This window comes from Alexandromys fortis, unplaced genomic scaffold (assembly GCF_014885135.2).
Source record: "Alexandromys fortis isolate MF-2015 unplaced genomic scaffold, M_Fortis_MF-2015_v1.1 scaffold_269, whole genome shotgun sequence".
Classification (NCBI taxonomy): Eukaryota; Metazoa; Chordata; class Mammalia; order Rodentia; family Cricetidae; genus Alexandromys; species Alexandromys fortis.
The window spans coordinates 211,525-282,840 of record NW_026068138.1 but is presented as its reverse complement, the minus strand read 5'-3'; the positions used below and the strand labels follow the sequence as shown (position 1 = coordinate 282,840).

General features: G+C 48.4%; 1 protein-coding gene across 1 annotated transcript; it reads left to right on the top strand.

Annotated features, from left to right (window-relative positions):
- Nucleotides 1-30,475: 30,475 nt before the first annotated feature.
- Nucleotides 30,476-68,306, top strand: Gpd1l (glycerol-3-phosphate dehydrogenase 1 like). Its single transcript, XM_050126563.1, has 8 exons — nt 30,476-30,702; nt 43,097-43,274; nt 46,793-46,933; nt 49,638-49,776; nt 53,838-53,950; nt 62,368-62,601; nt 63,607-63,713; nt 65,677-68,306. The coding sequence occupies exons 1-8, from the start codon at nt 30,656-30,658 to the stop codon at nt 65,771-65,773; spliced, it is 1,056 nt and encodes a 351-aa protein (XP_049982520.1). The 5' UTR covers nt 30,476-30,655; the 3' UTR covers nt 65,774-68,306.
- Nucleotides 68,307-71,316: the final 3,010 nt, after the last annotated feature.

Below are 71,316 nucleotides of genomic sequence, written 5' to 3'. Positions count from 1 at the left end.
CTTCCTTACCTAGACTGGGAGTACCAAGGGCAAGCTGGGGGTGGGGGGTCACCAGCAGACACAAACAGACCTTGGACAAAAACACAGTACTTCCCTGTTGACGGAGAGCCTTTAAAAAACCCTCAGTGGGAAAACTGGAGAAATCTGTTTCCAGGTGCCACACGTTGGTGGGGGAAGGAAGGCGGGTTTCTAAGTTTCTAATAAATGTCGACATTGATCTCTTAGCTCAGCAGCTATTCTGTCTGAATGTCTGTCTGTTCAGTCATAATCAGCTACACAGCAAGTCAAGACCACCCAGACCTACGAGAGTCTGTTTAAAAAATGAAAGAAACAAGGCTGATACGATGGCGCCCTGCGTAAGGGTGCTCGCTGACACACCCAGTGACCCGAGTCCAATCCCTGCCACCAGCCTCTCCCCTCACCCCCAGTCCTCCTTAGCCTCAGTGACTGACTTGACACAACCTACAGCCATCTGAGGGAATCTCAGCTGTGGGACTGCCCGGGTCAGATTAGTCTGTGGCCACATCTCTGAGGAATTGTCTTGAGTGATAACTGATATTATCAGTTATTAATACTGTTATCAAAATACCCAGGCCACTGTGGGCCGCACCATCCCTAGGCAGGTGGGCCTGGACTGTATAAGAAACTTATCCAAGGGGGCTGAAGAGATGGCTCAGAGGTTATGAGCACTGGTTATTCTTCAAGAAGTTCTGAGTTCAATTTCCAGCAATCACAGAGTTGCTCCCAACTATCTGTGAGAGATCTGGTGCCCTCTTCTGGCCTGCAGGGGATACATGCAGTACAGAATATTGTATACATAATAAATAAATCTGGAAGGAAGGAAGGAAGGAAGGAAGGAAGGAAGGAAGGAAGGAAGGAAGGAAGGAAGGAAGGAAGGAGAGCAGGGTGGTGGTGCTTTAATCCTAGCACTCGGGAGGCAGAAGCAGACCAATCTCTGTGAGTTTTAGTTCAGCCCAGTCTAAAAGAGCCAGGACAGGCTCCAAAAAGCTACAGTGAAACCCTGTCTTGAAAAACAACAGAGAGAAAGAGAGAGAGAGAGAGAGAGAGAGAGAGAGAGAGAGAGAGAGAGAGAGAGAGAGAGAGAGGAAAAGAAAAGAAAAGAAAAGAAAAGAAAAGAAAAGAAAAGAGAAATAGAAATGGGCAAGCTAAAGAGTTAATCAACAAATTAAGTTTCAGCCTAGGTCTTGTCTAGACTTTCCCTCAATGATGAACTGTGTGACCCAGAAGTGTAAGTCAGATAAACGTCTTTCCCTAAGTAGGTTTTGGTCAGAGTGTTTTATCTCATCAAGAGGAAGAAACTAGAAACACACACACTCACCAAGATAAATAAACAAATAATTCAAGCTACAAAAGTCAAACAGACGAAAAGCCTCTTTGGTACTTTAATTCTTAGATGCTTTATAACTTCTATGCTCCTGAATGGAACCACGTTTTCTGTTCAATTTTGTGTTGTTTACAGGGTGTGAGAAATGAAATCTACTAAGTCTTGTAAGGTGATCTTTCTTCCAGCAAGATCGATAAACTCCTAGATTGTAATAGTTTGTTTATTGATTCTATTGGGTTTTCCGTACAGTTTATAGCACTGAAAAATAACGACAATTTTATCTCTGCCTTAGTCTGTTATATTTTGTTTTTCTTTTTTATGTTTTTCTGTACTGGTTGGAAGCATCAATATTATGGCTGTCCTGTCCCATATTATTATTGTCCCACAATATCACGGGCTCTTGCCTTCATTTGTACCCTTCCGCCCTCAGTTTCTCCCTTCCACTTTATGTTGAAGAGCTATTGTGTGTGTGTGCACATGCATATGCATGCACACCTGTGTGAGTTTACACACACCATATGTGTGCAGGTGCTCTCCAAGGCAGGAATGTGTCAGGTCCCCTGAACCTGGGAGCTGGGAACCGATCCCAGGTCTTCTCAAGAGCAGTAAGCACTCTTAGCACTGAGTCTTCTCTCCAGATAAGGAGATCAGAACCCACTCTTCTGGGGGTGGGGCTGGCACTCAGAATGGTCCAGAGTTTGATGAACTGGTATAGGAGTTCCTACAACACAGCCTAGGCTGACTCCAACCTTTGGCAATGGGATTATTTACCTTTATACCAAGAAGGTTGAAAGGGGGGCTGGAGAGATAACAACTACCCACATACATGTAAACACACACACAAGCATGCACACACTACTCACATACACATGCAAAGAGAGAGAGTGAGAGATCAATAACACTGGGTTGAGGGTGTAAGCCAAAGGTAGCGTGCTCATCTAGCGTGCACAACTGAGGTTCAATACCCCAGCACTGGGTGTAAAGAGAGTTTGGGAGCTCACTGCCCAGGCTGGTCCCAACTCCTGAGCACATTCAAGCAACTGGAACTAAGGGAATGTGCCATGATGTCCGTCCTCAAGCCCTTCCTGCTCATGAGATGTTTTCATCCTGAAACCAGACGTCAGAGAATAAACTTAGAGTCTGGCCCACTGTTGTCTCACAGAAATAAAGAAAAGAAAGAGAGAGTCAGAGAGAGAGAGAGAAACAGACATGGAAAAAAGCCATTTCTAAATCTGGAAGCTCCACTCAGGGAGGGCCTGAGTCACTCTGGATTTGGAGACTGTTACGGCTGCCACCAATTCAAACTTCACCATCAAGGCCAAACTCCCTGGATTACAGTTCCCCAAAGGACCTCCTCCCAAAACCACAGTTCAATAGCTTGGACTGTGGCAAGACCTGGAGTTGTTTTCCTATTCCACCACTAGGGGGCGATGCATCCCATTCAATTCAAAGCTGGTCACTTGGTCACCTCCAGGCTGAAACCCTACCTCAGGAAGTGTTTCAGGAGATTACCAAGAGTGGGGCATCCTGGAGGCCACTCCAGCAAAGAGAGGCCTCTTCATAGGCCTTCGTTTCTACTAATCAGGGGCAAAAGAGCCTCAGCGATGAGCTTTCCATTGTGGCAGCCAGGGCCTCGAACCAGTGGCTTCACAGATGGACTCCAAGATGACGGAGGCATCGCTCTCTAGGACCATTGGACCTGTCATCTGAGTCTGGGGCTCGGTGGCTCCAAGCCACAGAGCTTGTCCGCAAGCCTGACCCCAGCCTGAAGACAGTTACCAGAGATGCTGCCAGGCCAAACAGGTAGAGGTGGGGGACAGCGTGGAAACACTATGAAGACCGGGACTATGGGTCAGGCAGCCAGGCCTGAAGACCAGCGTCAACCACTGTCCTCCACATGATAAAAGGGGATAACCAGCTCTGGCAAGTTGTTCTCTGGCCTCTACATTGCCGTGGCCCCGCCCAGCCATGCAAATAAATTGATGGATTCAAAGTGTAAATTAAAAGGCGGTGAGGTGAAGCCCTATGTACTTTTTAGACACAATTGTTTTTGTTGTTAAGACTTTTTTGTTGTTGCTGCTGACTCTGTTTCTTTTTCTGAGACAGGGTCTATGTAGCCCTGGTGTTCCTTGAACTCATGATCCCCCTGCCTCAGCCCCTCCTGTGAGCTGGGATAGCAGCTGTGCATCTCCGTGCCTGGCTTAGAGTTGAGTTTGATAGTGCACCCCACAGTCTGTCACAGTGTGCAAGCGTTGTTTAACTTGCATTCCTTTATTAATATTCTGTCATATATTACATCCTCATCAGTTTCCCCCCTGCCCTCCTCCCTTGTCTTTCATTCTTGTAGACTCACTGGAATCTAACTTATAAGATAAAATTGTATCGCCGTGAGGTGCAAGCCATGCCTTTTGGAATACTTAAAGAATTGGGCAATCATTGCCATGTTTGAATGAGGGGCGTTTCTCTTTGTTTATGAGGGGCACTCATGCCATCATGCCCGCATGTGGAGGTCAGAGGTCAACTCATGAGAATGGGTTCTCTCCTTCCACCATGTGGATCCCAGGAATCAAACTCAGGTGCCCAGGCTTGGCAGCAATCGACCTTACTGGCTGAGCCATCTCACCAGTTTCTTGACTTTTGATACTTAGTTTGTAATTTTACTACTAGTTTTTTTGTGTTTTGTGTTTGGGCTTTTGTTGGTTTGGTTTGTTTGTTTGTTTTGGTTTGGTTTTTCAAGACAGGGTGTCTCTGTATAGCTCCGGCTGTCCTAGAACTCACTTTACAGACCAGGCTGGCCTTGAACTCACAGAGATCCACCTGCCTCTGCCTCCCAGGGTTTGAAGGTGTGTGCCACCACTGCCCAGCTATTTCTAGTATTCTTATTTTGCCCCTGTTCGGTTAGTTGGTTTTGGTTTTTGTGTTTTGAGTTCGATTTGGCTGTTTGGTTTCATTTTCAGTGTTCTGTTATACAACCCAGTCACCCTTCCCTACCCTTTGCACGGGACCACAGACATGTTTCCCATGACTTCACATGACACTGGCCTCTGAGGTCTCCAGCACTTACTCAGGCTGGCCACTGTTGTGCACCCAAAGCAGATTTTGAGTTCATGAATGCACATTCCGCTCCAGCAAAGGTCCTGGGTGTGCCTCTGCTCTGACTGATGGGGGAATCTAATACTGGGAGGAGGCAGTAACTAATGCAGAGGGAAAATACATCATCCTACTCCCATAGGGCCCATCCCCCACAGTCATAGGGCCCATCCCCCACAGCCATAGGGCCATCCCCCACACTCATAGGGCCCATCCCCTACAGTCATAGGACCCATCCCCCACAGTCATAGGGCCCATCCCCCACAGTCATAGGACCCATCCCCCACAGCCATAGGGCTCATCCCCCACAGTCATAGGGCCCATCCCCCACACTCATAGGGCCCATCCCCTCAAAAATATCTGGCATAGATCCAGACAAACCTTCTGGAAACACATTTTTATTAGCTAGCTAACGGGGCAGGGGGCAAGCTATGGCTTCTTTATATCTCTGTAGCTCTGGAGCAACCCATGGCAATCACCAAATGATTTTTAATAATAATAACAATAATGTTATATCTGAGGCAGTAAATATCCCAAGAGTGCCCATTAAGAGTAGCCTGCCACCCTTTCTTGAAATTGCCTTCCAGCCAGTGTCAGGCACAGCTCTATTAAACCATTAAATAAAAGCAGAAGAGTGGGTGTCATAAAGTGAGAATGGGGAGTATGTTGAAGGAGGTTAGAGGCTAAATTATAAAATCTAAATTTTCTTAAAGAAGAAGTGATAAAGTTTTACGGAGCACAATCCATAAATTACATTCGCACTTAGGCTGGGTCACACCAGCTAAAGGGAATGGCAGACTGAAATAAAGTGTTTCGTTTTAGTTTTTCATTTTTATTTACTTATTGGGTTGGGGGGGCATTGGTTTTTAAGTTTTTGGTTTGGGGATTTGAGACAGGATCTCACTATGTAGCCTTGGCTGGCTTGGCACACACAGAGATTCACCTACCTCTACCTCTCTCCTGTCAGGACTAAAGGCATATGCCTTTATTTATTGTTGACCAATTTTTATTTTTTGAAACAAGGCCAAAGTCCATAGACCAGACTAGTATTGAGTCTACAAAGTAGTGGAGGCTAGACTTTATCCAGGCTGGCTTCAAACTTTCAGTAATCCTCCTGCCTCAACTTGGTAAATGCTGGGGTTACAGGCCTGCCTAGCTAATATGATAGATTTTAACAAGGAAATGAAAGACTGACAATACATGCGAGGGTGGAGCTCCATGAGAATCAATGCCTGGCTTCCAGAAAGCTGCTGACCACAGGGGACGAGGGCTAAGGAGGTATACAGGCAGCAGGCTGAGTCAACCCAAAGCCTAATTCCAGAACACCCTCCAATCTTCAAACAGGTCAGATCTAGAGGTCCACCATGACACCGTGAGACCCAGTTCACACCCTTCCCACAGGTGGTCCGGAAGAACTGAAGACAGAAAGGAAGGGCAGTTGTGCCACCTGATGACATCAGCTTCGAGAAGATTGCTGGGACCCAGAAATGTCATACAGATGGGCAGGGCTTTGTATGAGCCAGCTTTGAAAGGAGAGTGCTCACTGGGTGATTTAGAAGACATCGCGAGTCTGAGAATGAAGACAACAGTAACCCCACTGAAGTTGCCATAGATCAGGTTGTAATGGTCTGTCCTTTAAGAGACAAGCCCCACCCACTCCCCCATCTGCTGAGGCAAGCAGATCTTCCTTCCACTTCCAGCCTGAGCTCCTTCCTTTCCAGCCCTCTCCCAAAGAGGCAGCTTCTGCTTCTCTCCCTTCTTCCCACTACTCTCCTTCCCCCTTCTCTGTTTCTCTTTCTCTTTGCTCTTCTCCCTTCTCCCCTTACCCCCTTTCTCTTTCCCCTCCAGAACTCACTAAATAAATACCCACTTTCTCTGCATGGCGTGCTTATCCGTGTCTCTGTCTCTCACCCGCCATGTGGCTCCCCGCCTGGGACTGGCTGCCTTCCTAGCCCACTGTGTTCTCTTGCCCGCTGCCCACCACTGCCACTCAGGGACCTGCAGCATTTTATTTTTACCATAACAAAGGTTAAGCCTCTAAATTGAGTTGAGAAGGAGGCAAAGGCAAGAATGAAGTGCTGGACAGTCCCAAGAGAACAGAACAGAGACAGTGAGATAAATTATGTGGAAATAACTGAAAGTAAAGTGAGAACTGGGGCATAGCTGTTGGTAGAATGATTGCCCAACATGGATGAGGGCAAGGCCCTAAAGTGGGCATGGTGGTGCACACCTGTAATCGCAGGAAACTCAGAAGCACAAGGATATCTGAGGCTATACAGTAAGCTCCTGGCCAGCCTGAGCTACATGAGACCTTATCTTAAAAAAAAAAAATTGACAAACTTTAATCACATTTCAGTTAAAAAAAAAAGAAAGGAAGGAAGGAAGGAAGGAAGAAAGAAAGAAAGAAAGAAAGAAAGAAAGAAAGAAAGAAAGAAAGAAAGAAAGAAAACAGCGGTGGTGGAGAGATGGCTTAGCAGTTTCTTAACTCTTGCATTGGTAGCTCTTACAGAGGATTCAGGTTCACACAGTTCCCAGAGCCCACATAATGGTTCACAACCATCTGTAACTCCAGTTCTAGAGAATCTGATGCCCTCTTCTGGCATTTTGGTATACTGCATGTACATGTTACAAAACATCATTACACATAAAATAAAAATAAATAAATTTTTCAAGTAAAATAAGGGGCAAGTAAGATGGCTCAATGGATAAAGGCACTTGCTGCCAATTCTGATGACCTAGGTAGGAGCCACAGGGTGGAAACAAAGAACTTGCCCCCACAACTTGCCCTCTGACCTCCACACAAGCGCTCCAACATGCACAATCATAAACACACACACATACACACATATGTAATAAATAACTTTAACTTTTTAAAAAGTAAAATAGCCAGGCAGTGGTGGCACACCCCTTTAATCCCAGCACTTAGGAGGCAGAGGCAGGCAGATCTCTGTGAGTTCAAGACCAACACAGTGGCTCTCTCTTCCTGCACAGTGAGTTCTAGGACACCCAAGGCTAGTCTAGAAAATCAGGAAAAAAAAAAAAACACAACTAAAATCAGCCAGGCCTGATGGAGCTTCCCATGATTCTGACATTCAGAAGGCTGAGGATACTCATTGAGCTACACACCAATACAAGCTTGAGCTGTATGGCAAATTTCTAGGCCAGTGTCTTAGTCAGTGCTCCATTGCTGTAAAGAGACACCACGACCAACGTGACTCTTATAAAGGAAAACATTTAATTGGGGGTTGCTTATAGCTTCAGAGGTTTGAGTGCCTTGTCGTCATGGCAGCATTCAGGCAGATATGGTGCTGAACAAGAGATCGTCATCTGGATCCATAGGCAGCAGGAAGAGAGAGCCACTGGGCATGCTTTGGGCTCCTAAAACCTCAAAGCCCCTACACGCAGTGACACACTTCCTCCACAAGCCACACTCACCCCAACAAGGCCACACCCACCTCAACAAGATCACACCTACCCCAACAAGACCTGCCTACCTCCGCAAGGCCACGCCCAACCCCAACAAGGCCCTGCCTACCCCAATAAGACCACGCCTACCTCAAAAAGACCAGACTCCCTAATCCTTCTAAGTAGTTTCACTCCCTGATGACTAAGCATTTAACTATATAAGCCTATAAGGGCCATTCTTACTCAAACCACCACAGTCAGCCTGGGATATAATGAGCTACAGGCCAGCCTGGGTTACTTTGTGAGACACTAATCCAAAAAATCCACCTGCAAACCTAGCATGAAAGGCCTTTATTATATTAAAATACAACTGCATAGGTGGCCCAGTGGGTGGAACACTCACTACTCCAGTGTGAGGATTGAGTTCAGGTCTGTGGCTGCCTGAGCATACATATCTGTAAGGCCAGCCAGCTCTGCGGTGAGATGTGGTGGGGACAAAATCCCCACAAGTTTGAGGACCAGTCTAGAGTATGTAGCAGAGAACAAGAGACCCTGTCTCTACCAAGGCAGAAGGTGAGGCCTTGCACCCAAGGCTGGGGCTGCATAGGAAATAAATACAGTAAAAGAAAACTTTTAAATAAAATAAAAATCTCAAAGCAACCCATAAATTTTGTCTCGTGTAAGGGACAAGTTCCTACTTACATGACACCTTCTTCTCCCACAGTAAAGGGAAGGGAAAGAATGAAACCACTTTAGCTTTTTAATAACTTGCCATCCACGTGGTACACGAGGAACAGTGTGTGGTGGTTCACACCTGCAGTCCCAGCACTGGGGGTGTTGAGGAAGGAGGTTCACCTTGTTTGAGGCCAGCCTGGAGGAAAAGTGTGAGAACTCATCCTTGAATAACCAAAAAAAAAAAAAAAAAAAGATTTAAAAATAATAAGGTGGCATGGTGGCACACGCCTGTTGTCCCAGCTCCTGGGAACCGGAGGGGAGGCGGCTGGGAGAGCAGACGTTCAAGGCCAGGCTCAGCAACACAGTAAGTCAGAGGCCAGCCTGGGCTACACGATACTTGGTTTAAGAAAAAAAAAAAATTAAAAAGCAGCATGCTGGAATCACAGCACTTGAAAAGCTGCGGCAGAGGATTCCAAGTATGAACAGCCCACAGTAGAACCTTCTCTCAAAAAACAAACAAAACACAGCCATCTCCACCCTGGTTTATATAAGTTGAGCTTTACTGAAGGAGTTAGATTACTAATGCCATAAAACAACTGGAAAATGTGTTAAAGCTCACCGCTGAGTTTGTTTTGTAGACTCAGTTGTATGCATCAAACTAGGACAGCCTAAGAGCTGCTTTAACTCCAAAAACGCTTCAAAATCTGAGGGAATTTTGTATGATTAAATTTCATCCAAACAGAAAGTTTGACATTTTAACATCCAGAATTAATGAGTTTGAACTTAGGTGCTACTGCAGAATTTCAAACCTGACAAGCGCAGAGTTCATTATGAAGTCCAGCACCTGGAAGGCACCCCACAAACACTTGCCAGAGGGGGGAACCAAGGTGAATGCAGGCCTAGCCACTAAAAGCAGGAGAGAACGCTGGTTTGCAGATGATGTCGTGATGGAAAACACTTGAGACCATCTAGACTTGACCCTCAGTCACTCAAGTGACATCGCAGCCACTGAAGGTTTGAGTGCTCTGTGCTGGGCTTCATGGGACAGCTGGCTCAACCAAGGAGAGAACCAATAGGAGCCATTGCTCTTGGCTTGCCTGCCTGGTTCCCCTTCCTACTCTCCCTCCTTCCCCCTCTTTTCCTTTCTCTGCTTTTTCCCCTCCCTGCCTGCCTCCCCACTCCTTCTTTCTCCTTTTACTTAGCTAGGACGGGAGCCCAGCCTCTGAGGCTGGCCTTGAACTGGCATTCTTCCTGCCTGTACTTCACAAGTGCTGGGTGACAGGCTGGGCCTCCACACAAGGCTTCAGAGGAAGGCTTTCAGAGTTGAAGATAAGAAAGATCCCGTCAGACACTTTGAAACAATATGAGCTACAGTGATCAACAATGAGTGGTATTGGGGTCCTCAAGATGACTCAGGGGATACAGGTGCCCTTGATGCAAGTCCAGACCCCAGAACCCACATTTAAATAAAAGCAGGACTTGCAGGAAGAGAGGTAAAAAGCCACAGCCATGCTTAGAATGTACATTAACAGAAATGGATTGATTTAGGTTTTAAGAGCGAGTTAGAAACCAAGGCCGAGCTTTCATAATTAATAAGGGTAAAGTTTTTGCAGCCCAATAAGCCTTTCCACCCATGCAATAATCCAAATCAGACTAAATCAAACTGAATTAGAAAAAGCCCAGGTTTAATGGATACCAGGGCTCCCAGGTGGCCCTCCAGGAAAACACTGAGAAGGGAAAGGAGAACCAGGAAGACCACTCGTTCAATCTATGGGGGGGGGCAGATTAAATAGCCTGTGGGAGTGGTCTTGACCCTCCCTGGGGAGGAGTCACTGTTTGGCAGACTTTTTTGGATGAGGAGTCTGGACTGCGGCAACTCCTAGGGGAGGGGGCCTGGAAAGTTCCACTCAAACGTTTTAGAATGGATGCCAGGGGCTGGGGTGAAGCCTCCAACCAAACAATGAGAAGCCTCCGTGTTGTTATTTGGGAGCTGTCTGGTGGGACAGAAAAAGGCTCATTACATAGACACACATACAACAATAATAAATGATAAATGAAAATGTCCAAAAGTCCAAGGCTACAGCTGCAGGGTAGATGTCCTTGTAGAACTTCATAGCCAGGCATGGTGACTACACCTTTAATCCCAGCATTCAGGAGGCAGAGGCAGGTGGATCTCTGTGAGGTTGAAGCCAGCCTGCTCTACATGGTGAGTTTCAGGCCAGCCATGGCTACATGATTAGTCCCTGTATAATAATACTAATAATAATTTATTTTTAAAAGAAGTCCTTTTTGAGCCTGAAGCTATAGCTCAAGGGTGGAGCACACACCCGAACGCAAGAAGCCTTGGCTCTGAGCTCCAGTGTAACATAACAAGAAAAGCTGTTTTTCGTATGCGGTCACAGTGGTTCCTGGGCAAATTCATGATCCGGGCAGTTTTTCTTTGTTGTTTTGTTTTACTTTGTTGAGATGGGGTCCCATGTAGCACAGGCTGGCCTCCATCACTATGTAGCTGACAGTGACCTGGAACGTCTATTTTTCCTGCCTCTCCCTCCTGAGTTTTGGAGCCAGGCAAACACAGGCATACACCATCACACCCGGCCTGGCAGGCTTTTGTGATCATTTACAATTAGGCAACCGCGCAGAAACCCCCAGCTTTCTTTACCTCTGGGGCCAGGCTATTACAAGCAATGCGGTTTTCATGGCCACTCTCAGATCTGGGCTGGCACCACAAAAAGCGAAAGAAGGGACTTGGCCTCGTGTTGTTCCTCTGTGGCCCTGTAAAGAGGCTTTTAGTAAACTAAAACCAGAAGCCCTGCAATTAGAGACACCAGCTCTGAAGCCAGTGGAACCAATGACCCAGGACCCAGGGTCCAGGTTCATCTAGGCAGAAACCAGCACAGAGAGAAATTAGCCAGAACCAGCTTGCTCCCACCACACCCATTCCAAGCCACTCCTGGAACAGTGGCCAAGAGAGAGGACTGGAGCCACCAAGTGACGTGGACTGAGCAGAACAGAGACTGAGTCACACCCTATCAGGGAAGAAAATAAAAGTAAACGGAAGCCAAGAAAAACAAACGTTGAATTTTTTCTGCGGCTTCCGTTAGATTGTGGGTCCTGTTCACATTTTCACTCTACTGATGTAGGCTAGCCAGGAACCCTCTCTCCAAGGTGGCTGGATTTTTGTTTAACTTTTTAAACACTTATTCATTGGTGCAAGAGATGAGAGAAGGTGCTGTGAGGGCTGAAGCTACATTTTAAGTTTAATTACTATGCCTTAGAGATCTACCAAAAAAAAAAAAAAAAAAGGATCAAACAAACGTGTTTAGGAGAGTGAAACCATGTGGCTTGTTATCTCCCATAAACAACAGCCTCCAACATTTCAGAACTCTCTGTCCCTGGGCAAGGGGCTTTCCACCAGAGGGCCTGAGGATGGTGCTTGGGTCACCAGGCTTGCAGAAAGCACCTTTACCCTCTGAGCCACCTCACCAGCCCAACAGCAGTTTTAAATGACTCCAACCTCCCCTCCAATAAGTAGTCAGATGGTGGTGGCACACGCCTTTAATATCAGCACTGAGGAGGCAGAGGCAAGTGGATCTCTATGAGTTCCAGACAGGTTTTCACTGTGTAGACCAGGCTCAGAACTAAATTCTGATATTCTCTCTCTCTCTCTCTCTCTCTCTCTCTCTCTCTCTCTCTCTCTTTTTTTTTTTTTTTTTTTTGGATTTTTCGAGACAGGGTTTCTCTGTAACTTTTGGTTCCTGTCCTGGAACTAGCTCTTGTAGACCAGGCTGGCCTCGAACTCACAGAGATCTGCCTACCTCTGCCTCCCAAGTGCTGGGATTAAAGGCGTGTGCCACCACCGCCCGGCATAAAAATTCTGATTCTCTTTAAGAGCAGCCAGCACCCTTAACCAAGGATCTATTGCTTCAATGCCCTCACCCCAGTTTTACAGTGTAGTTAGAGACCCGGTGGTGTATTGTTAATGTAAGTGTTCAGTTGGTGTAATGGTCTGTCCTGTCCCTTTAAGAGACAAGCCCCGCCCACTCCCTCCCCATCCACTGAGGCAGGCAGATTTTCCTTCCTGCTTGCAGCCTAAATCTAATCCTTTCCCTGTCTCTCTTTTGAAGAGGTAGCTGCTGCTGTGACTCCTCTCCTCTCCCTCTCCCTTCTTCTCCCCCATGTTTCTTTTCTCATCCCCTTTCTCCCTCCTTCTCCTCTTCCCTTCCATAACCCACTAAATAAATATCCAACTTCACTTTGCATGGTGTGCCTATCCATCCCTGTCTCTCATCTGTTGCATGGCTCCCTGCCCGTGTGGCTCTGTGCCCAGGACCAGCTGCCTTTGGAAACCTGTGACATGATCTTGTGGCATGCCTATCTGTCTGTCTCTCACCTGCTGTAGCTGCTCTTGGTCTCCCTACCTGGCCCTCATGGCCCGAAGGCCACTGTGGGGGGGAGGCACCCTGCCAGAGATGACTACCTTTGTGACCTGCCATGGTCTTGGGACCCGCTGCCCGCAACAGCCACTCTGGGAACAGTGCCCGTTTTATTTTTACCATAACAATTGGAACCTCCAGCTTGCTCAGCTTTTGACCACACTTGGGCACAAACCCAGCTTGTGGCAGACTCACCATCACCTCCTACCTACAACTGATAAAGTCTCCCTGCTCCCGTTTGTGAGCAAGACTTCTCCGGCCTCAATCGCTGGGACTGGAGAACTTGCCCCAGGGTTGCTTTGCTCAAATAAACCTGTTGTTATACTTTCTCAATTCTGCTTGATCTGGTTTGCTGTATTGGCAGAGAAACTGATTGGGGGTAGGGAGCATAAAAACCTATTAATAAGCGGTCCAAATTGTGTACTAGCAGTCTATCTCTGAACCAGAGATAGCTCACACACACATGCACATGTACACACACACACACACACAATCTTGCTATATAACACAGTCTGGCCTAGAACTCACAATTATTATACCTTTACTTCTCAAGTACTGTAATCACAGATGTGTGCCATCATGTCTGACTTTGTTATTGAACTTTTTACACACACACACACACACACACACACACACACACACACCTCCGTCTCTGAGCATAATCAAACGGTCATTTAATGCTACTGAATCGTGAAGAAGTCAATTTTGTAACAGTAGCATCCATTTCAGGTAGAAACGGGGTTTCAAAGTCCTGGTCACCCCCAAAGGCCCAGCAAAGGCAGCACACCCTGAGTTCCAGATCCAGCTTGGGTAGTTCATAGCTGTCTGGTCTCCAGCTCCCCTTTAACAAGGTATCATCCTGTGTGCTGTAGCTGCTGGGCAGCCCTGCAAGGAGCAGGACTTCTGAACTTTCTGCTAGGAGCTGAGGACACAGCTCAGTGGGAAGGTTCCTACCTATTGCATGGAGCCCTCCCTCTCTCCCAAGCCAACAGGGAAAGCAGGCTTTATGAATCTTGTTTCTCAGTTTTATTTGAATAGTTTTGCTTTTGCATTGCAAACCATGCCCTCCTCAAGAGAGGGCCATGGGCAAGGGCAACTATGAGCAAAGCAGGCATTGTCTCAGTGCCCGCAGGATGCCATGGCACACAGCTGTAACCCTAGTACTGCGTAGGCAGAGGCAGGTGGATCGCTGAGGTCAGCCCAGGTTACATAGTAAGTTCCAGGCCAAGCAGGGTTACTACATACTGAGACCCTATCTTAAATAAATAAATAAAATTTAAACATTAGAAAATGATTTAAAAATTGAAGACCCATTATTTACATTTCTTTTTTCTTTCTTCTTCAGACAGGGTCTCACTATGCCAACCTGACTGGCCTGCAATTCCTTATTCATGCGGACCAGGCTGGCTTGAACTCGTAGATCCACTGGTCTCTGCCTCCTGAGCGCTGGGATTACAGTGTGTGCCACCATGCCTAGCTCTGGGCATTTTCAATGAAATCCACTTTAACAATCACAGCTCCCTCAGGCAGCTGCAGCTTAGACTCTTGTCAACTCAGTGCTTTCAGTTCCTAATTCACAAGCACAAAAGGCTGGTGTGTGTGTGTGTGTGTGTGTGTGTGTGTGTGTGCGTGTGTGGTGCCTGCATGTGTGTGTGTGTGTGTGTGCGCATGTGTGTGTGATGAGGGTGGAGAGGCACCAGGCCCTTCTTGTTCTTAGAGTCCAAGGCTGACATCGAAAAGAAGTGCTCCCTCACCCCTCCACCCACACAGGGACCACACACCAAATGACTAGGGGTGTTGGGGGTAGTTACCATCTTCAGAAGATTCCACGTGCTTCTCACAAAGTTAAAACACTCCAGGGGCTGGAGAGATGATGGCTCAGTGGTTAAGAGCATTGCCTGTTCTTACAAGGTCCTGAGTTCAATTCCCAGCAACCACATGATGGCTCCCAACCATCTGTAATAAGGTCTGGTGCCCTCTTCTGGCCTACAGACATACACACAGACAAAATATTGTATACATAATAAATAGATAGATAAATAAATAAATATTTAAAAAAAAACACTCCACAGCTACTGGGGGTGGGGTATGGCTCAGCCACAAAGTACTCACCACACAATGCCTGAGGCCAGGAGTCCAGGCTAGGGATGGTGTAACTCCTGCACTTGGGACAGAGGAGCAGGAGTTCAAGGCCAGCATCAGCTCCCTAGCAAGTTTGAAGTCAACCTACGTGACCTGAGACCAAAACAAGGGGCTGTGAAGACGGCTCCGAAAGCAAGAGTGCTTACTGTACAAGCTGAGGGGGATGACTCCAAATCTCCAGCACCCAGGTGAAAAGCCAGGTGTGATACACACTCACACAGCCTAGGTAAAAAGTCAGGTGTGATACACACTCACACAGCCTAGGTAAAAAGCCAGGTGTGATACACACTCACACAGCCTAGGTGAATAGCCAGGTGTGATACACACTCACACAGCCTAGGTAAAAAGTCAGGTGTGATACACACTCACACAGCCTAAGTGAATAGCCAGGTGTGATACACACTCACACAGCCTAGGTGAATAGCCAGGTGTGATACACACTCACACAGCCTAGGTAAAAAGCCAGGTGTGATACACACTCACACAGCCTAGGTAAAAAGCCAGGTGTGATACACACTCACACAGCCTAGGTAAAAAGCCAGGTGTGACTACACACTCACACACGCTAATGCTTTAGAGGACAGACAGGAAGGCTTGTTAGGGCTCGCAGGATGCCAGCCTAGCTCCAGGATTGGTACGAGACCCTCTACTGTCTAGTTTGACTTGACGCAAGCTGTAGACATCTGAGAGGAAGGAACCTTAATTAAGAAAATGCCTCCATAAGATCTGGCTATTGGCAAGCCTGTAGGATATTTTGTTAATTAGTGATTGGTGGGGGAGGTCCCAGCACATTATGGATGGGGCCAAACCTCCCCTCTCTGGGGCTTGTGGTTCTGGGTTCTATAAAAAAAAAAAAAAAATGAGAAGTCATGAGGAGCAAGTCAGTAAGCAGCATCCCTCCATGGCCTCTGCATCAGCTCTTGCTTCTGGGTTCCTGTCCTGACTTCCTTCAATGAGGGACATGTGTGCAAGCCAAAGAAATGTTTTCTTCCCCACGTAGCTTTTAGTCATGGTATTTCATTACAGCAATAGTAACTTTAACTAAGACAGACCCTGGCCTCCTCTGGCCTCCTTATGCACACTGCTATACATCCATCCACATACACAGGTATACACACACACACACACACACACATGTACATACATACATACATACATACACACGGTAATAAAAATTAAACACACACACACACTCAAAACCAAAGAACCTCAGCATGTGACTAACGAGCCGCCCCTAGACAGGAACAAAACCCCAAACTGCAATCCGTTCCTCTAACTGTAGCACATCCCAGACCCTAGCACAACCGACACCATAGTGAAAGTCCTTTTCAGGCCACAAAACTCAGCATTAGACAGCATCACCTGCTGAGATGCAAACAAAGACCGGATCCATCCAAGTCAGCTGCTCAGGGAAAGTCTCTAAATGTACTAACCTTGCTTTCTGGTATCTGGAGTTCTAATTCTGGCTAACTGATCTTGTTAACCAAAGTATGTCAACCCAAGATATGAGTTTTATGCTTCAAAGCTCACCCAAGGGCAGTGCCAGCTGGCTACTACAGACTTCCTATTGGCTTAAACCCATGTCCGAGTGTCTTCTTGGGTGGATCCCACACAAAACTATCATGCTGGGTGCTTTCTACCACCTCTTTTCCCAGCCTGACTCCTCAGCGTTCATCCTCGGCTCTAAAGGCCCGAGACTCTGAAGGTCCAGAGTAGCCGTCACACTATTCCGCCACGCCACTTTCCTTGTTGCCATACCCAGACGCCAAACTAGAAGCAACAAAGGAGGCGGGGCTTCTCCTGGCTCACAGTCGTCTGTCTGTCGTGCCGGCCGAGAAAGCCTGGAGGCAGGAGCGTCAGGCAGCTGGTCACACTGCTGGGCAGACAGGGTGCAGAGAGTTGACAAGAGGTAGGGCCGGCCTAGAAAACCTCAAGGCCACTCCTAGGGAGTCACTTTCCTGACAGAGGCATCCCCAAAAGGTTCTGCATCTTCCCTCAAACACTGCCACCAGCTGGGGATCAAGAGCTCAAACACGAATAAGCCTATGGTGGACACTTCACAGTCGGTCCACAACACACTGTCTTCTCCCTCAGGCACAATGAGGGCAGCCTAACTCCTGTCCTCACACACCCAGGCTCCACACTACTGCCCCGAGGGCTGCTGTGCCCACTGTAGAATGTTCAATCGTTGTAGCTCCATAGTGGACCCCGAGGAGCTGCGGCACAGAGAAGGTCAAACATGTGACCAGCACACGCCGTGACCAGCACATGTGTGTGACCAGCACATGCGCCCTCAGCTCTGGGGCCTGGGAAAACAACCTATGCAAAGGACACAGCCCATAGCAAGGATAATTGCTGGAAGGGGATGTTTTTGGTTTTTAGCTGCCTAGACTTGGTGATGGAAAGACGATTCAAATAGTTCATGATGTTATGGGATGGGAGTTTAAAACCAATGGCATTAAAAACTCATTGCTGGGTCCAGTGGGGTCGCACAAAGATGGGGACAGAACACCAAAGTCTAATAAACCAGAAGCAAACTTTATTCCAGCAACCAGAATCCAGGAAAAAAATTAAAAAATAAAATTAAAAGTCTCCATAGGGCACAAAAAGCTTATCAGCTAGCTGAGACCACAGCCAGAGATGGATTTTGTGAGGCTTTTTATAGTAGGGGCACCAAGCATTAGGTCTGAACAAAGGAATTTTTACAATCTTGAGGTAAAACTCAGATACAGATTGTCTTACTTTACAATATTTATTAACAGAGTTTTTCAGTTAAACTAGTGTTTGTACTTAGTCTATTGTCTTCCTTGGTACTTCTAGGTAGTGTTACTGAAGCCCTGTGCTCCCCCCTTTGATGTTGCCAGTTTCACATAGCAGGGATAATGCATAACCCAGAGGTCATATACCTATTTTCCTGAAAGTTGACTCAGCTCATATCCGTATGACATGAACTAGCATATCATAGTTCATCTGACCTAGCCAGCTCTCAGTTTAGAAAGCGAAATAACCCACTGTTAATAGTTAATCCTTAAGTTACTGAGAAAGCTGCGGACAGTCTGTTCTCATTCCCCTAGACTTACAACTTGATATTTCTTTATTCCTACATTCCTATTTCTGGAATCTACATTTTTTATATTCTTATTCTTAGACCCGTCACTCATCAGATAATGCTTTTTTAAACTTTTTTTTTGTTTTTGTCTTTTATCTTTTGAAACAGGGTTTCTCTGTACCTTTGGAGCCTGTCCTGGAATCTCTCTATAGACCAGGCTGGCCTCAAACTCACAGAGATCCTCCTGCCTCTGCCTCCCGAGTGCTGGGATTAAAGGTGTGCACCACCACCACCATCCAGCTATTTTTTTAACTTCTTAAGGAGCATTATTATTATTATGTGGGCACAATGCGTACATGAGGAAGTGCCATGGTACATGTGTGAAGGCCGGAGTACGACTTTACGAGTCAGTTCTCTCCTTCCACCTTCACGTGGGTGCTACGTGCCCCCGTCCCCCCCCCCCCCCCCCCCCCCCCCCCCCGTGAGCTCCCCAGAGACCACTAGGAGTCCAAGTTTGTACGCCAAAGCAAAGAGTCTTTATTACAGGCTTGAGCTTGGGCTCTTGCCACACAGCGATTAGATCAGGGAGAACATTGCACTCAGGTATGGCAGGGTTTTTAAGGAGTAAAGGATGCAGGGGTCAGGGAATTCCAGATTCAGATGGGGGCTGAACTCCTGATTGGGCAGGAGTAGGGTAACAGAAGTCTTGTCAAACAGGTACTGGCGTTGCTATAAGGAAATTGGCAGCCTATATACAAGTGAGGTAAGCTATTCTTAATGTTCTGAAATATCTAGTACTTGTTTGTCTCGATTCTGTTGGTCCCCTGCAAGGTACAGTCTGTGGCTTTCCCTGGCTGTTTTAAGGGTGAGGCCTAGTCCCAGTATTGTTAGTCTGCAGCCTGTCATGGCTGCAATGATGTTAAGTTAGGCCTCTTCAGTGGGTTCTGAGGCTCAAACTCGGAAACCTCAGGCTTGAGCAGCTCACTGGCCCCTGGAAGCCTTGTACTGCAGGAGACCCTGCATCTTGTATGCAAAGCCAAACACCAGCAAACTTTTAGGTCACTAAGGATGGACCCTCTGTTGTAATCAGCTCGCAAATCAAGGATTCAGAGCCATAGGACACTGGTTATCAGTCAGAGGATTGAGGTCTGAGTCACGTCTCTGACCTGAGAGGAGATATGGCATTCTGAATTGCTGGAAATTCATTAATAAATAACCACGTTTGTAAAAAGCTGATAAGATTATGATCAAGTACTGGGAGATGCACTATGATACGCAAGCATGTGACCTGAGTTCTAGCCTGGGTACCCACCGGACCCCTTCAGCACACGCCTCTATGCCTAGCTCTGAAGTGGGGGGGGACTAGAGGATCAGAAGTTCAGGGTTATCCTTAGCTACATAGTAAAGTTGAGGCCAACCTGGGCCACAAAGCCAACTGAGACGTTGTGGCTGCAATACGTCAGACTTTACTGTGCTGAGGGGGACTTGACACCACCTGCTTTGTGGGCCAAGAAGACCGCTCAGGGGGTGAGAGCACTTAAGCCGGCAGGACGGCCTGAGTGCCACCGTAGTGAGTCAGCATGGCCTGCTGAGCACACAGCTGCAGCCTGTCACCCGCGCTCCAGACTGGCCTGGCCCGCATCTCAGTGTGCCCTCGAGCTCCCGCTCCCGCACACCACAGGGAAAAGAATCTGTGAAGCTTCCCCTCCCAGAAGCCAGATTTCCCACTGCCTCAGGGAGTCCAACTCGGGCAACATTCCTTCTAGGGCTCATCGCCAGTGTTTATTTTAGTTCGTGTTTTGAGCCAGGCTTCCTCCTGCTTTATCACCCAGGCTGGACTCGAACTCAGCCTCCCAGGGTTGAGCCACAGCTGTGCACTACCACGCCTGGCTCATGCGCATGATTAATTCTTTTCATAACTGAAAGCAGCGTGGTGGAGAATGCCACAGACATGAGTGATAGGCGCTGTCTGTTAGTGTGGCGGGACTCCTGGGTGCACGCTGACCTTTTGCTGCCCCATCTCTTTAATCTAGATCCAGAGCAGAAGTGATGTGAAATGTGGCATTTCCTGTTGAAAACAGTTAAGGGCCAAGAAAAGGGTTTTTGTTGGGCAAGCAAGATGGCTAGTGGGTAAGGGTGCTTGCCACCAAGCCTGACGACCTGAGTTCAATCCCCGCAACCCACCTGGTGGAGAAAACAAGTGATTGCCCAAAGTTGTTCTCTGACCTCCGTGTGTGTACCTCAGTGCAAGTTGTTGATAAAACAATGTCTACCCCTCCCCTGGAGTCCAAGACAAACAGAAACAGGATTCCATCAAAGGGCACTCTGTGGAACCAATGAGTTTATTGGATTTCCTCAGAGCACAGGTGAGGGAGGGGTAACTTACTAGAGTGTGGGTAACCCCTCACAAAAGGTTGCCCCCAGCAAAGACGATGACTCTCCCATAGCACTGTAGGTGGGGTGCTTCACCCAGAACAGACCATGGCCTGTATACCCTACTCCTCCCTGAGACCCTGAGCACTGAGGGCACCGAGGACACTGTTGCTAACAAGAGGTAGGCAGTGGCTAGATATAGGAGGGGATGTGTAAACAGAACAGTCAAGTCACTGCTGGGATGTTTTTTGGTTGGGGGGTTTTGTGTTGTTTTTGTTTTCAAATAAGCACAGTTGAATGATTCAAAGATGGCGGTGTTTTGGCTTGGAGCAGAATCCTGATTAATACAAATGTATCCGTAATCCGTATCTATACCACCACCCCCACACACAAGGAAACAAATGAGAAAATGTAACTTTTTTAAAGTTTTCGTTGATTTGTCTTCCTCCCTTCCCCCTCTCCATCACTGCAAAACTGACTCTGCCCAACAGTTCTATGATCCAATTCGCTGTCCTGGATGAGGGAAACTGAGTCACAGCCAGTCTTCAATATGTAAGTGTCATGTATCCTAAAGATGCCTTTGAGGACTCAGAGGCAGAGGGAGGAGGATCTTTGTGAGTTCCAGGTCAGCCAGGGCTACATAGTGAGACAGGAAGGAAGAGGGGAAGGGAGGGAGGAGGATTATCCTGCAAAATAAGATTTCATTATGATGTTTCTACATGTTTATCAAATACTTTTTGGTAGCAAACACCCCCTGCCACCGGTCGTAATAATGGGAATGACGAGAAAACAGCCAGGGAGATGGTTCAGCAGGTGAAGGTTCACCAGGCAAGCCTGAAGACCTGAGTTCAATCCCTGGGACCCACGTGGTAGGAGGAGAGGACCAACTCCCCCAGGTTGTTCTCTGATCTACACACTGAGTGGGGAGGGGAGGGAGGGATAGATACTAAGTGACAAAATCAAATCAAAGACACAGAACTAAAATCAAACAAGCTGGACTCGAAAGCCCAAGCCTTTGATCCCAGCATTTGGAGGAGGCAGAAGCAGGGACAGCGGGCACAGCAGGCACATGTCTGAGAACTGGAGGCGGTTAGATCACCATTAGGGATGGTAGATGCTTCTGAACCACCATGTAGGTGCTGAGAACCAAACCTAGATCCTCTGTAAAAGCAGCAAACAATCTTAACTGCTGAGTTATCTCTCAAAGTAGTCCATATGCCTACTTCTGAAGAAAACATGTTTTTGCAAACTAGAGAAAACATGTTTTTGTGAACTAGTCGTGACCCCATCCTGCCTGTTGACTAGAATGTTAGGTGTTTTTCAACAGCCTGCAGGTGCTTCCCTGTCCTTCGCCTGACCCAGCAACTGCCCATCCCGCCTTTGACATAACCAATCATAGTAAATGCTCTTAAAATGAGCCAAACCCTGCATTTGACAAACAACCCACTGTAACCCCCTCCTTGAATATGTGTTTTTTGCCTTTACAAGTAGCCTGTAATAGCTAGTCGGGGTTTCTCGCCCTGGAATGGCTGAGGAGCCCGTTTGCGCAAACGAGAATAAACTTCCTCTTGCTTTTGCATCAACTGGACTGGTGAGTGGTTTCTTGGGGCGACCCTCCTGAGGAGTTAGCATCCCAGACTTGAGGTCTAACACTTCATGGCTAAGAAAATCCATGTATACATTAGGAATCCCAGAAATTGGAAGGAGGAGCAGAAGCCTATGGGACTCCACTGTTCCAAACCATCCCCCACCCTGGGTAACACGAAGCTCTGATACATAAATAACTACATAAATATTATAGTGGTCGATTATTCATCTGTTTATTGCTTATTTATATATTTTTGAGACATGGTCTCACTGTGTAATCTGGAAATCACTATGTAGATCCTATGTTGACAGGGCTGGCCTTGAATCACAGAGCTCTGACTTCCTCTGCTTTCCAATGGTGAAGTTTTTTTGTTGCTTTTTATTTTTTGAGACAGGGTTTCTCTGTAGCTTTGGAGCCTGTCCTGGATCTAGCTCTTGTAGACCAGGTGACCTCAAACTCACAGAGATCCCCCTGCCTCTGCCTCCCTAGTGCTGGGATTAAAGGTGTGTGCTACCACCTCCCAGCCCAATGGTGAATTTTTAAAAGTAATCTTTTCTTTCTTTCTCTCTCTCTCTCTCTCTCTCTCTCTCTCTCTCTCTCTCTCTCTCTCTCTCCTTTTGGCTTTTCAAGATATGGTTTCTCTGTGTACCCCTGACTGTCCTGAAACTCACTCTGTAGACCAGCCTGGCCTCGAACTCACAGAGATCCGCTTGCCTCTTCTGCCCAAGTGCTGGGATTAAAGGTGTGCGCCACCATCACCCAGTAATTTACTTCATTCTTATTATTTGTGATGATGGGGATTGAGCCTCTTGCCTCCTGCTTGTTCTGTCACTGAGTTCTATTCTCAGCCCTCACTTTTATTTATTTAGTGGGGGCACGCATATATGTCACAGAGCTCATGTGGTGGTCAAAGGACAACTTGCAGAAGTCCATTCCACCAAGTAGGTGCTGGGGCTTAAACTCAGGTCATCAGACTTGGCAGCAAGTACCTTCACTCTCTGAGCCATCTTGCCAGCCCTGGCCCTTTGTATAGAAGAAGAAGGGGGGGACGAGGGGGGAGAAAAAAGAAGAGGAAGAAGGAGGAGGGAGAAGGAGGGCGGAGGGAGGAGGAGGAGGAGGAGGAAGAAGGAGAAGGAAAGAACAAACAAAAAAAGTTCTTTAAATTTGTTTAGTTTCTTGAGATGTTTCTCTTACAGCCTAGACTGGCTTCATGCCTGAAGATGACCTTGAACTTTCTTTCTTTTAAATTTATTTTTATTTCATGTGCCTTGGTGTCCTGCCTGCATGTCTGTGTGAGGATGTCAGATTCCCTGGAACCTGGAGGCACAGACAGCCATGAGCCTCTATGTGTGTGCTGGGAATTGGACCAGGATCCACTAGATGAGCAACCAGTGCTCTTAAGGGCCGAGCCATCTCTCCAGCCCCTACTTTAAACATTCAATCCTCCTGCCTTTATCTGTCAAACTGGAATTACAGGTATGTGTCACCAGAACCAGTCTAATTGTATGGTTTTTGTTTTGTTTTGTTTTGTTTTTCAAGACAGGGTTTCTCTGTGTAATAGTCCTGGCTGTCTTGAAACTTGCTTTGTAGACCAGGCTGGCCTCAAACTCTCTGAAGCCTGACTCTGTCTCCCAATTGCTGGGATTAAAGGCATGAACCACCACTGCCTGGTTTAACTGTATGGTTTTTATGTGGGTGTGGCTCTGGTGTATGTATACACTCACGTGGGCATGTGCATATGTGTGTGAGTGCATGCTCATGAGTGTACTCTTAAAGCCAGAGGTCAGTGTCCAGTGTCTTTCCCAGTTGCTCTCCACCTTATCTTTAGAGACAGAATTTCTCACTAAACTTGTGCTCACTGATTTAGCTAGAGTGGCTAAAGAGCGAGTCTGCTCCATCCCCCAAACACTGGGGTTCCAGGTGCACCTGGCACTCGTGCCTCATCTTACATATGGGTGCTAGCTAGGGATCTGAACTCAGGTCCAAATTCTTGTGGAGCAGGCGCCCAACCCTCTGAGTCTTGACTCCAGCCTCAAGGAGTGCAATGTTACTTTGTTTTTTAAAGATTTCTCTCTCTGGACATACATAGGTCTACATAGGAAAGAGAAAAAGACAAGCTCTCCTGGGTAAATTGGGAGTGTGGAGGTCATGGGAAAGGGTAGAAGGGGCAAGGGAAAGAAGGTAGGGAAGGAAGCAGAGAAAAGTGTATAACTCAATAAAAACTTTTTTTTAAAGCCACTAGGCAATGAAGAGGCACACAGGCTTAGAGTTCCAGCTTTGCAAAATATTTAGAAATGGATTTGATTTTATGTAATATTTTCCCTGAGTTAATAGTATGCATGAGTTGTCCTTTTATGTCCCAAATGATATAAGTACACAATAATAAATAAGAAAAAATGTTGTGGGTCAATGGTCTGTACCCTGTCAATTGTATTTTAATAAAACGCTGATTGGCCAGTAGCCAGGCAGGAAGTAGAGAAGGGGCAACCAGACAGGAAATAGAGGTGGGGAAATGAGAACAGGAGAATTCTGGGAAGAGGAAAGTCGTTATCCAGACACAGAGGAAGCAAGATGTAACTGCCTCACCAAAAAAGGTACCAAGCCACGTGGCTAACACAGACAAGTATTATGGGCTAATTGCTTGGGATTCGGTTGGCAGAATAAATAACCAGGCCAGCTCAAGAATAACAATTGTATTTTAATGGTTATAAGGGGAAAACTCACACTACAAAAGTGGAAGGTCCAATTTCCTATCTGTCCAGCGGGTGCCACGCAGGGGGGGAGGGGCGCACATTTGGGTCCTCCCAGTTTTTCTTCCTGGGCTCCAGGCCTCCATGCCTTAACTAGATGTGATTGGTTGACAGAGTTTTCCCATCAGCTACTGTAAGTTATAAAAGTTAATAAACCTGCCAGGAATTGGTGGCACATGCCTTTAATCCCAGCACTCGGGAGGCAGAGGCAGGTGGATCTCTGTGAGTTCGAGGCCAGCCTTGTCTACAAGAGCTAGTTCCAGGACAGGCTCCAAAAAGCTACGGAGAAACCCTGTCTCAAAAATAAAAAAAAGTTAATAAGCCTGAGCTAGTAGGCCAATTAGTTTAAAATTAATATAGACCTCTGTGTATTTCTTTGGGACTGAATGACTGTGGGACCTGGTGGGACAGAAACCTCTGTCAACAACAACAAAAAAATGTTTTGAGTTACTGTAAAAAGAGAGAGAGACAGAGACAGAGACAGAGAGAAAACGAGTCCTGCTCACCTCCTCTCTCTCTCTGTCTCTCTCTCTGTCTCTGTCTCTCTCTCTCTCTCTCTCTCTCTCATCTCCTCTGCCACTCCCATCCCCACAGGCCAGTCTCCCCTCTCTCCCCCTTTTTCTCATTCACTTTCCCCTAAAAAAATAAACTCTGTGTGTGTGTGTGTGTGTGTGTGTGTGTGTGTGTGTGTGTGTGCATGTGTATCCACAGAAGCCAGAATAGGTACTGGATCACATGGAGCTAGAGGTATAAGTGGTTGTGAGTCACCCAGCACAGATTCTGGGAACAGAACTCAGGGCTTCAGGACTGTAACTCAGTGAGTGGTACTGCATTCCTAGAAGATGTAAAATCCTGGCTTCTATCTCCAGATCCAAGAAGATATAAAATCCTGGTTTCTATCTCCAGATCCAAGAATAAAACCACGAAAGTGACAAGAATACTGTATAAAAGCATAAACAAAGAAAAGAAACAACAGCAGGTCATGGTCGCAGCATTTACCTGCAATTCCAGTTCTCAGGAGACAGAGGCAGGAGGATAGCCAACAGTTCAAGGCCAAGAGGATCTTTGTGTTGTGTTCCAAGCTATCCAGAGCCAAACATGAAGAGCCTGACTCGACATAAATACATAGGAAGGCAGGCAGACACATACATAAATACACAGAGTCCCTAGCATCCCGATTTAAGAGGCTTGTCAAATAAAAGTGCAGTTAATGGATAAAACCTAATACACAAACCTCTTTGATAAGTTAATGAATTTTGACATGAACAAATGACAGTTGACACACTCTACTGTTAAGTGTCTGCAGCTCTATTTGGCTCTCGTATCCAACAGAGCTACCTTTCATCTATCGTGTCTGTATCCTCTAACGAAGGGAGATCAAAGCCCTTTAGAAGTTTCCAGACCCAAGCATTGTTTCTTCAGCCAAAAGTCTGTAATTTCTCATTGGACTGTCAATAGCAATTTTGAAAATGGGCAATTGTACCTGTAGCCTGCTGACCAAGAACAAACATCACCCTCAGAGACTACATGGGATGTGTTCAGGCAAAAATGGCGGTGGGAGGTGCAGAACTGAGGGTATAGATAAAGTCTCCAGCCAGGCTTCATAGGCAGACCCTGTCTCAAAAGAAGAAAAATCAAAGGGTTTGGAAGATGCTCAGCGGTTAAGAGCACAGCTGCCCTTCCACAGGATAGCTCAGTTACCAGTGCCCTTGTCAGCGGTTTACGATTGCCTTTAACCCCAGCTCCAGGGACCTGACACCCTCTTCTGGCTTGTGTGGGCACTGCACATGAGTGACATATACACATATACATACACACAAAGATAAAATAAACCTGAAGGGAAAAATAAACAAACAAGGCGGGGTCAGTTGCTCAGTCACTGTGCAAGCCTGAGGATCCAGGTTCAGATCCCAAATACCCATGTAAGAAGCCAGATATGCAGCGTGATCTGTAACCCTTATGACTCAGAGTAAGAGGCAGGAAGAACCGAGAGACCATGCCAGCCAGTCAGTTTAACCAAACTGGTGAGCGCCAGATTAAGTGAAAGACTTTGTCTCAGAACACAAAATAGAGATCTACAGAGAAAAGTGCTGTGGAATAATCCTTCTGTACACTGTGAATATGTGTCACCATGGTTGATTTAATAAACAAGTTGACTGGCCAATAGGTGAACGCAATAAAATTAGGTGGGAAAGCCAAACTAAGAATGCCGCATGAGGAAGGGCGGAATTCGAGGAGTTGCCAGTTAGTCAGAGAATAAGTCAGACACACAAAATGGGATAGAGGTAAAAACCACGAGCCCAAGGGGCAGCACATAGATTAAGAGAAATGGTTTAAGATTCCGGGCAGCAGTGGTGCACACCTTTAATTCCAGAACTTGGGAGGCAGAGGCAGGCGGATCTCTGTGAGTTTCGAGGCCAGCCTGGTCTACAAAGAGAATTCCAGGACTCCAGGACAGTCTGGGCTGTTACACAAAGAAACTGTCTTGAAAAACAATAACAAAAAGGTTAAAAAGGTTAAACAGTAAAAGCTAGTTAGTAACAAGTCTGAACTATTGGCTGAGCATTCATAATTAATATAAGCCTCTGTGTGGTCATTTGGAAGCAACTGCTAGGACGGGAAGGCTCTGCTTATAGGAAAGCACCCAATGACAACCTTGGGCACACCTGCATACAAACACCAAGGCCAAACAATAAATATAGATAAGCAAATATTTTTAAGTGGGCTGAGAGCCTGGAGTGTTAGTGCATGCCTGTAACCCTAGTACTTTGGAGGCAGAAACAAAGGGCCCATGAATTCCAGGTCAGAGTGGATTGTATATCAAGTCTAAGCTCAGAAGGGCCCCGGCAACTTACCAAGAGGTGTCTCAAAATAAGAAAGGGGTGGCTACATAGCTAAGTTATAGAATTCCTGCCTACCACACACAGGATCCAACTCTAACACCACCAAACAGAAAAAGAGAGAAGAAGCGGGGAGAGAGAAAGAAAGGAAGAGAGGGGAGGGTGAGAGGGAGGGAAGAGAGAAAAAGAGGAAGGAAGGAAGGAAGGAAGGAAGGAAGGAAGGAAGGAAGGAAGGAAGGAAGGAAGGAAGGAAGACATGTTTTCTAGTAATTCTGACTTCATGGAGAATCTGTCCAACTCTGAAGTTTGAGTCTCAACAGCCAAACTTCACTTCTTTGCCATCCATTTATATCCACACCTTCTGGAAGCAAAACTCAAACCTACTCCTGCACTCAGACTTAAACTGACCAGCGCTAGCAGCATGCAGGGCTAAGGCTTGCTCACTCAGTGCTTTCTCATGTCCACTTATTAGGAAATGTCTGCCTTAGGCTCACCAACGGGGTGCCGAGGTCCACTGTTGCTCAGGGTGCTCCCTGTGGGGGTCCACTGTTGCTCAGGGTGCTCCCTGTGGGGTCCACTGCTGAGTGGGGTGCTCCCTGTACCACAGCCTCTTTTCTGTTCTAGGTTTTATTTGTGGACCACTCTCCAGCTCCCCAGAAACCTTCCCTTCTCAGAGTGCTGTCATCCTGCCAAAGGCTCCAGTCACTCAAGCTGTTTGCCTTCTCCCGGGAGGGGAACAGGATCTCCTGCATCCCAGGCTGGTCTGGAACTCATTATCAGCCACCGATGACCTTCTGATCTTCCTGCCTCCACATCCCAGGCGCGAGATTACAGCCACTATGCACCACGTGTAACCACCATTGAACTTTGAAATCCTCAGGGCTGCATCCTACCTGACCCTGGAAACTCTGAGATCACTGGTTCAGGGTATGCCTAGACAACACCAGGATTCAAGATTAACACATAGCAGTTAGCAGTTTGAGAATTCTAGGTCTGTCCTTCTATTTTTCTCCTCCTCCTCCTCCTCCTCTTCTTCTTCTTCTTTTTCTTCGTCATAGTCGTCGTTGTCATCTCCTCTTCCTTCCTCCTCCTCCTCCTCTTCCTCCTCCTCCTCTTCCTCCTCCTCCTTTCTCCTCCTCCTCCTTTCTTCTCCTTCTTCTCCTCCTCCTCTTCTTCTCCCCCCTCTCCTCCTTTTTTGTCTTTTTTTTTTTTCCTGTAGGACAGGGCCTCACTGTGTCAATAGGCTATATAGACCAGGATGGCCTCCAATTCACAGAATCCTGCCTATTTGGGCATTAAAGGCATGCATCACTACTCTCAGTTTGACTTGTTTTTGTTTTTGTTTTGTTTTTTGAGATGATCTCACTGTTTGGCCCTGGCTATCTAACTTGCTAGGTAGACCAGGCTGGCCTCAACTAACAGACACTAAACTGCTCCTGCCTCCAGAGTACTGGGATTAACTTTATTCTATTTTTAACTTAAATTTATTTTAATCCAGGGATTAATTTAGTTTAATCGAGGCAGGCAGATCTCTGAGTCTGAGGTTAGCCTGGTCTTTAGCATATTTCAGACCAGCCAGGGCTACATTGTGAGACCCTGACTCAGAAAGTGAATTAAAATGATTTAATCATGATGATTTTGTGTGCGAGTGAATGCATGCACGGCAGAGCACAGGGAGGGTCAGAGGACAGCTGCTGGAGGCGGCTCTTGTTGTTGTTTTGTGACAGGGTTTCCTCTCCAGGTTGGCCTCAAACTCAAACTGCTTAGGGTTAGGATGACTCTACACTGCTGGTCCTTGGGCCTCCACCTCCCTGGAGCCGGGATTAGAGCCAGTCCTTCCATCACTGTTTTCTGTGGCCTCGGCATGAGCATCCCCATGTACAATTTTTATCACGTTTCAGAGACTTGTGCTTCGCTTGGATAGATGTTTGTGAAGGAAGAGAAAAGTGTGGGCTTCAAACCACAAAACACAAACCAACCACGTACAGATCAGTGAAGCCCAGACAAGGACAGGGAAGAGGCAAGTCCTGCCCTGAGTACATGAGGGGACAGTTCAAGTTTCTGTTTTGATTCTGTGAAGACAAATTTTCCATCCTTAAATGCAAGGGTGTTTGAGACTCGGTGACAAGGTGGCCTCCCATTGTTTATGTGACCAAGAATTACTCGGGATTTCAGGTTCTCCTCCCTCCAGCTCCTTTATGCCTTGATTACAGGACAGAGCCACCAAGCGCTGGGGACTGAACTCTTAGCTTCCACTACCAATTAAACTCAGGTCAAGGACAGAAGGCCTCAGAAGTTCCAGGCTCGCTAAGAATTTCATGGGTGCCTGGATCTGTCCTATTTATATGAATTTGGCAGCCGCTGTTAAAGCAGGTGCAGGCACCGAGCCCAAATCTGAAGTGAATTGAGAGTCAACCTTTTAGCCTCTCTGGGCTGTCCACCGTTAAGTGACAGCTCTCCCTGCGCTGAGAGCGAATAGGTGACACCTCTGCAAGCCGGGTCGGTCCTGCTCCTTCCGGGCAGTGCAACACAGCAGCGGGAACTCGGAGCTGAAGTCTCTGCGCAATGACTTCGGCCTGCACGTGGCGCATCTAGAACTACGGTCCCGGAGCCCACAGGGAGGTGGACTACACATCCCAACATTCCTCGGGCAGGGGTGGGGCGACACAGGAGGCTGACCAGGCCACCAGGCTGGACCAGGCGTGCGCAGTGGTTCTTGGGAGTGGTGGGGCGGGTCCTCCCGGCTGTCAGCTGTGGCCCTAGGCGCCCAGGCAGGGTGGCGGTGGCCATTGGCGGAGAGGAGGGCGGGGCGGGGTCGCCCGGAGCGGCTACACTAGGCCGCTCCAGTGGAGGTGAGCAGTTGGCCTGGGAGGCACTGCGCGTGCAAGCAGCGATCCGGCTTGCTGCAACGATCCGGCTGGGCCCTGGGAAGCAGAGTGTGCAGCAGCGATCCGGCTTGGCCATGGCAGCGGCGCCTCTGAAAGTGTGCATCGTGGGCTCAGGGAACTGGTGAGCAGCGGCGGGTGGGCGGCGCGGGCTCCGCCTCCAGGAAGCCCCGGTTCCGGGCTGGCCAGGGCTGCTAGCCGGCTGCTTCAGTACGGACACCAGGGCTCCTCGGGCAGGCAGAGAGGCGGGCCTGCGATTGCATGCCCCGGTTGGGCACTACACGCCCAGAGGACACCAAGGCACTAGCGCACGAGGTGCCTGGCACGAGTGGCTAGGGTGGCAGCGTATACCGTGCCTGCGGGCACCAGTCTGCGCCCTAGGAACTGTGCGGCTGCTGGCCACCTGCTTGCCACGCCCGTGGATTTAGCAAAACACCCTAAGGGCGTTCTCCGTTCCCGACCGATCACCCCGTGGTGGAATTGGAGGAGGGCTCAGTCGTTCTTACTGCAGTTTGGAGGCACAAGAGGTGGAAAAGGGTTCTTACTACCTGGGGCAGGCGCTGTCCTTCAAGATATGGCTCTCACCTCCTCTAGCAACTGGTTCCCGGTCATGCTAACTTCAAGAGGGGGTCCAGGTCCCCCGTGGCCTCGTTGCTGGGACATGAAGGTCCTGGGGGAAGGTGTTTGCAGAGCTTCTTTCTCCACTGGGTTGGATTTGACTTCAAATAAAGCGCTTGATGCTTTCAAGCTCTTCCAGTAGTTTCGATAACTCGGTGATACTTGACACAGAAGTTGGGGGTCTTGGTGACAAGGAGTCAGAACATAGTGCTGGTGTGTTCCAGACTTTTCCTAGCTCCAGTCCCATGTGTGGTCTGACTCACACCGCGGCTCCTGCTTCTAGAAGCTGTACAGTGCAGGAGTCGTAGGGGCCATTTGATTGGTCTTAGTCACACTCTTTGAAGACTTGGCTCAGAAAGCAGTTTTGGAAGAAACCTTACCTGCTGTCCTTTTCCATTGAGGCTGGGCGGGTGGCCTCTCCGAGGCTCCCATTGCTGACCTCTGCCCTTGCGTTGGCCCCACCTTTTACTTATCTGTTTCCACTCTCCCCAGTTCTTTACCTGGTGCCTGGCATATGCTAAATAATGAATGTCTGAAAACTTTTTTTTCTTTTGAGATAGGGTCTTATTGCAGCTCTGGCCTGAGACTTGCTGTGTGGACCCAGCTGGCCTCAATCCACAGACATCTGAGGGCTGGCATTAAAGAGTGCAAATGTAAGCTCTAGCGTGCCCAGGGGGAAGTTTTGTTGTTGTTTATGCTGGAGATTGAACCTAGTGCCTCCTGAGTGCTAGTGAGCACTCTACCACAGAGGAAACTCCCTGCACCAAGCCACTCTCATTTAACATAAACAGAATACTGTTGCTAAAATACATCCACTCTGCCGTTGCTTGACCAAGCGCCAAGGCCTCTCTTCTCCTACCTCCAAGAAGCAGCTTCACTCCCAACCAGACTCCAAGTGTGTTAGGGTTGTGGTAGCACTTGCCCGGAATCCAGCCCTTTGGATGGGGTGGGGGGCAGGCAGGGGAATCAGGAATTCAAAGTCATACTTTTAATTTTTATTGTGATTTTTTTTTTAGTTTTATTTTTATGTGTCTGAGTGTTTTGCCTGCAAATATGTAAGTGCACTAAATATGTGCCTATTGCCTGCGGAGGTCAGAAGAGGTCATGGGATTTCCTGGAACTGAAGTTAACAGACAGTTAGGAGTCACCATATGGGTGCTGGGAACTGAACTCAGGTCCTCTACAAGAGCCAAGTATTCCTAATGAGCCATCCCTTCAGCCTCTAATTTTTTTTTTATTGTTTGTTTTGTTTTGCTTTTCAAGACAGGGTTTCTCTGTAGCTTTTGGAGCCTGTCCTGGAACTAGCTCTTGTAGCAGGGTCTTACTATGCAACCCTGGGTGGTTGGGACTTGTTAAGTAGACCAGGCTGGCCTTAAACTCAGAGATCTTCCAGCCTCCACTTCCAGAGTGGTAGGTTTAAACGGCTGTGCCAGCTGACTATTTAAATTTTTAGTTTTTTGAGGCAGGGCTTCTCTGTGTAACTTTGTCTTGCTCTTCACTATGTAGACAAAGCTGACCTCATAGTCACAAAACCCACCTACCTCTAACTGCAAGGGCTGGGATTAAAGACATGTGCTGCCACAAGTGTGCTTGTGAGAGAAAGTGAGGGTTCCTGCACACTTCAGAGGATAACTTTTGGGAGTTCTTTTTTTCGTAGATCTGGGGACTCAGCACAGGCCGTCAGGCTTGCGTGGCAAGCGTGTTTACCTGCTGCCCTCCATGCACTTGTGTGTCACATTAAATGGGACTCTTAGACGTCCTCATCAGGGCTTCATATGGACCCTCAGCTTGGCTTCACCCCTATAAGTGGAGGCTGCTTGTTCGTCCCTGGCTTCCCAGACCCAAATAATCACACAGAAACTGTATTAATTACAACAGTGTGGCCAACAGTTTAGGCCTATTTCCAGCTAGCTCTTACATCTTAAAATAACCCACTTCTATTGATCAATGTATCACCAGGAGGCTGTGGTCTACTGGTAAGGTTCCGGTGGCATCTTTCTCCTTCGGCAACTACATGGCGCCTCTGCCTACTCTATCTCTTCCAGTCTGGCTATATTCTGCTCTACCATAGGCCAAAGCAGCTTCCTTATTAACCAATGGAAATAAAATATTCATAGCATACAGAGGGGATTACCACAGCACACCAGTTACAATATCAAGGTCACTCCAGAGAAAGCCAGCTAACTTGCTGGCTCTGCTACCAGGCAAGCATCCACTGAGCACATTTTGTTGTTGATTTGAGACTGGTCTCACTCAGCCCAGGTTGGCCTTGTCCTAAATGAGGATGATCTTGCTTCTCCTGCTTCCGTCCCCTGGTGCTAGCCTCAGACACCTATTCCAGGTTAGTTCACCATCCTCTCCAACTCCACAGAGGACAGCCCTTTCCCCAGCTTGTCAGTTGCAGGCAGAAGTGGCCCAGCTCTGCCACACTAGACCGAGTTTGAACAAGGATCGTGTAGCCAACCTTTCTGGCCCTTCAGGGAGGCTTGGCGGCTAGCCTGAAGCATCTTCATTCTGATGTACTTGGCTGTATTCTTGGTCTGATCCGGCTCTGGGAGGGAGTAGAACTTGGCCTGCGACACAGCAATTGAGAATTGTTCGGAAGGTTTGTGCTGGCTGCCTGCCTCCATGAAATACCAGATCAGACAGAAACAGCTGTTGGCTTCACGCCATCACCCTGGGTACAGAGTCACTCGGTCTTAGAGAGAGGATCCCCACTTCCGAAGAGCGTCCCAATTAGAGGAACTATGAACAGGGAGGAAGGGGCCAGAAAGGGGCAGAATGGTTCTTGTCTGTAATCCTGCCCATGAGGGGCTGAGACATTAAGACCACTACAAACAGGAGGCTAACCTGGGCTACATAGCAAGTTCTAGACCAGCCAGAATACAGTGGAACCTCAAAAAATAAAGGGGGTGAAGATGGAGCGTTCAGCTCTGAGTTAGTATACTCTCCAGGGTTTGCCCCGGCAGGTAGCATGATCTTTAGGGTGCTCTGTTCTTTAGGGTGCCTTGCTCTTTTCAGGAACAGGACTCGGTCTCTACTATTAAGCAACTCAGGTACGAGATAAGTAAGGGCTTAGAAGATAAGGTTTAAAGATACAAACTTTATGAACTGGAGTCCGGCACAAGCCTAGATTTTACATTTTAAACAGTATCCTCCCCCCCCCACACACCCTTTTTTTTTTTAAAGGAAGGTTCTCATATAGCCCTGGTTAATAAGGATGACTTTGAATTATTTTTAATATATACTGTAGGCTTTTATCTATATAACTTTTTAAAAAGTTTTATTCTTTTGTGAGGGTCTTTGGCCTATACGTACGTCTGTGTACCACATGTGTGCCTGGTGCCCTTGGAGGCCAGAGGCAGACATCAGATCCTTTAGAACCAAAGTTACAATTGTGCCACCATGTGGATGCTGAGAATCAAACCCAGGGACTCTGGAAGGGTGGCAATGTTTTTAACCTGAGTCATTTTTTCCAGCCCTGACTTTGAACTTCTGATCTTCCTGCCTCTAACTCCCCAGCACTAAGATTACAGGCAAGCCACACCATGTGGGGTTTTGGTTTTTGTTGCTTTGTTTTTGAGAGATAGGGACTCGCTATGAAGACCAGGCTGGACTTGAACTCACAGAGATCTGCCTGCCTCTCGGCCTCCCCAGTGTTGCCGGGTGCAGCTTGTGGCCCAAAGACTCCTTGACAGTCAGTCTTGCTAGGTCCTTCCTTGAGAAAGGGCAGATTTTTCCCGTGAAAGGACTTTAGTCTTTCACTCATTTTCAAGCAGGAGCTGGATCTCTCTTCCATGTCTGGTCCTCGCCACAGGAATGTAAATGTTGCTTAAGCAATTGAGCATTTATGTAAATAGAGGTGTGGTCATGTATAGCTAAGCTGTAGTGATAAGTCTTAGCCCAAATGCCTCACACATACACACATACATACACACACTCTAGCCAACTAAATGAGCAAATGTAATAAAATGTATTAAGAACCATCACTAACAAAAACCAGCCCGGAGAAGATCACTCAGTCATAGCGTCAAATACAGATTCCAGGTCACTGCGGAACAGAACTCCAAAAGCACCCACCCTTCCCAGGCAGGTAGGGTAGGGCAGGCAGTAACCTAGGAGCAGCTGGGATGGGACATCTCCCAGAGGTCTCTATCTAAGTCACCTGCTTGGCAGCAGGCCTTAAACTGACTGCGTCTATAAATCCTTATTTAGAATATCGAAGGTACCTGCTGTCTGAGATTAGGGTTGTAATTGTGAATTGCAGGAGCTGGGGAAGAGAGCTCAATGTCCCAGCCCCAGAGTCAGCTGATAGGATCTTTACTCAGTTCACCGTCCTTGTCCTGTCGTGAAATCTCTTAACTGAGAAGAGAGTCAATCTGCCCTGCCTCAGCAGTGTGGTTCAGCTGGGTGTAGTGACTCAAGCTTTTAATCCCAGCTGCACTGGGTGTTTTCTTTTGGGCCACCAATCAGCTCCCTGATCACGACAAGGCCACTTATCAGGTCTGAATGCTTGTCCTACTTTAGGCGTGGGTTCTGGCTAGCTCTTTTAATTTAAACATGTTTCTCTTTATCTACCTTTTGGCCTGGGCTTTTTACCTTCTTCGTGTATATCTTACTTTCGCTGCTTCTCATGTCTGCTGGCTGACCTCTGTCTGGTGTCTTTCCCTGAGTATCTCCCTCATTCTCTTCTCCTCCTCCTTCTCGTTCCTCTCTTCTCCTTAGCCTAGATTTCTCCTCCTACATAGTCTCTCTGCCTGCTAGCCCCGCCTATCCTTCTCCTGCCTAGCTATTGGCCATTCAGCTCTTTATTAGACCAATCAGGTGCCTTAGGCAGGCAAGGTGAAACAAATGCAGCCCATTTTTCATAATTAAACACATGCAGAATAAACAAAAGTAGCACATCTTTACATAGTTCCCGTAATATTCTACGCCATAAACAAATGTAACACATTTTTGCCGAGTTGAAATAGTATTCCACAACACCCCACAACTGGTGAGGCTGAGGCAGAAGGATCAAGAATTGGCCGAAGACTGGTCCACACAGTGCATTCTAGGGTAACCAGGACTAAAGTGTCTACCCTGGATGACCTTGGACTCATAGATCTGCCTGCCTTTGCTTCCTGTTACTCAAACTAGAGGCATGCACCAGACATGTTTTGTTTTCTTTTTGAAACAATGTTATGTAGTCCAGGCTTGCCTTGTATCATAATATAGCCCAGATTGGATTTGAACTCTTGGCATTCTCTCAAAAATGACGGGATTATATTTCTTACTTTTTTTTTTTTTTTTTTTTTTTTTTTTTTTTTTTTTTTTTTGGTTTTTCAAGACAGGCTTTCTCTGTGTAACAACTCTGGCTGTCCTGGAACTGTTTTTGAGTCCAGGCTGGCCTCAAAAGTCACAGATCTGCCTGCCTCTGCCTCCAGAGTGCTGGGAGACTGAAGGTGTGCACCACCACTGCCCAGCTCCTCCTCCCCTCTACTTCCTCACTTTTTGCTGTGTTGGTTGTCTTCCTCAGGACAGTGTTCAACGTTGCTATTTTTAGTATGAATTTTATACTTTAATATTTTTGAGAATTTCACATGAATCCTATATTTACATCATTTCTACCTCCCCCTCCCTTCTCCAACTCCTCCCCTGTTCTCCTTTCTCCTTCTCAACTTCATGACTTCATTCTTTAACTTGTTACGTACACGAGTATACAAATACAACCATCTGAGTCCACTTAGCACCACTCTTATGTGCGCGTAGAGGACTGATCCTCCCTCCCTTAGCGGCCATTAATTGCCCAGGTGAGACCTTGTGAGAGGTCCCCGTCCATTTTAGGATATCAGCTGGTATTGTCATTATGCAGGCCCTGTTTATGTGACCATACAGTTAATGTAAAAAATGTTTCTACCTTTACATATTTAGTGTGTGGGCATGTGTGTATTCACCACAGCATATGAATGACGTCCATCAAGGGACGTCTTCCACCTTGTGGATTCTGGGGATCCAACTCAGCCTCGACAGCAAGTGCCTTCACCCACAGAACCATCTCGATGGCTCCTGTTTCCCTTCATGTTGTGTTTGCTGCTTTGCCATTAGCCTGGAGCACACCAAGCAGACCCAGGCTGGCTGGCCAGCAAATCCCAGGAATCCACCTGCCTCCACCTCCCCAGCTGGGATTACAAACATGCACCACCATACCCAGCTCTTTTGTGTGAGTTCAGGGGTTCAAACTCAGGTCCTTGTGTTTCCATAGTAAATACTCTAACAGACCCAGCCATTGTTGCTCCAGACTGGTTTGCTTGCTTTTGTTTTGTTTTTGTTTTTCGAGACAGGGCTCCTCTGTAGCTTTGGTGCCTGTCCTAGAACTAGCTCCTGTAGACCAGGCTGGCTTCAAACTCTCAGAGATCCGCCTGCCTCTGCCTCCCGAGTGCTGGGATCAAAGGCGTGCGCTACCACCGCCTGGCTGGTTTGCTTGCTTTTTAAGCGTTGGATTTTGTTGTTCATTTTTGTGTATCAGCAGGTGGCTCATCATAGCGCAGACTGGCTGTGGTCTTCCAGCCTCTTCTCCTAGTGCTGGGATTACAGCCATGCTACGCTGTGTCCCTTCAGGGACCCAGGCCTTCCTGGGTTCATGCTAGACCTGCATTCCACCAGCCTAGCTGTCTCCAATACCCTTGGTTTATAACTAACCAGCATCAATTAGCATCACCCCCGGGAGCTCAGCAAACAAGTGGGAACAAGTGTTGCTTGTATGTAATGTCAGTGGGGTAAGGAACTGGGCCCCCATTTCCCCTGCTTACATACCAGCCTCCTCCCAAGCTTGAGAAACTCTGTCCCAGGCAGTAGAGCAGCTTCTGCTTCTTACCATCTGGCTGCTTCTACCTGTTTTTTCCCAGTGCTAGAAGAAGGAAGCGGTTTGCATGGGCTACAGGCAACATAACCAAAGAATGTGCGTCTTCAAGAACTCTGCCTAGCAGCCGGAACACTGGCTGGCTGTACAGCGATGTCCTGCGCTATGTCCTACAGACCTAGCCACCTTCGTCTAAGATTAAAGGAAACCTCTTAAGTCATGGGGTCTCTCTCTCTCTCTCTCTCTCTCTCTCTCTCTCTCTCTCTCTCTCTCTCTCTCTCTCTCTGTTTTTCAAGACAGGGTTTCTCGGTGCACCCCTAGCTGTCCTGGCACTAGCCCTGCAGACCAGGCTAGCCTCGAACTCAGAGATCAGCCTGCCTCTACCTCCTGAGTGTTGGGATTAAAGACGTGTGCCACCACAGCCTGGCTTCTCCTCCTTTTCTTTGTGTGTATATTTGTGTTCTCATGTGTGTGCATGTGGAAGCCTGAAGCTGGTGTCAGACATAGTTTCTCATCTGGGGATCTCCATGCCTAAGCCTCGAGCTCACACATTCTGGTTTATCTAGCTATACATCTTGCCCTGGGGTCCCCGGTCTCTGCCTCTCGTGAACTGGTATATCAAGTGGTCCCCTCTCCTTCCTGGCTTTGTGGGGTCTGGAGATCTGAACTGCAGTCTTCACACTTGTGTGGCAAGTTCTTATCCAAGAGCCATCTCTCCAGGATTGATGGTGCAGCTATGGGAGCTGGCTTCCATGTTCTCTTACTAGGATGTGCTGTCTGCTGAGAGTCTGTAAATAGAAGATGAAGGCAGAAAACCTTGGGCACAAACCCTCTGACACTCGGTTGGCAGAGGGCTTGTCTGGTGTGCAGGAGGTCCTGGACACTAACCTGTGGACTCGGCCCTCAGCTACAAATGGAATTAGAGACCAGCCTGGACCACGTGATACTCTGTTGCAGCTGGGAAATGGCGGAGGAGTGGGGGTGGGAGGCCAACAAGAGGCTTAGCAGGTAAAGGAATTTGCTGCCTAGAAAACCAGTTTGTGCTGTGCTGGGGATGGAATCCAGGGCATCGCACTTTCTCCCCAGCCATGTGCCGCCTTTTGTTTAAGGGGCCATACCACGGTGAGCACCGTCCTCTGCCAGAAGCCCTGTTATCTTCCTCCTTTCCTTTAAGTGAAATGTTCACACTGATTTTTTTTTTCCTCCCTGTCTCTGTGGTTTCCTCTTTTGGGTTTAAACTTGGAAAGCTTCTCTACCCAGAGATCAAATAAACATTGCACCAAGTCGAATCTATTCTTAAAATCTTTCGCTGTTCACATTTGTATCTCTGGCACTTGACTGTATTTCAAAAGCCCTTTAACCGCAGAGAATTGCACACGGTGTCGACCGTGGTTCTGCCTGGGTGGCGGGATGGGATTATTCCTAGCGCTTGGGCTTCTTTCATGCATTGCTCTTAGGACTGGAGACTAGATGTTGTTCAACAGAAAATTCACATCGTCCTTGATTGCCTGGTAAACCGCACAGCTCAGAGCAGGCATGGGAGGGATAGGAGCTCAGGTGGTGGACATTATGGCTACACGCTCATTCTCCCTGGACCCCTTTCCTTCTGGGTGAAAGGAGAGAGCAGGGGCTGGGGCATGGCTCAGTTGGTATAAGTGCTTACTGTACAAGCTTGAGGACCTTAGTTATGTCCCCACAGCCCACTAGTAAATTCAGCATGTGACAGAACTCCCTTTATATATTTATTTACTTTACAAGATTTTAAATTACATTAAAATTTTGTAACTTTATTTTATGTGTATGGTGTTGTGCCTGCATGTATGTCTGTGTACAGTATATATACGCTATTCAAGGAGGCCAGATCTCTGGAGTTGGAGACACAGACAGTCGTGAGCTCCACATGAGTACTAGAGATTGAAGCCTGGTTTTCTGGAAGAGCAGCCAGGGCTCTTGACCAGTCCAGTCCTTACATTACTGTCCTCCCTTCCTTCCTCCCTCTCTTCCTTCCAACAGGAAAGGGCTCCTGGGAAACAGATCTGGGCTTGAACTCCTGCCTCTTGGTGCTCACGGGGTCCTTTTGGTTCACATCTGTACTCTCTTGGCCTCCAATTTTTCATCTGTGAACTGGGGACAGTGTGTATACCATAGGAGTATGGTATAAAGACTGAGATCTTATCGGAAGCCCACTGTTCATACCACTGACTGATTTTCATAGTTATCCTACCTACCTCTGGGTGTTTCCCCTGAGAGCATGTCTGTACCATGTATGTGTCTGGTACAGTCGAAATCAGAAGAGGGTATCACAGATTCCCTGGAACTGAAGTCACACATGATTAGGAGTCACCATCTGGGTGCTGGACTTGACCCTGGGTCCTCTGCAAAAGCAGCCAGTGCTCTTTTTTTTTTTTTTTTTTTTTTTTTGACAGCAACACGGGTCATCCTTGAATTGCCCAAGAATGCCCCCTTTATTGTGTTCAGGGACAGATTATATAGAGATAGCCACGCCCCAGCCAAACCCACCAGAAACCACTCTCCTGCCATCAGGAACTCCTGAAGGTCTCGTGCTCAGAGCAGCTGTAGGCACTCAGATCAAGGGAAAACAAGTTGTTTACAAGAAATTCAGGATCTGGGGTCTCACTGCTCCCAACAACTAAGAGCTGGACCCTGCAGCCAGTGCTCTTAACCACTGAGCCATGTCTCCATCTCCCACGTATTTATCCAGTTGGTTGGGTTTTTTTGTATAGCATTGATTTGGGTTTTGTTGTTTTAAGAAAGGGTCTCACAGCCGGGCGGTGGTGGCACACACCTTTGATCCCAGCAGAGGCAGGTGAATCTCTGAGTTTGAGGCCAGCCTGGTCTACAGAGTTCCAGGACAGGCAGAGCTACACAGAGAAATCCTGCCTTGAAAAACCTAAAAACAAAAGAAAAGAAAAAAAAATGTAGCCCTGGCTGGCCCAGGCCTCACATTCACAGATGTCCTCCTGCCTCTGTCTCATATTTGCTTTTCAAAGAAGTCTCTGGTAGCCCAGGCTATCCTCCAACTCCCTAGGTGACTGAGGACGACCTTCAGTACCCGATTTCCCCCTAGCTCCACCCCCAGTGCTGGGATCACAGATTTCATTGGCACAGCAGGCAGAATTGTGAGCCAGTGTGTGTTCTGAGGCCTGAGGCTGAACGTAGTTCTTGCTTGGGTGGGGAGGTGGGGTCCATGCTTCTGAGTAAACACTCGGGACTGGTCTTGGCTCCGGGAAGGGGAGGTGGGGTCCATGCTTCTGAGTAAACACTCGGGACTGGTCTTGGGTCCCGGTCTTTCGTCCCTGGAGTGGTGCAGCTTCTTCCCAGGTGAGGCCCATCTGGTGCCTCCCCCAAGGCAAGGGCCACGTAACTCTGCCCACCCACCGCCTTGTCTCTGTCTCTCACCGGCAACGCTGCTTGCACACTTGCACACAGGCGTGCCCTCACACTCATGTGAACACACCATCATAAAAGTCGGAATTCCTTGGGATTTTAGAGTGTTCCTCACCACTTTTGCCTGCTTGATTTTTTGAGATGGGGTCACAGTCTGTCACCCAGGTTGGCCTGGAGCCCACTGTTTATGAGTGACAGGCATCCTTCCGGCTCAGCCTCCTCAATGCTGGAGTTACGGGAAGGAACTAAGTATCGCATCTACTTTCTTTATCATTTTCTTACACCGGAGCCCACACCAGGAAAGTCCTCTAGGCAGCAGTTTCTCATTTCAGACACCACAGACGGAAGCCACTCGGCTCAGCTGAGGTCAGGTGCCCATCACAGCTTAACACAAGGGCACAGTAGCCAGGCCCAGCAGAGTTTTCTGTCCTACTGGGTCCCTCTGTGTTAGCCACGCCGCCCACAGCCATTCAGTCCCAAGGAAATCACACAGAGGTCTACACTAATCATAAACTGATTGGCCCATTAGCTCAGGCTTCTTATAACTCTTATAACTTATATTAGCCCATTATTCTTGTCTGTGTTAGCCACATGGCTTGGTACCTTTTTCAGCGAGGCAGTCATATCTTGCTAGCTCTGTGTCTGGGTGACGACTGCAGACTGCAACTTCCCTCTTTCCAGAATTCTCCTGTTCTTTCCCTACTTCCTGCCTGGTCACCCTGCCTATATTTCCTGCCTGGCTACTGACCAATCAGTGTTTTATTAAACAAGTACAAGAATAAAATCTTTACAGGGTTAAACCATTGTCCCTCAGCATGGGGCTACCTGAGGACTGTGGTAACTCCTTAGGATTTCAGAATTCTGTCACTCACTGGATAGCAAAGCAGAGGAAGGGACTTTGAGGGCCAGAGGCCATCCAGAGGTGTGGGGTGTGGAGCGATGGGGACCCACCCTATGGCCTGTTTCCTTTCGTGGAGGCGTCTCCTTTCTCACACAGAGGTGGCTCTGCTGCGGTTTAATAGGATACAATTAATTCCACAGTGGCTACATTTTAATCTCCTTGATTGATCTGAGCTGTAGCTAAGCCTCCTTACAGGCGCCAAACCCTCTCTTGTACCTTTCCATGTTTTCCCCAGAATTTCTGTCCTACCTGTGACGCTGCGCCAAGACATGCTGGTTCTTACTAGATTCGAGGAATTTTTTTTTTTTTTTTTGAGACAGAGTCTCCTGTCTCTCTGGCTGCCCTCAGCTCTCTGTGTAGCTAAGACTGACCCTGAAATTCCCTTCTTTCTAACCCTACCCTCTAAGTGTTGAGATGACAAGCTTGTGCCACCTGCCTGGTTTACGCAGAGCTGAGGATCAAACCCAGGGCTTTGTGCACGCTAGTCAGACACTGACTGACTGAGCTACACCTCAGGCTTCTGGTTTATTTTTGAACTTTGTACCAAATGCTGGCATTTCCCTTATAACCGGACGGGTTTCAGTCGGGTGGGGGGGGGTTGTATGAGAAAATCTGAGTCCGCACATACACCACCTTGAGCTGACTCATGAAGTCTGAGGATCAAAACGCCAAACATCTGCATCTCAGTCAAATGCTTTTTTCTCTTCTCCAGTGAGTTTACATTTTTTCCCCTCTTCTGTCTCCTTGCAGGGGATCAGCTGTAGCAAAAATCATTGGAAATAATGTAAAGAACCTGCAGAAGTTCGCCTCCACGGTCAAGATGTGGGTCTTCGAGGAAACCGTTAACGGGAGGAAGCTGACAGACATCATCAACAATGACCATGAAAACGTGAAATATCTCCCTGGACACAAGCTGCCAGAAAACGTGGTAAGACCTGGTGGGGGTGGGGGACACATTTGCTTCACTCTCCAGGTTGTGACCCTCTGAGTCGCACTAGGACCTGGGAGAGGCAAAGCAACCTTCCGTTTCCCCCAGGTCTCGGATGTCACTTGATTGGCTCTGCTTGTCTTGGATTCTGGTTGGTTTGCTCTTTGAGACAGGTCCTTTGTTTCTTCTGTGGAAATGCGTGTGTGCTCTGTGCCCGTGTGTGCATCAGGTTCAGACGAGGGCACTGGATCCCTTGGAGCTGGACTGACAGAGGCTGTGAAGGACCTGATATCGGTGCTAGGAACCGAACTCTGGTCCTCTTGGAAGAGCAGCAACCTAGCTACCCCTCCCAGCCTCATTGCTCCCTTTATAAGGACAACAACCGTGTAGGATTAGAGCCCTTCCCAGTGACCGTTTCATTAGTTAATTAACATGCTTTTGAAGTTTTAGGCTCCCCCCACCCTAAGACATGCATGCACATAGCCCAGGCTGACCTCGTGTACCTATGACACTGAGCTTGTGGTCTTCCTGCTTTCACCTGCTAAGTACAAACACTGCAGCTTCAGGTCACGCCGAGCTGGGAATCAAACTCAGGACGTCACACCTGCTCACTGGGGCAGGGGAGTTGGGAGACTGAGAGAGGGTCTCTGCGGTCCAGGCTGGCTCCTTCCCCTCTGTGGGTCAGGTACCTCATTGTCATGCCCCTTTCCTTGTGCCAGCCACCAAGGAACTTGCCCCCTCCACCTGTCCCTGTGCCTGTAACTCTGGCTTTCCGCTTTTGACTTTCTAGGTACCCAGGGTACTACCATGGTGCTGTCCTTTTTATTTTCAGACATGAGCTCCCTAGGTTGCCCAGGCAGGCCTTGAATTTGCGATCCTCCTGTCTCACTCCCCTGCGTAGCTGAGATTATAAATCTGTGCCTTGGGGGCAGGTAGATTAATAGTAGGGAATGTGAAGCTGCTGGGTGATTAGAAGCCTGTGCACTGAGGAATGGAAGAAGCACCGTGCATCAAATGAGACAGCCGGTCATCCTGGGCATCCTCACTCACCACCTCCCTCCCCAGGCATCAAATAAGACAGCGGGCATCCTGGGCATCCTCACTCACCACCTTCCTCCGCATACAGAGTGTAGATGGGGCAAAGGCCCACACCCAGGACTCAGTTAGTGCCCTGCAGTTGTATCCAAATGAACATTTGCCCTCTGGAGTGGACATTTATGTGACCCTATTCTTGAAAGTGCTCCTGGAAGCCATCTGTACACAGGACTGGAACCTTAAGGTCACAACACATGCATGGCCCTCTCTCCCCTCTAAACCCTCTCTCTCTTCACTCTAGACCCTCTCTATCTTCCTTCTAGGCCCTCTCTCTCATCTCTTGGCCCTCTCTGTAACATGAGGGCCTTCTTGTTGGGGTTTCTGTTCTGCCCAGTTCCCACATGCAGTAAGCCCCAAATAAATCACACAGAGAGGTCTATATTAGGTTATAAACTGATTGGCCCATTAGCTCAGGCTTCTTATTAACTCTTGTAACTTATATTAACCCATGTTCTTATCTATGTTAGCCACATGGCTCAGTACCTTTTTCAGTGGGGCAGGTCACATCCTGCTTCTTCTGTGTATGGGCCAGGACTTGAGAGGAATGGGCTTCCACCTTTACTTCCTGTCTGGTTGTCCCACCTATTCTTCCTGCCTGGCCAATCAGCATTTATTTAAAACATGATTGACAGAATACAGACAATTCTACCCCACCACCTCTCTCTCCTCTAGGCTCTCTCCTGGCTTCTGTATCCCAGGCTCATTTTTAAGCACTGTCTCCTTGTGACTTGAGAAGAAAGTACAAACACAGGAATGCCAGCTCTTTTTTTTTTTTAACTGCTTATTTTAACTAATTTTATTTTTCTTTCTTTTTTTTTTTTTTCTAAGGGTTTTTGTGTTTAACAACCTAGGCTGCCCTGGAACTTGCTCTGTAGACTAGGCTGACTTCGAACTCACAGAGATTTGCCTTCCTCTGCCTCCCAAGAGCTGGGACTAAAAGTGTGTGCCACTACCACCTGGCTATAATTTTCCTTTGAACTAAACATTTTAAAAAAGATTTTATATTTTAAAGAAAAGATTTTATGTGTATGAGTGTTTTGCCTGCATGTATGTCTGTGTACCACATGCATGCCTAATGCCCATGGAGGTCAGGAGAGGGTGCTGAACCCATTGGAACTGGAGTTATAGGTGGTTGTGAGCCACCATCTTGGTGCTGAGAATCGAACCCTGGTCCTCTGCAAGAGCAGCAGAAACTGCTGAGCCATCATCTCTCTGGCACCCTTGACACTAGGTCCCATGTATTCCAATCTGGTATATAGCTGAGGACTCCTGATCTTCCTGCCTCCACCTCCCCAGCCCACCACCCCTGGCTTAGGTGGTACTAGGGATCAAACTCAGGGTCTCACGAGTCCTGAGAAGGCTCTCTGCTAACAGAGCCCCATTGCTAGCCCAGCACTGCTATGTACATCTGTCAGTGAGGCTATAACTTCAGGGTCCAAGTCTACCTTGCATGGACCTGACCCACCGCACACCTCGCCCTACCTCAGGCCCTGCTCAGGAACCTTCTGTGACAGTGACTGCCCATTTTTGACTTAGCATTTTCACTGGCTCACTAAAAGCTGGCTGGTCTGAGAGTGTGATTTCACTAGACCTAAATAGAGAAGACACTTGTTATTTCCTGTCATTGAAGAGCAATGGTCGATCTGGTTTCATTGCTCTCCACTGGGAACTCGTGTTTGGAGCTCAGCCAGGTGAAGGCTTTGGCATGCCAGCTTCAGCTGCCCCAGTGTGACATGGGAACTACTGATCACAGTACCCTCGGGAGTTGCTTTTCATTGTCTCTCATCTGTCTGCTGAGCTCTGCAAGGTTTTTAAAAAGCATTGTTCTCGTTAAGATTAAAATCCGTATGTCTGTACACATCAGTGGGGTTTTGGTTGGATTTGGTTTTTGACCTTTTGACCTTATATAGCCCAGGCTAGGCTCAAACTTGCTACGTGGCCAAAGATAACCTTGGACTTCTGATTCTTCTGCCTTAGCACTTTGGTATCCAGGATTAAAGAGAGGCTGAGGGAGGAGGTGGCCCAGGATACATGGTGACTCCAGGGCTGCCTGGACAATAAAGGGTGACCCTGTCTCAAAAAACAATAATAAGAACAATAGAGCGGGCATCTGCACCCTAGCCTGGTGACTCGAGCCTGATGCCCAGAACTTCCACAGAGGAGAGACCTGAGTTGTCCTCTGACCTCCACATGCATGCCACAACATGTACACACACACACACACACACACACACACACACCAATAAATAAATAAATAAGATGTAATTTTTAAGCAACACTTATTAAAAGAACACGTCAGGGTCCTTTTCCTAGGAAGAATGGGGTGGAGGCGGCAGAGCCTCATGGCCATGCGCATTCTGAAGGGGCGAGGGGACGGACTGACTGGCCTTCTGCGGAGTTACCCGTCTCCCAATTTGCTGCAGGTCGCTGTCCCGAATCTCAGCGAGGCCGTGCAGGATGCGGACCTGCTGGTGTTTGTCATCCCCCACCAGTTCATCCACAAGATCTGCGATGAGATCACGGGCAAGGTGCCCAAGAAGGCCCTGGGCATCACGCTTATCAAGGTAACCACACGTGAAGAGCAGGCGGGAGTAAGGTCCCTGGACCCTGCCTCCTCCAGAGTTCACTCCCTCTTTCCTGTGCTTGCGAAGGTCTGTCGGGCACCTGTCTCGTTAGTCATGACAAACACCTGGCAGGAAGCAGCGTCAGCAGGGAGAGGTTTATTGGCGCCCACTCTCTGAAGCAAGGCGGTCCATTACGGGCAGGGAGTCAAGGCCGGCGTGACTGTGGGCAGCTGCGTGGAGGCAGCTGCAGAAGGTGGCTGCTAGTTCACGTCTCAGCAGACCAGAATGGAGAAACGCCGAATTTTTTCCGGCATCCGCTGGCTGCCTGCGTTTTTTGTTTTATTTAATCTGTTTTGTGATGCTGGAACCTTGTGCGTGCCAGGCAAGGACTCTATACCAGGCGAGCACTGAGCCGTAGTCCCAGCCTCCTCTTCCTTTCTCATTCAGTCTGGGAGCCTGGCCCAGGAGATGGGGCCACCATTCTCAGGAGTAACTATTCTCTCTTAGTTAATCTTGCATTACCAGTGACTAGTCCAGTCAAGGGAGTTAGCCATCCATGCAGGGTGAGATGGCTTGCTGGGTAAATGTGCCGCTGTGAATCTTGACCTGAATTTGATCCCAGTATTATGGCAGGAAAGGTATTGTTGTTATTGATTGTTGTATTTTATTGATTTTTCATCTTCAACTAAAAAGCTCCTTCCATTCATTTAATTTGGTTTCCTAGGCATTCTTACCCTCCCCCAGACAGTTACAGTGTGTTACTGTCCTAGCTGCCCTGGAACCAGCTCTTGTAGACCAGGCTGGCCTCAAATTCACAGAGGCCTGCCTCTGCCTCCCAAGTGCTTGGATTAAAGGCATGCGCCAACCACTGCCAGGCTCCCAGGCATTCTTGTATGTGTGTGTGTACACACAACACACACAAACACACAATATCTATATCTATAGATAGATATGTAAATTTTTTTCTTCGTATAGACTTTTTAAAACAAGTCCACAAACTTCACCAAAAAGTGAGTGATAAACACCATGAATCAGGGAACAGATATGAGCCAGCATCATATACGCACCTATGTGTGTAAGTTTCTAACATAGTCATACAGCGCCAAGAACAACAGCACAGATGGACACTGCAGTGCGCACCTGCAAGAAAGTGAGCACCTTTCAAAGAAGACAGTTACATATAAAATGATCAAGAAAATCAGCAGGTGGACTGCGAAGGTGGCTCAGTGGTTAAGAGCACTCACTGCTCCAGTGGAGGGCTAAAGTTTTATTGTTAGCACCCACCTAGAGGCACCTGTCTTTAACTCCACTTCCACGGTGCCTGATGCCCTCTGCTGGCCTTTGTGGGAACTGCACTCACAGTAGACATACACGGCAGCCAAAATGTTTATGCACTATAAAAATTAATTTAGTAAAAGAAAATTGAGTGAGGTATGGACAGTATACAGGATGGCTGTTCTGTCAGATGGGAGAGGAACCTGGGGAGAGGACCCCCCCACACCCTGCCTGTTATGGAAGGAGCCAATGAAGGAGCTAGCCAAAATTTATTTTATGAATTATGTGTGTGTCTAAGTATGGGTGTGTACACATGAGTGAAGGTTCCTTCACAGGCAGAGGCATCGGATCCCCTGGAGCTGGAACCAAGCGCAGATCTATCTCCCCAACCCTAGAGAAAAGAATCTTTATGTCATAGCGACTGGGCCTGCCGGTGTGGCACCAGCTTATAATAGGCTCCATACTTGGTGCAGCCAGAGCCAGATGACAGTATGGTTGTCCTTGTCACGGGGGTTGCCCACTATTCCCTTGTTGGTGATGGATGGGACTAAACTGGGGTCTTCTTTGGTGCTTGGTGGAGTCTACCTTGGGGGTAGTGTATGCTATGGGTCCAGTCCCTTCTGTCCAGGAGCCCTGGAAGGAGCCACTGGGCCTGTGTGCTCCCAGGTCAGAGTTCCTATTCTTCAAAGTAACCTTAACTCCCTTGGAGGGGTCTCTGCAAACACTATGGCCAGCAGACTGTGGATTCTCCAGAGATAAGAAGACAGTCTGGTTTAGCATGACTCAGCCGGTGTTGCTTCTAACGTTGAGATTCAGACTCAGCGGGTGGTGGGTCAAACTTTGAGAGTCATTTATTTTAGGCATATTTAAGCACAGCACAATTTGGTAAAAAAAATTCCTGGTGATAATTAACTCAATCCTGTGTGCACAGTAAAGCCCAAGACAAGACTGCACCACAGCTCTGTGTAAAGACACGTGACATTTTCCATTAAGATGGGCTTTATAGATTGACTGAGAAAAACACACTCACACTAGGGCCTGGGGGAGAATCTGCTGTGGTGTCAAAGGTCAGCAGGCTATTAAACACGTCTGTTCCCAGCCTTCTGGTCAGGAGACAGGTTATAACTCGCTTTGATGAGCCAACCCCACATGTCCTCATTCTGGGTCCCCTGGTGCTCATCTGCCTCCCACACCGTCTTACACAAAGCTAGTTGCTTCATTCTGTTCCTTCCTGTGTGTTTGATAGAGACAGAGCCTCGCTGACTCCCAACTTTCTATGCAGCCAAGGCTGGCCTTGAACTCACAGCAGTCCTCCTGCCTCAGCTGGATTGCAGGTATGAGTCCCCATGCTCAGCTAGGACTACTTACAAAACAAGCGTCTCTCGCCTCTTTGCTTCACAGTCCTCCTGACTTCTCTGCACCCTTCCAGGGCATAGATGAGGGCCCCGAAGGGCTGAAGCTCATCTCCGACATCATCAGAGAGAAGATGGGCATTGACATCAGCGTGCTGATGGGGGCCAACATCGCCAGTGAGGTGGCAGCCGAGAAGTTCTGTGAGACCACCATTGGTGAGGCTGCCGAGGGCCCTAGCAGTACTGGGGTTAGCCTGTACTACTTGCCCCCCCCCCTCCAGCCCCTGCTTGGTTCTTCCTCTCTTCCCTGCTTTGGAGCTGGAGGCTCAGGGCTTCATATTGCTACACACATGCTCTACCTATGAACTCAAGCCTGTAATTCCAGTATTCTAATAGGTGGAGGCAGGAGGATTAGGATTACCTGGTGAATTTGAGGCCATCGTGGGCCACCTGCGACCCTGTCTGAGTAGAAAGCAGGGAAGAGGTGCTGGGGTCAGTCGGTAAAGTGTCTGCTACAGGAGACCTGAGTTCAGATCCTTAGAGGGAAAAAAACAGGCTCAGAATCAGGTGTCTGTAATCCCAGTCCGGGAGGCGGAGACTGGAGGATCCCAAGGACTTGCTGGGATCCTTGCCTGTCATTGACTCCAGGATCCACGAAAGACCCTACTTGTAAAAAAAGCTGGAGGGGCCAAAGAGATGGCTCAGCATCTATTGCTCTTATAGAAGAGCCAGGCTCAGCCCCCAGCATCTACATGGAGGCTCAGAAATGCCTGTAACTTCAGAGAGATCCAATGCTCTCTCTGGCCTCCATGGACACCAGGCATATATATGGCGCACACACAGACATGTAGGGAAAACACCCACACGTGTTTCCAAATAAAGCAAATAGATCTAAAAACAAGGTGACAGGTTATTGAGAAAGATACCAAGAATTGACGTCTGGCCTCCATGCCTTTACAGATTTATTTTTATCTATATGTCTGGGGAAGGGTGGTATACACACAGTGCAGCTGTTTCCAGAAGCCAGAGGTGCAGGATACCCCCGGAGCTGGATTTAGGGGCAATTGTAAACCACGGGACATGAGTGCTGGGCATTGAACTCAAGTCCTCATAGGTGCCCAACCACTGAGCCCCCGCTTCTGCTCACTTCATTATTTGATGGTGCTGGGCCATGGGCATGCTACAGCTCTACCACTGAGCTCCGTCTCCAGCCTCCGGGTCTCTGGATGCATGACATTAAGGACCAGCGGATGTTTAATTGTAGAGCCAGGAGTCTCAGCTGACTTGTGAATTCTATGGGGAGACGAAATGCTGTCATAGTGTGCTGCCCCCTCATGGAGAAAATGCCTTTCATGCTCCCTATTTTACAAAACCAGTGTGCTTTTTAAAGCAAACAGGATTCCATACTTATTCACAGAAGTCCTGCAAGGGCCACACATCCTAGATATATAACATTGTTCCTGACATCATGTGGTCCAAAAAGTAATATGGAATGGGGGGGGGGGCTGCCCACCTGGCCTTCACACACACAGCAAGCACCTTGCACAAACAAGACACACAATTACACAGTCACACTCACATTCACTCATGCTCGGGCACGCGCACACACGCACACCAGCAAATGTCAGCTGACTTCATAATTATGGGGCCAGAGCCCTGTTCCCACCAAGACTGTTTTCTTTCTGAATCTTACTTAACTTTGCAGCCATCCTGGGAGTACCCAGTGTTTTTTCTCAGGAGGCAGCTGGAGGAGGTTAAATCAAAGATCTGCAAGCTTGGCTTCTGTCTGAAATCACCTAGGGAGCCTCTAAAACTAGCCACACTCTTCCACGCTGGGGCTGTGATTTATAGATCTGGGCCACGGCCTGGTTACCGGTGTTCTTAGCTCCCGGGGTGGTGGCGTGTGCAGGCAAGCCTGGGAACAGCTGGTCCCCACCTGGAGACAGACGGAGCCCTGGGCTAGAGTCTTCTGGGGTCTTCCAATGTCCTGATAGTTGCTGCCAGCTTGTGGCCTACAGTCCTGACTTAGAACCTGGGAAGAGGATTAGCCTAGTCCGCCAGCACCCCACCAGTCAGGGCAGATTTCACACAATGGCATTATGGGTAAGATTTCACTTTGTTTGTTTTTCCTTCATTGCTGCTGTTGTGATCTGGTGTTTTGGGAATCAGTTTCTCAAACTGTGTGTGGCCCAGGCTAACCTGGAGCTCGCTGCTCCTGTCTCAGCCTTACAGACACTAGGTTTACATGCAGCATATGGATCACCAGTGTTGGTTTCTGATGGTTTGCCTTGCTTCAGTTTTTGAGACAGGACCTCACTCTGTAGACCAGGCTGGCCTTGAACTCATGGACATCCACCCACATCTGCCTCCAGACTGCTGTCCTCACACCTGACTGTACTTGTATTAGTCAGGATTCTCTGGAGTCTCAGCACTTATGGAATGAATGTCTCTCTATATAGGTATAAGGAAACTGCTGGAATGCCTTACAGGCTGCAGCCCCACAGTGACTAGTTATGAATGGAAAGCCCAGGAATCCAGTAGCTGCTCAGCCCCATGAGTCTGGGTGTCTCAGCTGGTCTGCTAAAATCCTGAAGAAGGAATGGATGCGCTGACAGGGCATGGGCCAGCAGGCTAAGAACACACCCTTCCTTCCGCTGTCCTTCTATAGGCTTCCAGCAGAAGGTGTAGCCCAGGCTAAAGGTGAGCCTTCTACTAGTGGTGAGGTCTGGATTAAAGGCGCTGACTTGCCTCGAAATCACAAGTGTGCCCTCCATTTCTGGATCACACTTCATCCCAGACATAGCCTAGTCCACAAGCACCAATAGCCGCCACACTACTGTTTAATCAGAGGTATCCAAAACACGCGAGGATAAAGCAGTTGAGTGTATGAAGCCGAGGAGAACCCAGCATGCCATGTCCTGCTCCAGAGGAGGGGAACATGGCCGTGGCCGGGATGGGTTCTCTGACTGCGTGTCTATCCGACATTTGTGGACAGCAGATTCTAAATCACACACAGATCTTACATTCCATTTCGAGAAAAACTTTTCATGTTTAATAAGCTTAAAATGTATGTCAAATGTACTTACACTCAGTAAATTAAAGGTATCTATTGAATTGTAAACAATTGGTTCTAGTATTAGGAATAACCAAACTTCTTTTTTTTTCCAAAATTAATTATTATTGTGTAGGGTGGGTGTTTATGCCAAGGACACATGGAGGTCAGAGGGCAACTGTGGCATTGGTCCTCCCCGTCCACCTCTACATGGCTAGAACTCAAGTTTCCAGGCTTCCACAGTAAGACATTTACCCACCGGGCCACCTTGCCGGGCCACCTTGCTGGCCCATGGTGGTCTTTAATTTTTGAGACAAGGGTGTTATGTATCATACGCTGGCCTTGAACCCCTATACTCTTCGCCTAAACCTCTCAAGCGCTAGCAAGGGATATCATTATTTTCTATTTCTGCTCTCTGAACTGAAGTTTACCCTAAAAAAAGCCACACCTGTGTTAAAAATTCTGCAAGGCTCGCTGACTTGCTCACCAACTTAGTTATTGTAGAGATTTGGGGTGCTATAGATCCAAATTCTCTCAGTCTGTCTTTAGCCCCCTTTATAGCCACATATTAGCCACCTGTGACCCAGGTAAAACCTTTTGGAATGCATCAGCTTCGCAGCCATTGGCATCTACCAACCCGGAGCTAAGATGTCACCAACTGGCACCTGAAGCCGGTGACAAAGCATTCTGTACTCTTGTGACCCCCTCCTGACATTCCCACCAGTGTGTCTGGAAAGCGCCTTGATTCTTGATTTTCTTCTGTTCTGGAATTATGAATGGTTCGTGAGACTGTTAATCATGGTGGCACATTAGGTATTTGAGTAGCTTGAACCTGTGTTCCTAGCCGTGGTCACTCATTTGAAATTCCCGTTTACTTAGATGTGAGAACTATGGTTTTGTGTCTATAGCTATGTGTGTGCACGCGTGGGCATGTGTGTGAAGAGCCCATGTTACTTTTGTAATAAAAGTTAACACTTTAATGTCTGCTAGGTGTAGTAGTGGGCACAGGCTGGGCGGCGGTGGCTCATGCCTTTAATCCAGCACTCGGGAGGCAGAGGCAGGAGAATCTCAGTGAGTTTGAGGCCAGCCTGGTCTACAGAGCAAGTCCAGGACAGCCAGGACTGTTATACAGAGAAACCCAGTCTCGAATCTCCCCTCCCCCCCACCCAAAAAAAGTGGACAGAAGCCTTGTCACTAATCTCCCTCTCTCCTGACCCTCCTACAGGTAGCAAAGTGCTGCTGAACGGCCTTCTCTTCAAAGAGCTGCTGCAGACACCCAACTTCCGGATCACTGTGGTGGATGATGCGGACACGGTGGAGCTTTGTGGTGCTCTGAAGGTAAAGTCGGCCTTGGTATCCCGCCGGGGAGGAGGTCCTCAGGCTAGACCATTGCTGGCAGTCAGTGTGGAGCGTGGGCTCTTTGTGCTGGCTGGCTGGTCATCTCTGTGTTTGTGTGCTCAGGTCTGTGCACGCAGAAGTCAGGACATCACCAGTGCATGTCCTTGACTCCACCTGGTTCGAGACAAGGTCTCTCTGCCATTCATTCACTGCATGGTGCAGCAGACCAGATGGCCCGCAGCCTTCCTGGCTTCCCCTTTCAGGCTGGGATTACAGATGTGCCCTGCTGTGTCCAGTTTCACTGGGTGCTGGGGGTTGGTTCAAGTGGTCAGGCTTGCATGACAAATGCATTAGCCACTGAGCCATCTCCCCGGCCATGACCTTGCTCCTGTCAGAGGCACTTGTGGAAACTAGCAAGCCTCATCTTAGCCTCCTGACTTTCCTCTTTCCTACATGGTAGGCTCTGTCTCGTAACTCTTATTTATAAATATCAGTGAATTGTGATTTTCTTAAAGTTGTTTTTAGATGACTTTTATTTGTGTGCATGTTTTGCTTGCATGTATGTATGTATGTGTACTGCATGCATGCCTGGTGCCACAGAGGCCAAGGAAGGCACTGGACCTCTGGAGAGTGTAGGCTGTCATGGGGTGGTGGGACGAACCTGCGCTGGAGCAGCAGCTGCTCTTAAGCCATTGCCCCTTTAGCCCCAAATTGTTGTTTTCTGAAAAATTGTTATCTATCATTAAGATTTTATTCTTATTTTTGTGCGTGTCAGTCTGAGTATGGGCACATGTATGCCGATGCCCACAGAAGCCAGGAGAAAGCATCAGATTCCCAGGAGCTGGAGTTCCAGGTGCTTGGGAGCCACCTGACATGGGTGCTGGGAATCAAACTCTAGTCCTTTGGAAAGGCAGCAAGTGCTCCGAACCACCGAGCCATCTCTCCAGCCCCCGTTTATTTATTTCTGTTTATGTGTATATGTGTATGCCTGCACTGTTGTCTGTGTACCAAATGTATACAGTGCCCTTGGAGGCCAGAAGAGGGCACCGGCTGCCTTGGAACTAGCATATAGAAAGAAGGTTGTAAGCTGCTTCGTGTGGGCTGGGAATGGACCCGGGTCCTCTGCCAAAGCAGCCAGAGCTCTTGCCCTTGGCTCTGTCTCCAGCTCCAGCGTCTTGTTCTCTGGGGGTGCCAAGGCAGCCACTTGTGTTTGGTTTCTCGATGGTTTCCATCCTCCTTCCTCACCCTGAAGTTGTCTTGAGTGGGAATTGATTTCCTCTCGCTTCACTCCATGGGATTCTCATTCTTGTCACCATGAAAGAGTTGTCTCCCGATGACGAGAGGCTTTTTTCAAAGAATAGTTTATCTTTGTTCCCTGGGCGGAAAGAAACAGTTTCTCGACTGGCCAGTGACCAGGGGTTTTCAGAGGGCAAAAATCTCAGCAGATTTGATTACTGGGTCAATCAGCCCTAGCCCCAAGCATGCAAAAGGCGGCCTGCATCTGCGAAGAACTGTGTCCTGCCATCGGGCAGGGCTGAGGGGTCTTTGAAGCTAAAACAAGGGGACAGAGCAGTGGAGGAGACCTGGCCAGCAGCAGCAGGTTCTACACAGTTACTGCAAAAATTGATGCAATTGTTTTTGGGGTTGTTTGCTTTTTGAGATAGGGCATCAAGTAGCGCTGTCTGCTTTCCAGCTCAATAAGTCGGTGAGAATGACCTTGAGCTTCTGATCCTCCTGCCTCCACCTTCTAGGCACTGAGATTACAGGTCTGGGCACCACATTTGGTTTAGGTGACAGCTGAGCCACACCCCAGCCTTCTTTTTCTTTGTTGGGTACAGGGCCTTGCACAAATCTGAGGGCAGGCACTTTGCCGCTGAGCTGCACCCCCAGCCGTTTTAGGGTTTATTTTGAAGTAGCATCGAACTAAAATGCCCAGAGTGGCTTTCAACATTTTACGTAGCCCAGACCAACCTGGAACCCATTCTTTGCCTGTGTTGAGTGCTGCCTCTACGCCCAGCACTTTCTGTTGGCATAGACTCCTGCTTCCAGGAAAAGCTCTGGGACCTAATGCTTTCCTGGTGGGTCAGTCTGATGAGGTGGCATTTGGTGAGAGACTCCATTCAGACAAGTCTGCTCTGTGGGGTCTCCTGTAGAAGTGCCGTCCAAAGCAGTGGCTTCCCGTCATCTTAATTAAGAATAGGTCTTTAATCCCAGCATTTGGGAGGCAGAGGTAGGCAGTATGAACTCAGTATGAGTTCAAGGCCAGCCTGGTCTACAGAGCAAGTTCCAGGACAGCCAGAGCTACACAAAGAAACCCTGTCTCGAAAAACCAAAGCAAAAAGAATAGTTCAAGGGAAATGTTTCTGCACTTGTCCCTCTGTTCTGAGTGAAGAACAGTCTGAGGAAGCAGGGCTACCACAGCTGCGTCCATGAGCTTTCTCCACAGCGGTCAGAACTGGTTGACCCTGCCTATTTGGGAGTGCAAAAATGGAGCCTGGACCGGTGAGATGACCCTGAGTAAAGCCACCTTCTGCCAAGCCTGGCAACCTTAGTTAGTCCCTGTGGGTGTGACGGGAGAACTGACTCTTAGTTGTCCTCTGATCTCCATACATGCCCAGTAGTGTGCACACACACTAGATATATACACAATAAATGGATGGATGGATGGATGGATACACAGACAGACAGAAGAGATAAATGGATGGATAGATAAGTAGATAGATAGATAGATAGATAGATAGATAGATAGATAGATAGATAGATAGATAGATTAGATAAATGGCACATTCTTTTCTTGTTTGTGGTTTTGAGGCGGGGTCTCTCAATGTAGCCCTGGCTGTCCTAGAATTCCATATGTAGACCAGGTTGTCCTCACAGCAATCTGCCTGCCTTTGCCTCCAGAGTACTGGGATTAAGGTTGTGTGCCACCACACCTGGCTTTAGTAAAGGTAATTTTTTAAAAGCAGAGTGGTAGGGATGTAGCTCTATTGGTAAAATGCTTGCCCAGCATGCCGAAAGTCATGTGTTTAATTTCTAGCACCACATAAGCGGGATGTGATGCGCACACCTATAATCCCAGCACTGGGCAGCTGGAGGCAGGAGATGTGATGCACACACCTGTAATCCCTGCACTGGGCAGCTGGAGGCAGCAGATGTGATGTGCACACCTGTAATCCCAGCACTGGGCAGCTGGAGGCAGCAGATGTGATGTGCACACCTGTAATCCCAGCACTGGGCAGCTAGAGGCAGCAGATGTGATGCGCACACCTGTAATCCCAGCACTGGGCAGCTGGAGGCAAGAGGATTGGAAATTCAAGGTCATCCTTGGCTACATAAGAAGTTGGAAGTCAGCCTCCTGTTCCCCTTGACTTCTCAGTGTAAACCCAAATACCCAGAAGTTTAGTCCAAAGCTGCTTCTGGAGTTGGAGCAGTTGGGAAGGGTGCCCGGCGATTGGCAACCAACTGCCTGTTTCCAGCGAGACTTGCCAAGGTGAACACGGAAGCCAGAAGGAAAGCACCTGCCCCCTCTTTCCCAGGAAGCCTACATCCTCCTTTCTAGTCAGAATTTAAAACCACTTTTTAGAATTAAGATTGTATGGTCACAAAATGCAATGCACAGTTTAAAACTTCTAACCAGCTAAGACTTATTCTGCCAGGAGGCATGCATCTGCGTTTCTGTGCTTGGGGTCACTGTTCCGGTTATGTGCTGGTGGGCTTCTTTCCACAGTCATCAAGGCACTGGCTTTGGTGGCTTTCTATTGGGTGAGACTTTTATGGCTTTTAATAGTCCTCTGTTAAACTAATGACCACTCAGCAGCGGGGGACATCGTGAATGCCTAATCACTCAGCACGAGCCAGAAGCTGTGCAATCCTGTTTAAGTGACCAGCGGGGAGATGATGTGAAATCCCACCCGGAACAAAGGGTACTGGGTGAGAAGATTCTAGATGGATGGTTCTAGAAAGCTTCTGTTAATGGGGGTTGCTGTGCACCTGTGAGTGGATTCGTGCAAGCAGGACGGAGTGATAGAGAGGGAGGTGGAGGCAGAGGGAGGGGGACCCAGAGCCTCTTGTTACTCTTCCCCAGGGGCTGTCCTGCCTACACCAGGACTAGAGATTTAAAAACCCAGAAGTAGGAACTTTCACTGTTAATTGAATCCAGCCATGGCACCCCATGGCTCAGATAAGGCGATCAGAATCCAGAGTAAATGACCTGAGTGTCCTTTCTCACCAGCACCGTCCCTGTCCACACCTCTGCCTCACAGTCCTGCTTGGGTGCTCCTCCCTCCTGATGTTCACCTCTCCCCTTTGGCAGAAGGGCTAGAGCCTGGACTCAGGCAGGGGAAAGCTATTTTTTACGCTGGTTCTGTTGGGTTAGCTTGCTACTTCCCATTGGAGATACCAGCCCATGATGCTTGGCTGTGACCTCATCACGGGACGGCTTGGGCTCTGGGCACAGGACAGAGTAAGAAAAACAACAACAGAAGCCCTTGGAGAGATGTTGGGCTTCTTTCTGTTTCTCTAACACTCAAGAAGTGGTGTTAATGTCTGAGGATTTCAGTTAGGGTCTGTCTTGTATGCATCCCTGTGTGCGTGTATGTGATATGTGTTTGCAGGTATACACACCGGTGCACCTTTGGTCAATATCAGGTGTCTCTTCCATGCCTTCTTCACCTTACCTTCTGAAAGGGGCCCCTCACTGAGTCTGCAGCTCTCCAGTCTGGCTGGCTAGTGAGCTCCAGGGGTCCACTTGTTTCTGTCCCCAAACTTGAGGCTAAGGGCATGCACTCACTCTCTGCCTGGGTGTTGGTGGCTATGTCCCAGAGAACGGTACCACCCATGTTTGGGGGAGGGTACTTCTCACTTCAGCTACCCAAGCAGGATGATCCCTTGCCGTGTGCCTGGAGGCACTCCTCCTGGGAGATTCCAGATACCAAGCTGATGAGTAATGTCCACCCCACGGTCAGTTTGCATGTGCCCCCTGGTCGGTCACACCTGCCGGGCTGGCACACACGTGGTGGGTCTCATCTGTTACACACACCAATTACACTCTGGCCAGCCTTTAATTTCCTTTCATCCAAATGTCTTGCTTGTTTTTCTGCTAACTTAACTCTAGCATCCATGGCTGTGTGGAGTCATTTCTGTTCTAGCTAGCACTGTGTAGTCTGAACCTGAGTCATGTCGCCATTATCGGAAAGATCAGTGAGGTGGCTCAGTGGGTAGAGGCAGTCGCTGCACAAGCCTGAGGACAACTCTCTAGAACCCACATAAAGGTGGACAGAGAGAACAGAGGCCACAAAGTTGACCTCTGACCTCCACATGCACACTGTGACATGATGTGCCTATATGCACACATCACACACACACACACCAATAATAAAATTTTAAATGAACACACCTTCCGAAAACACGCTATTTTTAGCTGTGGCTGTTGAGAGCAGATTTGCATGATCAAGGGGCACCGGCAATGATAACCTTCATAGCAGAGTGTTCTCAGAGGACATCTGCTCAAATTCTGATCTCACATGCTCTAGCTGACTCGCTGTGTGTGTGTGTGTGTGTGTGTGTGTGTGTGTGTAACTGGGTGGGGGTCCAGGGTCCTATTAGAAGAGAGCTGGCATGTCCAAGGCCCCCTAGTTGGGACGTTAGTGACTCCTGGGAGCTTGAGGCGTCCAGGGTCCTGCTGGGGAGGAATCCCAGCCCTGCTCCCTCTGCCCTCCTCCTTGTCTGCCTTTTCTCTGAGTGCAGTGACTGGACCAGCTGGACTGGGGCTCTGGGCCTGCTCGCACTACCCAGCTTAGCCAGTTGACAGAGAACTCCTGCCAAATCTTTTTGGTTCAGTGGGCCAGCTCTTCCAGTAAGAAAGCCCTTGCCTGAACTATGAGGAGGCCTCTCTGTGTCTTTTGCTAACCGGGCCCGCGGGCATGGCGTGTCTCCTGGCAAGCTGCAGTGTGCCTGGCTTCCTCATCCTTCACTGTGCGTGATGAAGGGGCCGCCATGTGAGAATCTGTGAGGCGTAAATTTATTTTATTTTTAGTGTTTGCAGCAGAGCCTTGCCCTTGCTAGGCAAGTAGTCTAGCACTGAGTTCAGGTCAGCCATTGCTAGTGGTGGTGTCTTTCTCCTCCCAGCCTGCCCTTCGACTCCCTCGGTCTCTGAGAAGCCATAGAGGCTTGTCCCTTATGACATAGAATCGCAGGGGCATGAGGAAGTCTCTCCAACCTGGGAAGAAAAAGGACAAGTGCCCTAGGCATTGGCATCAGTGACACATGGGGCACAGATCATGTCTGGGGGTTGGGCCTCAGGGCTGAGCCCTGCTTCTTCCATCTCTTGGCCAGGGGATTGAATGTAAGCCCATGCCTCAGGGTTATGACTGCTGAGGCCCTGCCCTCAACTGCAGGAACCCTTGCAGCACGAAAGGTCCTACTATCCCCAGTCAGCCACAGGTAGTTACTAGGGTTGCTTTATCATGCCATCTTCTAGCATGAGTGACACAGACACACAGTCCAAGAAACAGCAGAGAGGTTCAAACATCCAATTGTTTAGCTAACAATCCCTCTCTAAGCCTTAGCTCATTGACATGAGGTCAAGGAAGCCATCGGCCTGCTCCCGAGTTGGGCTTTGCAAACGCTTAGTGGCCACAAGGGGCTACTGCATTAGATGAAACCTATATAAAACATAGCAAGGTGGCCTAGCTTAGTGCCCTGGGCATGGGTCTAACCTTGGCTTTCCTAGACTCTTTAACCAAGTTCCCTGATAGAGGATCCAACCTGCATGCAGAACATGACCCCTTGTCTTTGGTAAGCCCACTGTTGAGACAGCATCCTTTGAAGTCAAGTCCATCAGGAGTCAGATGGGCTGCTGGACCACCAAAAAGAAAGGGACTGTCATTTGTACACACATTTTATCTTCCCTGTTGCGACTGACAAGCATTTTCTGCAAGAGCTAGATAGAAAGTTCTTAGGTCTCTGACCCCATTTCCGCCATCCACAGCTGCCATCAGTAGGTGGTGTGGATAGGCGCCCATAGGATGCGACTGACAAACGTAGGCCTTAGTAGGTTGATATCCTCTATACCAGATCATCGCCTACAGAAGGGGAGTCTCGTATCTGACTGTCGGTATCTGATTTACCTGTACATAGTAGAGCAGATGCAATACAACGGAAAGAGTGGGTGCCCCATGAATATTCACTGGGAGGAATTTTAATGAAACAAATGGCTGGAACTATAGCTGCATGTCTGCTTACCTAGTAACCCAGCCAGCCATCTCCTAGACCAGCACTTCTCAGCTGTGAGTCAAGGCCCCCTTAGGGGTTGCCGAAGACTGTCCGAAAACAGCTATTTGCATTATGATTCATACCAGTAGCAAAGTTACAGTTATGAAGTAGCAGTGAGAATTTTATGGTTGGTCATCCCCACATGAGGAACTATGTTAAAGGACTAGAGCATCAGGAAGGTTGAGAGCCAGTGTCCCAGCCCACACCCAAGAGAACGGTCCACCCGCGTCATCAACAGATGCTCCTGGTGCTGTGTTAACTGCTGGGGAGCAGTGCAGTTTGCCTGTTTCCCTGTCAGTTTGACTGGGGTGGATTTCAGTTTGGGGGCTGTTTTTTAAAAACATGGATTCTGAGGATTAAACCCAGGTGGTGAAGGTGGTGCTGGTGCTGGTGGTAGTGGTGCTGGTGCTGGTGCTGGTGGTGATGGTGGTGGTGGTGCTGGTGGTGGTGGTGCTGGTGGTGGTGCTGGTGGTGGTGCTGGTGGTGGTGCTGGTGATGCTGGTGGTGCTGCTGGTGGTGGTGGTGCTGGTGGTGCTGGTGGTGGTGATGGTGGTGCTGGTAGTGGTGGTGATGGTGGTGCTGGTGGTGGTGGTGGTGCTGGTGGTGGTGGTGGTGCTGCTGGTGGTGGTGGTGTTGATGGTGGTGCTGGTGGTGATGGTGGTGCTGGTGGTGGTGGTGCTGGTGCTGGTGGTGCTGGTGCTGCTGGTGGTGGTGGTGGTGATGATGGTGATGGTGGTGGTGCTGGTGCTGCTGGTGCTGCTGGTGGTGGTGGTGGTGCTGGTGGTGCTGGTGGTGGTAGTAGTAGTATGTATGGTGGTTATGGCGTTAACGATGGTGGTGCATGTTTGTGACAGGGTATGCAGTTCTGACTGGATTGAAACTCACTGTGTAGACCAGGCTGGCCTCAAAATTGCAGGAATCCACCTGCCTCTGCTTCCCGATTCTGGGATTAAAGGTGTGAGGCACCAAGCCCAGTTTAGCACCGTTTTGATAAAAAACAATCTAAAAGGCAAACTGGTTTGTCAAGAGAGAATGCGCCCAAGGACTGTCCAGCCAATGTGCCACACACTTCCCCCACTGCCCACACTGGCCCTTTGAGGGCTGTGTGAGCCCTGGTGTCAGCCCCTCCTCTGTGGTCTCTGCAGAACATAGTTGCTGTGGGAGCTGGCTTCTGCGATGGCCTCCGCTGTGGGGACAACACCAAGGCAGCCGTCATCCGTCTGGGACTCATGGAAATGATCGCTTTTGCCAAGATCTTTTGCAAAGGCCAGGTGTCCACAGCCACCTTCCTGGAGAGCTGTGGGGTGGCTGACCTCATCACCACCTGCTATGGAGGGCGGAACCGCAAGGTGGCAGAAGCCTTCGCCAGGACTGGGAAGGTACCCCGAACCCCAACCTGCTCTCCCTGATACTGAGACCCTCTACATCTGAGCCCTCCCGGACTGGGGGAAGTCGAGACTTGTCCCCACAGAGATTCCCATAACGGCACCTGATCTGTGTGCCCTGGCTGCGTTCACCTGACTGCTCTGGCCCTTAAATATCCTTATATTTTCTTTCTTTTTATTTTGTAAAGTAGCATACTTTAGCAGGTTTTGTGATGGCATTTTTATAATACTTAATTTAGGTTGATTCTCCCCCAAGCCCTCTGCCTCCCAACTTGCCTCTCCTCACCCCATCCTGACTGTGCCCTTCTATTGCCAGAATCCCCCCTCCATTTTTATATCACATGTGTTCTGCTACCCTCCCTGATCCCAAGAAGCCTCTCTCCCCCTTCTCAGGGGTCCTTTCTAGTCTCCTGGCCTCTGCCCGCACCCACTCCAACATAAATGCATAGATATAGACAATAGAAGCTAGGAGACTGAGGAGATGGCTCAGACACACAAACATGAGGACCTCACAGTGGCTCAGTGGCACCCACATGGAAAGCTGGCTGTAGCCATGTGAACCTGTAATGTCCAGGCTGGGGAGCAGAGACTGGAGAATGCCCCAGGCCTCCAGCTCAGCAGGCCCAGCTCAGCTGGTGAGTTTCAGGGAGGAAGGTGGAGAGAGACTGAGGAAGACACAGACATCAGCTGCTGGCCTCTAAAAGCATGCACACACACAGGCATGAACGCACAAGTACACAAACATACACGCACATGCACACACACGGTTGGAAGTAAGAACCTCGTATGAGAGAACATGCACCTTCCTGAGCCTGGTTGGCTTCGCTTAATGTGACACTTTCCAGTCCTACTTGCCTGCAGATTTCATGGTTTCATCTTCCCTTACAAAATGTCCTTATCCTTTCCTTGGCTAGAAACAGGACATGTCAGCTCTCCTCTCTACCTCTCTGGAGAGGAACAATTCTCAAACGGCTCCTCTCTTTGTCCTTTGTTCCTCAGACCATTGAAGAACTGGAGAAGGAGATGCTGAACGGGCAGAAGCTCCAGGGCCCTCAGACCTCTGCTGAGGTGTACCGCATCCTCAAGCAGAAGGGGCTACTGGACAAGTGAGTCGCCTGTCATCTGGGCTGCTAGTTCCTGAGACAGCTGCCGCAGTTGGGTGCAGGAAGCTGCTCAGCCAGTGTACTCAGGGTTGGACCCGATCTGTCTTGTGTGATGTGGACATCTCTGGTGGGAAATAGCTACTTACACAAAACCAATTTCAACTTCACTGAGAAGAGCTTAATTCTTTAGAAAAAGCATGGTATAGAATATGAAATGTTAGTCAAGTGTTTCCAACATTTTTTACATCGTGACATGACATTGTCATCTGCAAGGTTTACACTTGAGAACTCTGCAGTTGAGTAACAAAAAAAAAAAATAGCAAAAAAAAGTCTCAATGTTTTAAGTCAGTATATAATTCTGTCTGTTGGGCTATATCCATAACCAGCCCTGAGGAGCTTTAGACACACCTGCTAGGTTTAGTTTGTTATACAGGGGTTGGCCTGGCACTCATTTTATAAACCAGGCTGCCCTTGAACTCATAGAAATCCGCCTGCTTCTGTCTCTGGGGTGTCAAAACTTAAAGTGTCTTAAACCTAAAGCTTCCATGCCCAGGTACTTTTGGTTTTTATGAAGGAATACATGTGATGGCTCATGCCTGAAACTCCAGCACTGGAGACGCTGAGGCAGGAGGATTTCTGCAAGTTTGAAGCTAGCTTAGGCTACAAAGGGATTTCAAAGTCAGCCTTCGCTACAGAGTAAGACCATGTATTTAAAGGGGAAGGGGAGTGAGCTGGACATGGTAGCGCATGCCTCTAGCCTTAGTACTCAGCAGACTGAGGCAGGAGGACCAGGAGTCCACATCCAGGATTTGAGGCTAGCCCAAGAGGAAAGCGTAGTCTCGGTATGTCCCCACAGGTGCAGCCTTGCAGGTGCAGTATGTCACCACAGGTGCAGTACATCACCACAGGTGCAGAATATCACCACAGGTGCAGTGCGTCACCACAGGAGCACATGGCTGAGCAGGTCTGTTTGTGGTGACCAGGAGGTAGAGAGTCAGGAAGGTTCCCAAGGGGCCTGTCCCCCAACCCCCCAAATGACTCACTTCCTTCTCTCAGGTCCTATGTCCTCAAGGTCCCAGCACCCCAATAGAGTAGGGATCAATCATTCAAAGAATGAAGGGGTGCACTCAGGTACCAAACCATAGTGGCATGTAGCATTAACCGTCCCCTAATTCTAGAGAAGGGAGACCCTGGTGCCAGAGATTGGAGGGAGGCAGGAGGTTACTGGCCACTCCAGTACATGCACTTGCACTTCCCTCCACTCAGGAGGTGGCATGAGATCATATTTCACACAAAACGTGGACCAGGCATGGTGGCACACACCTTTAATGCCCACATTCAGGAGGCAGAAGCAAGAAGATCTCTGAGTTTGAGGCCAGCCTGCTCTGCATAGTGAATTTCAGGCCAGCCAGGGCCGCATGGTAAGACCCTGTCTTAAACAAACAAACCAAAGAACGGACAGTTTCTGAAGACAACACCCAAGGTTGTCTTCTGACCTCTGCACACATGTGTACCTAAGTGCCTTCCTGCAGGTATCCAGCAGAGAAGACTGCTCAGACACAGGGTTAGGCCAACAGGAAGTCTTATTAACCAGCTGGTCTTTCAGGATCCCAGGACAGCCCTGAGCATTTCTCAAGTGCGAGTTTTTAGGCACAAAAACCATATCCTGGGTTGCCACACCTCAGTTAGCCAGAATCACAACTAACTACAGAATCCAAAAACGCAAGGTTTGTACATTCAGGGACTTTCCCAGAACTACGGATGTTGATGGATTACGTCTTTGTTCTCCCTGTGGCAGGTGATGCCACCTATGTGTTGGGTTTCTAGCCATAAATTGTGCTTTCATCAGGGCATCAGTGGTGCTGTTGTCTGGGGGCCTGTTCACACGCACACACTCACACACACACTCACATTCACTCAGTCAAGGCGCACAACCTAACGTGTTCTTCCCTTCCTGTCCCTCTAGGTTTCCTCTCTTCACGGCGGTGTACCAGATCTGCTATGAAGGCAAGCCTGTCACAGAGATGCTGTCTTGCCTGCAGAGCCACCCAGAGCACATCTGAAGGAAGTCAGGCAGCCAGCAGGGAGCAGTCTCGTCTGTGGTCACGCAGGAATCCAGGGCTTGGCAGTGAGATCCCTGCTGAACTGTGCTGTGATCTGAACACTTACAGATTGTCACAGCTTTGATCCCGTGCTGGGAGAAGCACTTCCCTGTCTAAGAGGTGTGCGTACGTGCGTGCATGCGTGTGCGTGCGTGCATGTGTGTGTGTGTGTGTATGTGTGTGTGTGTGAAAGTGTGCTCCTTTCTCATTCTGTGGGTGTGTCTCTAAACCCAAATCAGGTGTCTATTTTAATGATCACATTTGAAATCTCCCTGCCAGGCAGGGCAGCTTGTGAGATTGGAACTAACTCAGCTAAACATTATGGATTGTATGGATGTGACGCACTTATATGTGAGTAGAAGGTGGAATTGGTTTTTTTTTTTCTGATACAGTTATCCAGCAAACTCTTTGGATTGTGGGTTGATCACTTAACAATCAGGTGTTTTAATTAGATAGTCCACTTACACATTTCTCCGCGATAAAGATGCCACATTTCTTGTCTCTTTCCTCGTCGCTAGCTGCCAGAATGGGCTTCTGCCCAGCAATGACGGAGGGAGGAGACATCCCTGCAGTGGCTGACATCCTTCTGGGGACAGACACTTTGCCATGCTCTTTGTTGGGTGGGCTTTTCTGCACCTGTGTCCCCTCAGGCTCATGAAGGGGCTCTTGTCACTCTCTCCTCATGTTAGAAGCTACAGTTGTCCCTGGTCACCCAGCGACATAGACAGGAGCCTGTCCACACTCCTCCATCCCTCCAGGATGGGACCTGCTAGGATGTCACTGGGCCTCTTTGACCTCTAGCTAATTGTTTATAGGAATGCTATGTGCAGCCCTTCCTGAGGCCACAGGAGGGCTTCCTGCCTTGGAGATTTGTAGAGCAGAATGTCTTGGGGAAGGTCACTTCTCCAAGTGATGTCCCCAATCCAGCAGGGTCATTGTACTCTTAAGAAAGTGGGTTCCCAGGCCTCAAGAATGGCTGTGTTTCAACATGCCTTCCATGTGTTTCTGATGCTCACTACAGTTGAGAGCCACCACATTAGAGAATATACCTTAGTGTGGCCTTCACTGTGCAGTGTTCTCTCGGGCACACGTCCTGAGGTCTCCTGGCTATTCCAGGTGGCCCCTGGGATGGCCATGTGAGTTTGGGAATGGTTGCCTCTGCACACTTTCCTGGGTGTAGGCTGGGTGCCAACACCTCCACAGACCCTGCTAAGCTAACAAGTCCCCAACACGGGGACCAGAATATCAGCCAAAATATCTAGAGAAGACTGTTATAGGGTGAGGTGGCCCTCACTCCCTCAGTAAATTAGGATGGCTAACTACCTGTGAGAGTTTGTTCTGTGTAGCCTGGGCTGGCCTCGAACTTGTCAGCTTCTTGCCTCTGTCTCCTGGGTAGCTGGGATTGCCATCCCCAGCTGGGATAGCAGTTTCTAGACTTTCTGGACCCCTGAGGAAGCTTCCAGGTGACAGGGTCACCAGGTGACAGGGTCGCGAGCAGACAAGCTGTGGTCAGCCTCACTGAGACGCACACGATATGGAGTAAGTGGTTTGGATTCTGAATCAGAATGTGAATGATCATATCTTTATTTAAAAGCTGGGCATCCCGTGAGGGTGAACGAATGAATGTCATACAGTCATGTGCTTCTAACTTCTGAGATTCTCCACTTCCTCCCCCTCATCCTGGGTTTGGTATCCCCACCCCACCCCAGTCAACACCCCTTATCTAACTGAAATGATTGTAAAAATAAGTTTTTATGGGAATTTTTAAACTATCCAAAAAGACTTTTGGAGCACTGTAGAGTCCCGTACCTAAAAGCCTATGGAAGCGCACAACTCAAAGTTTCAGTTTCCTTGTCTCCTAATGAATCTTTTTAAAACTTTGTACATAGGTAACAAAGAGTTACTTTTTAAGATATCCAAAGGGCTGTAAGCTGCTGTGGTGTCTACAAAGTAGGACAGCGAGGAATTGGTAACTTCTTGTGTTCTGCATCCTCATGGACATCCTCATTTGGCACTCACTTTCTCTCTAGGCCCCGTCCTTCCAGGCCCTTCCTCCTCTCCGTCATGAATGCCCCTCACTGACCTGAAGTCAGCTGATGTGCTCATCATAACCCACACTGATGGAAACAGACACCGTTCCTAAGTGTGTGTTCCGATAGCCAGAAGCATCACTGCTGACTGATGTTTCTCATGAGCTGTGGCAGGAGGAACAGAGATACCTAGACAGATACTTTATCTGTGAATGTAAAACGAAAGTATTGCCTTGCTCCTCTCCTCCCCACAGCACTTGGGGACAAATCTGTCTGGGAAGCCAGCCTTCTGACATTTTAAGACCTGGCCTAAGGAGGGTGCTGAGGTGAGGGAGACACAATTGTTTCTCTGCCAGCTCTGCTTGTCGAGCCTCTTACTTCCATATGTTCTGCACGGCTATGGACTGTAGGTGGGTGCATAATTTAAAGGCTTGGTTTAATAAACACAACTGATCAAACCTGTACCATGTAGCCTATTTTTCTCCTTTCTTGTTTTTACAACTTATTGTTTTATTATTGCATTTTAAGTGTATGAATGCTTGGCTGCATGTATTACTGCACCATGAGAATGCCCGGTGCCCTCAAAGGCCAGAAGAGGGCACTGGATCCGCTGGAACTGGAGCTACAAATGGTTGGAGCCACCAAGTGGGTCCTGGGAATCACCCTAGGTCCTCTGGAAGACCTGGGATTAAAGGTGTGCGCCACCACTGCCTGGCTTGCCTAACATTTCTAATCCACATGCCCCACCCTGGAACAGATGAACTCATTGTGGCTGGACAGCCACACTGAGCCATCTCTCTGGCTCTGGAAGAACAGCCAGTGCTCTTAACTGCTGAACTTGACTACAGGGCAGAGAGTTTGGACTTATTTTTGTTCTTTCAAAGTTGTTGACAACATGTGTAGCTACAAACAAGAAACCCTGACCTAGGCTGTGGTTTCTTGGTGTTTTGGACATTAAGATGGCCTGTAGAGGTGGGTCCGCTCCACCCTGACCAAAGGTCAAAGAATTCTAACCTATTCCTGCTCTTTCATTTTAAAATAGGTTTGACACAGGGAGTGGCTGCCTACAGGATACTTGGTCTAGGGTGTATTTGCTACATATCCTGCCCAAAACATCAAAATGCTTTACTCAGGAAATAATGGCTTGATGTCTCAAGTATTGAAGCAAGTAACTGTTCTGGTTGTCCTTTGTGTCATGTTAAAGTAGCCTTTTGCCTTCTCCCCCCTTTTATATTGGGGTATATAAGCACATGGAAAATAAACACAGGCAGATTCAGTATTCACTGAGTTGCCTGCCCTCCCGGTACTATCCTATGTCTCTCTATTTCTTTTGTATCTCTGTCTATTTTGCCAAACATTTCAATTTTGTTTTGTTTTGCTTTTTTCCCGAGACAGGGTTTCTCTGTAGCTTTGGTGCCTGTCCTGAAACTAGCTCTTGTAGATCCAGCTGGCCTCAAACTTACAGAGATCCGCCTGCCTCTGCCTCCCAAATGCTGGGATTAAAGGCGTGTGCCACCACTGCCTGGCTTGCCTAACATTTCTAATCCACATGCCCCACCCTGGAACAGATGAACTCATCGTGGCTGGACAGCCACACTGAGCCATCTCTCTGACTTTACTTTTTGATTTAATGAGACAGGGTTTCATGTAGCTCAGGCTAGTCGCAAACTTGATACATAGTTGCAGGCGGCTCTCCTGTTCCTCCTGTCTCTCTCTCCCAGGAGCTAGGTTTACAGCCATGCACCACCATGTCTGTATTACAGTCATGCACTACCATATCTGCCTCTCTTTTTATTTTCTTCCTCTCTACTTCCTCCTTTTCCTCCTCCTTTTCGGTGTGTGTCATTGCCATCATCATCGTCATCATCTTCCTCCTCTCTTCCTCCTCCTTCTCCTTCTTTTTGATACAGGTCTATGTAGACCAGGCTGACCTCAAACTCACAGAAACCTGTGTGTCTTTGGCTCCTGCAACACTTGAGTTACGTGTTTGGCCCCTATTTTTTCCCATCCGTTTAGTTAATAGTTTTACATAGATCAGTTCTTCTTTTAAAACATCTGACTTGCGCTGCACTTCTGGAAATTAAGGACATTTTCTGAAAGAAATACGTCAGCCTGGCACGGTGGCTTACACCTGTAACCCCCAAACACACGCGAAATATATCAGCCTGGCACGGTGGCTTACACCTGTAACCCCCAAACACAGGAGAAATACTTCAGCTGGGCACGGTGGATTATGCCTGTAACCCCCAGACACAGGAGGCTGAGGAGGATCTTCATGGGTTTGAGGTCAGCCTGGGAGTCAGTCCTCTCCTTCCACCATGTGAGTCTTAGGGATCAAACTTAAGTCTGGGATCCCACGCTGTGTTCTACTTGGATCTGGACCAACACACTGGAAAGCCATTGGGATGTGTCAGTTAACTGATGCGTTACCCAGAGTCACCACTTGAGGGTAGCACTTTGCAAGGGTTATTACACACACACACACACACACACACACACACACACACACACACACACAATATTAAATAATAAAGTAATCCTTCAAACACTACTTTTGGGCATGTCTATGGGAATTTCTAGACGGGTTAACTAGGATGGGAAGACAGATCCTAAGTGCAGGCAGCGCCATCCCCTGGCTGGGGTACTCGACTGAATATAAAGAAAAAGCCAGCTGAGCCCCAGCACGCAACCTCTGCTTCCTGTGGATGCATGTGACCAGCTGCCTGACGTTCCTGCCACCATATCTTCCTCACCCTGATGGGCTGCATCCCCTGGGACTGTAAGCTGAAGTAAATAAACTCTTTCTCCCAAAAGTTGGCTTCTGTGACATCAACCAGAAAATTATCTAATGCAGGGAGATAGTTGAATGGGGGAGGAAGAAGTCGTGGCAAGGAAAGGGGACAGGGTGACAAGCTTGTGATGAGGAAGTGGGGGATGGAGGAGGGACACTGGCGAGTGTGAGGGGGACAAGGGCTTGAATCCCATTCCTAGTTTCTGCTGACTGTCACAGCGTCATCTCCTCAAGCCACCTCTCCCAGAACTGGCCCGCACATCCTACCTCTAGCAGGTGGGTGGAGTCCCTTTAAGCGCCACGTCTCACCCATTTCGTTTGCACATGTCATCTCCTGGATGGAGTGGAGCTCTCTGAACAGAGGTTTGCCCACTCCTCACTGTGTCCTTTGTGTCCACCCAGAGGTGACAACCACAGGCATGCCGTTCCAGCCCAGAAAGAGGCGGTGACGGTGAAAGAACAGCTTTCCATCACAGCCCCGGTTCTTCACCGACCCTAATCTGTGTCTTCCTAGTGGCTGTTTTCCAGCCGCGCTCATCAGTGCAGTATGACAGAAATGCTGCAGGCCACAGACGAGCAATAGTTACGTGAGTTTATACATAACTTTCCTTCTTCACCTCCCTTTTCCTCCTCTCCCTTCCCTCCCCCTCCGTCCTCCTCCACAGGCAGTTTTTTGTTGTTAC

What these genes read in the sequence shown, in the direction of transcription:
- Gpd1l (XM_050126563.1), top strand. Translation starts at nt 30,656, where the DNA reads ATGGCAGCGGCGCCTCTGAAAGTGTGCATCGTGGGCTCAGGGAACTG. An exon ending in ATCGTGGGCTCAGGGAACTG is followed by an intron (nt 30,703 to 43,096) that starts GTGAGCAGCGGC and finishes GTCTCCTTGCAG; the next exon opens with GGGATCAGCTGTAGCAAAAA. An exon ending in CCTTCGCCAGGACTGGGAAG is followed by an intron (nt 62,602 to 63,606) that starts GTACCCCGAACC and finishes TTTGTTCCTCAG; the next exon opens with ACCATTGAAGAACTGGAGAA.